General features: G+C 37.1%; 1 protein-coding gene, 2 long non-coding RNA genes and 1 pseudogene across 3 annotated transcripts; 3 read left to right on the top strand and 1 right to left on the bottom strand.

Moving 5' to 3' along the window:
* Positions 1 to 7,954: 7,954 nt before the first annotated feature.
* On the top strand, positions 7,955 to 11,109 carry LOC127160278 (chemerin-like receptor 1). Its single transcript, XM_051102941.1, has 2 exons — positions 7,955 to 8,062; positions 9,867 to 11,109. The coding sequence occupies exon 2, from the start codon at positions 9,877 to 9,879 to the stop codon at positions 10,885 to 10,887; it is 1,011 nt and encodes a 336-aa protein (XP_050958898.1). The 5' UTR covers positions 7,955 to 8,062; positions 9,867 to 9,876; the 3' UTR covers positions 10,888 to 11,109.
* Positions 11,110 to 12,508: 1,399 nt separating this feature from the next.
* On the bottom strand, positions 12,509 to 13,835 carry LOC127160281 (uncharacterized). Its single transcript, XR_007826695.1, has 3 exons — positions 13,595 to 13,835; positions 13,137 to 13,199; positions 12,509 to 13,044 (listed from the first exon to the last, which is right to left on the bottom strand). It is a non-coding gene; the product is annotated as an uncharacterized LOC127160281 (long non-coding RNA).
* An 821-nt stretch (positions 13,836 to 14,656) lies between these two features.
* On the top strand, positions 14,657 to 19,912 carry LOC127160280 (uncharacterized). Its single transcript, XR_007826694.1, has 3 exons — positions 14,657 to 16,432; positions 16,534 to 16,660; positions 19,604 to 19,912. It is a non-coding gene; the product is annotated as an uncharacterized LOC127160280 (long non-coding RNA).
* A 199-nt stretch (positions 19,913 to 20,111) lies between these two features.
* On the top strand, positions 20,112 to 39,661 carry LOC127160282 (C3a anaphylatoxin chemotactic receptor-like; annotated as a pseudogene).
* The last annotated feature ends 15,438 nt before the right edge of the window (positions 39,662 to 55,099 follow it).

The following is a 55,099-nucleotide window of genomic DNA, read 5'->3' as shown; positions in this document are numbered from 1 at the left end:
GAGTGAGTGGACAACTGATGAGTGCCAGCTCGTGGCTTAAAAGAGGTTTGACCTTGTTTAGTCACCCCAAAATGACTTCTCATCCTGTCTTCTTTTGAAGCTTGTCTGTCTTCTTCCGTCCTGACAGACACTACTAGTTCTGCAAATGATGGTGGGTTAATCTTTCTTCTTTCTAACTGAAGATTGGCAATTAAGCCATTATCCCAGCACCCACGACAGAACTGCTTTAACAAACAGCGATCATGCTCGCTCGCTGCAATACCACCCCTCCTCACTGCTGCGCTCAACATCACTTGTAATCGATGCAGGTAGCTGGAAGGCTTTTCTCCCTGATTCTGCAGCATCGTCATGAACTTCGCCAGCAACTCTTCCCCATCCTCCACTGATCCATACACTGATTCTAGCAACTCTAGATACACTGAGGGTGATGACTGTGGACTAACATGTTTGATTACGTCAGCAGCAGGTGGAAGTAAGCTGTCTAGAATTCTTCTTGTACGAGACAAGTCTGAAACAGATGGATCATCCAGAAGGAATCCCACATTTGCTCACCATGTTTCAAAGTCTGGCTCATTTGGTGGACGAGGAATTTTCCCTGAGAAAGATCTTAGACGCAAGGAAGTATGCTGGGCTGTCACATCACTTGTCCTCACAACATGCTCAACCACGACTCTCTGCACACCTGGAGGATCTATCATATCCATGGTCAGAACAGGACGTGACACCCCTGTGGCTGTAGGATGGTTAATTCCACTACTATCAGATACAGAATTAATCTCATTCTCCTTGGACAGGTTTTGGGTTTCCTTCAGTTTATCACCCAGCGATGGAGAAACATCTGGTGAAGGAACTGTATCTCTACTTCCTCCCATTCTATGTGACGTGGCGGGTGACCCACGGTCATTTACCGAACTGGCAGTGCTGAATCCCCTAGTTTGGGAGTCTGCTGCAAGACATCCGTGCCTTTCGTTCAAGCTAGGCAGCTGTTCAGGGGTAGGACGGACTGACCTCATCTTCACTAACTCCTCTTGAAGCACTTCTTGAAAAGATTTGCCAGTAACTTTAGCAATGACTTCCAGCTCCGCCAAATAGCTCTTAGTAGCATCATCTTTAGCTACAGGCGAGTATACACTACTCAGGGCACGCACAGTGAACATGACATCAGCATCTGAAGTGCTAACAACACTTAAAGGCAACAGAGGCTTCAGATTTTCCATTGCAGAGCTATGTGCAAACTCTATTATAGCCTGCCTATGAAATTCGGATGCAGGATCATCTATGAGCAGAGTACGACTAATACTGCCATACCGCATGAGCCATGCTTCTAGGTTTTGGTCAGATTCACTCAATGTTATGCCACCAACTATGACAGCATTGGAAACATTCACGGTTTCTTTTTCAACTATATCCATAATGTTGACACTTGGATAACTTGTTTCACAATAAGAGTTCTCTTTGATTTGTCGTATTAAGAAATCACTGTTGTTGTCAGGCAATCAATCTCCTGGCTGGCTCTCGCCAACTTTTTGTAGCGCTCTCTCTATGAAATACACGGACCAGCGTCTCAGAAGAAATAGACTCGCTGCTGAGAAAGATGCCACAACAACAGTGATCAGACCAGACTCGGAAGATTTTGACTTAACAAGCAAGTTGTATTTACACAGACCACACTTGGTAAGTTGTTTCAAAATTAAGAACAGCGAAAATGGAAAAACATTATATTCACAAATTTTCAGGCACTTAATTTCCTGTTTTCTTTCTTTTAAGTTTCAAAACCCTTTCTCTGGTTTCTTTTTACCAGCAAGGTAAGTTTTTAACTCACTGTTTGTTCCTTTAAATCAACCAAAACAAACGACATAAAAGCAAAAAAATAAATAAATAAAATTACAATTTCAGTTGTGCTCAACAATGGCAATTTGAATTTTCAATAGAACAAAGTTTTCCTGTTTCAACCTTGAATTGTCCAGTCTCTCAGAAAACCAGATTTTTGAATTGTCCATAGAGAGATATAAAAGTTTGTTTATCCATCACAAGGAAAAACGTCTTCATCCAAGAAGGTAGAAAAGAAAGTCATTCAATTTCCTACCCTGCGCAGAGTTCACTAACTCGTCTTTTTCTCACAAACTATCCAAGAACAGACTCCAGGGGGCTCGCCAGTCCACACCCTCCTAAGCACCAACAGAAGGCCGGGACAGATCCATGATACAGACTTCAACAGAACCACAACAAAAACCTGACCTTGAACAAACAAGGTCATAAAACAATAATCAATACCTGCATTGTAACAGTCAATAACGTTGTATGAAAATAAACTCTTGAAAATAAACTGATCATTGTATATTCATACATACATTTTAACTTGAATATATGTACATAAATCCTTCAAATAAAAAATATTTTCTTCATATGTAACATGTCTGTGACTGTTTTTTACTTTCCAAATACAGCTTTACACAATTTCACATACATAAAACAAACTCAAAGATTTATTTCCTTTTATTTCTCTTCTTAAACAATAACATAAAATTGATTTGTGACTATTAATAAGCCAACGGACTTACCAAGGAGATCGTTAAACAAAGAAATTTCCAGAAGGCATCTCGCCTCCTTTAAATCCGTTTCTGTCTCAAAATCGTTCGTCAAAATTCCTCTAGGAGGTCGTTTCTCTTTCTCCGTTTCTCACGAAGCAAAATATATACGTTCTCATCAGGAATTAATGCAAAAGTAAAACAAAACCGTGCTCCAACATGAACTGATGCAATTTGTTAAGCGAACCGCTGCTAACTCTGCGTGCAAACCATGTGCGAAAACCCGGACATCAATTTTCCTGCCATGCCGTATTCTGCGTTCTCATTGGTCCTTCTTAGATCTAAGACGGCTCACTATTGGCCACATACATAATCAATTAATAATATGTGTTAACATAAAATTGAAATTTTCTTTTAGAAATCGACTTATTTTTAATAAGTTCTAATACATTATACATTATACTCTCTTATAAATATATATATATATATATATATATATATATATATACATATTTGTTTTTTTTTTTGTTTTTTTTTTTTTCTGTTACTCTCTGGTAACCTTGGTTACATGAGGAATAAATCAATTCTCGATTTTAAAGACTTTGATACATTACTCCATGTATATTCATATACATTACTATTAAAGTAACGCCATGAATCAACTAAAAACAAGTCTTTACATAAGGAATCAATGATATTACAACTTTGAGAATGGGGACGCATTTTCTGTGGAAATCTATCCATAAAAACATCAGGAACTTCGTTAAAATCACCAGCAATTATTAATTTGGCATTCGGGGTTGTTTTCAGCATGTTACATAGTAAAACAGAAATATTAGCAAAAAAAGAACTATTCGCAGTATGAGAGTTAAATCCATAAATATTGCAAATTATAAATATTGTATTTTCTGACTTAACAGTTAGTATAACCCATCTACCATCAGGGGAAGACTTGGAATGAACAATATCTCCTTTAAACTTATGAATCAGAACAAGAACACCAGCTGAATTTGAGCCATGACTAAAATAAATCCTATCACCCCATTGAGCTTTCCAGAATTTAATGTCAGCATCAGAAGAATGCGTCTCTTGTGAAAAAATAAAATCTGCATTATAACGTCTACAAAACAGGAAAATAGCCTTTCTTTTAGTGTTGTCTCTTAAGCCCCGCACATTTAAAGAAATAATTTTCAGATGATTAAACTCAAATTTGTCCATAAAATATATGTAAATAAAAAATGACAAAAAATGACAGGAAAAAAGGAAAGAAAAAGAAAACTGTGATCTCAAAGTACATTAAACACTTAACTTGGAACTGCTGTAACGCTGTTTAGTTCAAGAAGAATTGAATAATCATTGGAAAATGATCAAAAGCCCTTAAAGTAACGACAACAGGCATACACATGCAGAAAAAAGATCGAACCTGAAGAGCAGCTGAAAACTGTAAAAGTCATTTCAACTAGGCAGGCATGTGCAGAAAAAGTAGAACCTGAAGTGCAGTTGGAAACTCAGTCATTTCAAGGATGCTGTGCTGAATTGGCAGCGATTCTCTTATTGTTAATAACAGCAAAGGGGCCGCTGAAACCGGCCTTCTTCCCTTCCTTTCGAGCCGCCTGGACAAGCGGCCAGAGTTTATTCCGACTTTCAATGTCCGCTTTAGAGAGAAATTCTTTGATGTGCAGACTATTCTCTCTGAGGTAATTGGAACTCTTCGCTTCCATCCATATGATGTCGCGGTGCCTCCTTGTCACGAAGCGAATGATGATGTGACGCGGCGCGCCATCCGATCGCTGTTTGCCTACACGGTGCACCACATCCACGGCTTCCTCCAGTTTATCCTTGATCCGCGGGACCACCCTGGCAAGATGACTGATCGCGGTCATTCGAATGTTTTCGTCTTCACGTTCCCGAGTAGTTTCAAACACCGTCTGCAACTATACCTTTCTAGCTCTTCCACTCTGAGCTTAAGAGAAGCATTTTCATGTTGCATGTGTTGAATCGACGATTCGGCCTTACCGATCTTTTCACCGTGAGAGGCAACATCTGACAGGAGTCGATTAACAGTGTCAGACAAAGAGTTCACCGCAGCCGTAGTGACCTCAATGGAGCTCTCAATATGAGTAATCTTTTGAATAACTGAATCTTGCTTGGAGTTTATGGACTGGATGGCGTTGAAAATCTCAGCAAGTGATACATCGTTACTGTCTCTTTTCTTTTTCCCAGGGGGACTTTTGCTGGGAGTTGCGAGAAAAGGATCGACAAAACCCCCTTCATAATCATGTGTGATAAGCGAGGCATCTACACGTTCGGATTCATCCATATTTTGGCCTAATGTTTCGCTTGACAAGTGCCTGTCCAAGTTCCACGAATTACGTAGGTTCCTACCCACTGAGCAAACGACGTCCAAACGACGTCATTTCAACGTCTTTGTCGGAATATAGACATGATCTGCACGTCGGGTGGACGTCTCATGTTTGTTGGGTATTAACACGTTTCTTGCCCATTAACTATCTGAAGGTGGATTCCAACTCAAATTAACATCCGCATTCAAAAGATTATAACTAAACGAACCACCAGAGGGGCATAATATGACCCGTTGACTAAAATTTCTTCTTAAGCTGAAGAGGTTCAAAAACACGTTTTATCAACGAGACGCCATCTTAGCCCAACACTGGAAGCTGCCATCGCTAATCCCCCACCTGGTCCATACCCTCCCTCCAACAATTCGAATTTCCGTGGGCGGGATTTAATTTAAAGTGCCCCTATTATGCCATTTTAAAGGTTGCTAATATTGTTTTAACTGACTCCCAAAACAGGTTTACATGTATGCAAGCAGGAGTCTGATGATAAAACGGCTGAAGTGGCTGATCGACAAGTTTAGCACGGTCTACCGTGCTCCAGTGCCACCATGGAGAAGTACAAGATATCAGATTCTCAGACAATTTGCTTGGGTAAAAATCCTAAAAAATGATCCTCATTTAATGGACCTTTTTTCTTGAGTAAATGATGAGCGCCGCCACTACGGATACTTCTGAACTTCCGATTTGATGCTCTGCTGTTCTGGTCACCACAGGAACCCATTCAAATAGCACCCATCTGTTTGTAGCTAACGTCGGCAGCTTTGTGTCATCTACACACTCATTAAACTTTGAGAGGTGAGGTACTGACAAATGACAGTCATTGCAACATTGCAACGTGATGGCGCTATGGAGCCATGTGCATTTTAAAAACATTTTAATAGGTTTAACATTAGATTATCAGTTTGGAATATACGCTAACTTGACTAGAAACACTGGAGACCAGAAATGCAAAGCATCCTTTCGTTAAGAGTCATGCATGACTTAAGAATAACATGCTGAAATGTTGTTAAATACATGACTTACAAGACTTTATAGACAGATACGAGAGTGACTCTTGAAGAAGCACCACATCCACTTGTACCACTCTTTCAAGAATTTACCTTCAAGAATCTGGCAGTAAGTTTTGGGAGTCCATTTTTAGTCCATCTCTGCAAGACAGACTTTTTACTAAGGGACACGTGCTCCAAGCTTTTGCCCGTAAATTGAAGGCAACTTAAGGTGCGTTCATGCCAGATCGGAATTCCCGTAATTACGAGATTCCAATATGTAAAAAGCGCCCACGTCCTCGTAGAACTTGTAATTACAGCTTGTGAACTGGGAGTCTTCTGAGAGCTATGACTTGTACCACATGACCACTGTATCACCTGACCAACGTAGGCTCTGAGTCTGAGGACGTAAACAGCTCCAAATAGAACGTCACATACTGTCATTTTGAAATAACGGTAATTACGATATGGTGTGAACGCAGCATTAAATTGCATCACAAAGGGAAAGCGAAACTGAAAGTGAAACCAAAAGGTTTTCCTATCCCACGTTGAGCTTGAAAATACTCTACCTAGTTTCATATCACCCGATTCAATATTGTTTGAAATGACATTGCAGGTTCCCACTTGTACTATTGAGCATACAATGAACATGCAATCTGTCATCCTTTACTTAATAATTTACTAATATAATCAGCATATAGTTAAAGCATCCAAATTGACCATTATGCTTTCTCCAATATTAAGTAATACAGACCCTCTTATCTCCCTATAGCAAGAAAATTTCTGGTTAAATTCTGAGAAGCTTTCTCCAGGAGCATTTTCAAGAGGAATATACATTAAGCTGCAAAAAGTTATTTATTATTTAATGTTCAGTCTTGTTTGATGTTTTAAATGCCACAAAGAATATAGTTTTTTAAATGGCTCCCAATGATAACATAACGTCAGAAAAAACGTGGCAGAGACGGTTGGTGAATCTGGTGTATATATGCTTGTACTCTGTTTATCAGTGAATGGCAGTAATGTAATTGATGTAATTATGTAATTAATTAACGTAATTCGGTCACTTCAGCACCAAGCTTCAGACACGCCCTGCATCAAATATGCATAAATGGAGGATAGCCTGCTTTTTAGGAATTCGGTTCCTCAAAATGTATCTTTTCCGAAGTCACAATAAAATGTATCTTTTCCGTTTTTCACAGTGTACGCCTTATTTGCCATTTAAATAAATAAGACTGCAAAAACAAACAAACAAAACAAATAAATAATAATAATAATGTGGTACACATCCGGAACAGAAGATTTATGTACAGATTTGTGCATTATGTACTGTTTATACAGCTAACTAATATGTAAATGTATTTACATAATAGGCTACTTGAAGAGGCAACAATTAGTTAAATGAATTACAGAAAACAGGTGGTGATTTCTGTGTTAGCTGTTTAAGCTGGAGATGGCATGGGGGAAAACTGTTTTTATACCTAGATGTTCTAATCCAGTGCACAAAGATCTGTAACGTGCAAATAGTTTGTAGCTGGGGTCTGTGATGATGTTACCTCGCCGTTTCCACTGTTTTAAGCAGCTGCAACAACGACACACGACACCCAACAATAGGGGTTCTATTTTAGAAAGAATTTCTATTTCTGCTACGACTCAGCTGGGACAACAACATGCAGCTTCTGTTGTCTGTGATATTTGATCGAATCCATCACGTCGCGTAGCCGTGTCGCGCCTGGTTTGGACAGACAAATTGCTTCTCGCTGGAATCTTTTCGCGTCGCGTCTGGTTCGGACACGGCGTTAAGGTAATTTAGATCATTCTAAATGATACATCCTTATCCTAAATGAAGTCCTCGTACGTGTGAATTTTTATGTCTGTGAAAAAAAGTGCTCTTGAAATTTAACCAAGTGAAGCTACTAGATTGTTTTAATGAAATTTGGTTACATTTAGAAGAACAAAACTTGATGTTGTGGTTGCGTAACACCATTCGGACAGAAGCGGTAGTGTTAAAACCTCTGGACTTTGTCCAGAACCAATGCTCCAATAGCAGCCGACGAAAACAAACACGTGCTTCAGGAAAAAAAAAAAAAGCTTGAATATTAAGTGCTCTGTGTTTTACTTTCATCTTCAGCACGTCGTTCTCACTGACTCAAGTTTGTGTTTTTTTCACTCTGCTCGTTTGCTGCCAAAGGTAAGAACATTTTGCACAAAGTATGCAGGACGCAAAGCATTTGAACTATTTCTGAAGGATTTTGAAGAAAATTCAAGATCCTTTCTGCAAGACACGCAGATGTAACTTGATTTCAAAAGTAAATTGTGCGTGCAAAAATGTACAATAATATTATTTAATGCAGTGCGTTTTACAGATGCTGCTGTTTTTTGCACTCTAATTCTGGAAATGGTTTAATGCTTTTTTGGAGATTCATTGTTTATTCACAATAGTAAATTAAGTTGTTTTTTTTTCTGTGGTATATCTTAATTACTACACTTTTCCAGAATTTGCTATTTTTTAATAAGTATCTAATGTTTTGCACGGATTATAATGTAAGGTATTTAAATGTGTTCATCACTGACCATAGTGTTAGATGTCAGTCTCATTGATTGTAACATAAGAACTCTATAATATAAGATGTTTATGCTTTAAGATACAGAATGAGCGCATTAAATGCATTCACTGGTGCCTCATTTGGAAACAGAAGCCTTTTTCCCTTCTTAAAGGAACAGTTGACTCAAAAATAAAAATTGTGTCATTTCTTCCCTAAGCCTGGTGTTTATTTTTCTGTTGGACCAAAAAAAAAAAAAAAGTTTGAAGAATGATCACACAGCTCTTTTCCATTTAAAAAGTTCTTGCTTAATATAACATAAATGATGTAATTACTGAAATATGTAGTAGAAAACCCATGAAAGATTTATGTTATTTAAAACACCCACATAGTTTTATATATATTTTGGACTATCGGACTATTCTTTTGATGACGTGAAATGGTTGCATTTAGTGAGCTACTCACGCTACCTGCTGCTGTTTTTTCGCAACGCAATTAAAAATACACAACTTGGAAAATAAAATACTGATAAAATGCCACATTGTGTAGAGTTTGGTTGTAATTTTCATTCAAAGGGCAACAAGAGAAAGCGAAAGTAAGTCTTCACTGCTTTTTCTAGTGATAAGAAAAGTAGAAAAGAATGGGAAGATGCCTGTGGTCAAATAAAACTTCCTAAAGATCTTCATCTTTGTTCCCTCCTCTTCAGCCCTGATGCCTTTTGTCCCTTTTCCATCAGTAGGCACCGGGTGCTAGTTTAGAGCTAGAAGTTGGTTCGACTGACAAGCCTTTCAAGAACTGTTTTGCTTTTTTGGTTAGAGAGCCACCACAGAGTCAGGTCTTACATCGCTGAATACGTCTCATCTTTCCCAGCAACACTATGTGGCAGCGACAAATACAAACACACCAGACTTGCATCAGATGCATCAGTGCCGCGCAGACACATCCTGACTATACTATCATTAGTAGAGACTGCAAGACCTGAAATGGGTGTGTCAGACAAAGGAGAGATGCAAAATGTGCAGTGTTGTGGGCCTCCAGGAACTTATATCCATCACCACCTGTAAGCTGTAGCTGTGGTTGTCGTATCAGTATTTTATTTTCCAAGTTGCATTGCAGTAAAAATAACAACAGGTAGCACCAGTAGCTCACAGGGTGCAACCATTTCACATCACTGAAACAATGGGGCACCCCCCATAGTCCAAAATGTGTATAAAACAATGTGGATTTTTTAAATAACGTAAACCTTTCATGGGTTTCTACGACATATTTCATTTATGTTATATTAAGCCATACAAGTCTTACTGCCCAGGATTCCCTTTAAGGATTATACTCTATTCAGTGTTCAGGCAGGGACAGGTTAATGTGTTGTGACAACAACAAAAAAAAAATAAACAGAACACGTCCTGGGCTGTGCATTCACAGTAAAATAATAACTCATATTGTTTTGTTCAGGTTTTACAAAATGTCCGGAGACATAGCCATGGACTATGAAGATTTCATTAAAGAACTTCAAAGCATACAAATCCCACAATCAAGAAATGTATCAGAAAATGCAACCAAGCATTACCAACAAGAGATGAGGATGACTTACTTAATTACATATTCTATTGTCCTCATCCTCGGTGTCACCCTCAACTTCATCGTCATTGTCATGAGCTGCCTGAAAAACAAGAATTCTCCAAAGGTTGCCGCTTGGATTATGGCACTGGCTGCAACACACTTAGTCTGCAGCTCATCTATTGTTTTTCAGCTGCTGTATGCTTACAATAACTTTGAATGGAATTACGGAAGTGCAAGCTGCAAGCTGTCATCCTATATCATCTACGGCAGTATGTTCTCCACGGCAGCCATGCTGAGTCTCTGGAGCATTAATCCTACTTTTTCAAAAATCAAGTGCACAAAAAATTGTACCATCATTCGGATTTCACTCTCCTTGACCGTTGGAGCAGTCTTGGCATGTCCTTCGCTGTTTTCCAGAGAGGTTAGAGATTCTCAGTGCATTGATGATTACGACTTGGACAAATCGAGAACAACTCAAGACGGCATTACAAGACTGAAGGCAGTCGTTGTCATGCGATTTCTCATCGGGGTTCTCGTGCCAGCTTTGATAATGTTTCTCACCTGTTTGAGATCAGCTAATAGAACCTGTAAAGACTGCAAGAAGCAGGCACAGATCATCTGTGCTATGAAGACAGTCTACTTTGTGTTCTGGGGCCCTAATATTGTCTTAACCATGATTCAAGCCACTGTAAACGACAGCCTGAGTACAAATATGTTGAACTACGGACTTCCTGCAGCTACTGTACTGGCCACAAGCCACTCTTTTACCAACCCCATTATCTATCTGTTATTGGGATGCAGCATTAAAATGAACTGGATGGCGCATGACCCAGATCAGTGCGGAATGGCAGTTAATCAGGGGATAACACTGTTGCCTCGAACCAAGAAAGCCCAGAGTTCAAATCCCAAATGAGCCAGGAGGTCTGTCTGTGTGGACTTTTTCCGGAAGTAAATTGGAGACACTAAATTGTCTGTAAAGTAAATAGTAGTGAGATAGGCTCCAGCATTCCTGCGACCCCACAAAGGATAAGCAGTTTGAAGAATGGATGGATGACCCAGTTCACAAAGATCACATGAACTGATGCTTTTTAGGAAAATGCTGCACATGAATTGCACACAGGCATCGAAGGTTGATGTAGCAAGTATAAAATACATAAGTAAGGACTCATATACAACATGTCCACAAAAATGCATGCCAGCAATTTCTGTATTCAAACCGAAAAGTGGACCATTTCTTTAAACTACAAACTCTCATAACTAAAAATATTCTGAAAATGGACCCTGTATGGTCCAATTTCATGATTTATGTTAAATGTTAAATGCTGCTTTTGTTGAAACAGTGCATCACATGTATACTCTTACCAAATTCATAAACTTTACATCACTGTAAAAACTTTTACTATGATCTACTCAATTTTTTTGGTGAAACATTTTTACACTGAAAAATATTAAGTAAATTTTAAAGTTGTGAAATCATTGAAATATACTTTAAGAATCTAATAAATGTAACTAAAAAAATTAAGTAGATTCAAATAATTCGATTAATTAATCTTTTAAATAAAATTGAGTAAATATAATTAAAATCTTTATGCAATGCAATAGTAATTCAATAGTAAATCCAAAACAAAAAAAATTGAGTAGATTTAATTTATATTTTGTATATACAAATATCCTATATTTACTTTTTTTTTACTTACATATTTTTAATTGTATTTACTATTTACTTTACAATAAATATAACAAAATTAAATGACAAACATAATTTTTAATTAAACACAGTATTTTAATTAAACTTTTATTTGTCATTTTTGACCATAACTGCAATTCAACCATACTTTGCAAATGACAACTTGTTATATAAATTTTAGCCACTGATCTGTGGACACTTACAAACATACAAAATTCATCAAAAATAACATTTAAAATTTTAGGCATTAACCGTTCCTTGCCAAGTTAGACCAAAGATAAGAACATGTCATTAAAGGGTTAGTTCACAAAAATAACTAAAATTTTGTCATTAATTACTTACCCTAACGTTGTTCCGTAAGACCTCTGGTTCATCATTAGAACACAAATATATTTCTGATGAAATCCAAGAGCTTTCTGATCCTCCATAGACAGCAAGGGTCCTACCACTATCAAGTCACAGAAATGTAGTAAGGACGTTATTAAAATAGTCCATGTAACATCAGTGGTTCAACCGTAATTATATGAAGCTACAGGAATACTTTTTGTGTGCAAAGAAAAGTAAAATAACTTTATTTAACAACTATAATTGAACCACTGATGACATATGGACCATTTTATTGATGTCTTTACTGCATTTCTAGGCCTTGAACTTTTCAGTTCCCTTGCTGTCTATCGAGGGCCAGAGAGATCTCGAATTCCATCAAAAATCTCTTTATTTCTGTTCTGAATATGAATAAAGGTCTTAGTGGTTTGGAACGATATAAGGATGAGTAATTAATGGTATAATTTTCATTTTTGGGTGAACTATCTCTTTAACTATAGTTTAACCTGCACTGACATTTCACTGTTGCCAGTAAGTTACTGTAATTAGAATTTACAGTAGCAAACCGTATTTCATTTACAGTTGCAAACTGTAGCTATTTTACAGCCAAATACTATTAAAAAGGTCAAAATCAACAGTATACTACTGTAATTCATTCATTTTAATATAGATTTCAGTAGATTTTATAACTTTATATATAATTCATTTTAATTAATTTCATTTTTACTCTACATAGGTACTACTGACATTCAATTAAAACAGATACAATAATCACAAAATATCAAATACTTTATTTACAACAGTGCATGTATAACACTTTACAATACAGTCTTGTTGAAAAGTTGAAAAAACTGCATCTTCACCATTTCCCCTGTCTTAGGACGTTTTGCAGTGCATTATGTTGTATCCTCACAAAGAATCTATAGGCAACAGAAACAATGGAGAAAAAGACATGCAGCCAAAGAATACACAGCCATCTGCAAAACCCAGGTGCTGCTCCAAAACGTGGCCACCACCTTTGCTCACCATCCACTTTTTTTAGTGACAGAAATGTCTTCTCTGAAAAACAAGTAGAAAAAATGGCAAACTTTTTAAAAGGCAAACCCCACACAGAATACACAAACTTCTCAAAACCATAGTTGTTCTCTTACCATGAACTATCAGTCTCAGAGTGGTTGGCATGCTCGTCTTTCTTGATGCTTCATTGCAGTTGCCTTTAAAACACAAACACAACAAAATGCAGTAAATCTTAAATTCCATTAATAATTATAACAAACGAATTCTAAAACTAGAAAGGCAGCTAACAGTTAGCTATATAACTTGTCTGAACTAGCCAACATACGATTTTTTTCTCTCAGTAGGGTACTGGCCAACATTATACTAACCTGAACAAAATTTCACATTAGTTAACCTAATGTTAATATAAGCGTTGCTTGTTGAAAATTATTTAAATTCAGTAATTTAATAAGCTGTCAAAAACCGTTTGAAACGACAGCGCAGTTTACTATAGTAAAGTTTGTAACTGCCATGTTGACGGCTAAATATTACTAGGTTAAACTGGTGTGCAAAAATCTGACAAACACTCAGACGAACGTATATTTATTTTTACCTTACTTGCTGGTCTTAATCTCTCGTAAATTGCATCAACACACAGCGCGGATGTTCTCCGGAACTCTTCCGGTCTCGCGGGTTCATCCCCGAGCAAACGCTGCCACGCTGCCCGCTGATTCAGCGTCTTCCTCGGACACGAGTGGCGCGGCGCAGCGCGACTCGACAAAAGAAAACAATATAGAACTCATTAAATATACTATCTACAGTGGATGCTTACATTAAAGTAATGCCCCGGTATATTTCTGACTTACATATGTACTTCAAGCGCTGGCGCTGTGTCTGACATGAAGGACAAACGGATTTTCCAGTCATTACAAGCGATGCAACACATCCGGTGTAGTCTGTCCCAAGCTGTTGCGGCGTTGTAGACACGATGTAGGGCAAATCTTGTCAATCCAAATATAATAAACGAGGAAAATAAAATGACCTCAATAGAACGCCGCCAATGAGACCGTTACAGCAAATACAGTAGTATACAGCAATTTTAAAAAAATACAGTAAGTCTCTGTATTTGGGGTCTGACGTCACAGAAAATTCCCATAATGCAATGGTTATTACAGTTATTTACTGCAAAGGCATTTTGTAGTATTATACTGGGTGATACACAGTTAATAACTGTAGAAATTACAGAAATGTGTAACAGTGGATAGGCAGACTTGCAAAGAAAAAAAAACATCAAAAATTACTTGACCTTACAAAAATTAAACAGCCCGAGCCTGAGTACAATTAAAACCTGACATTAAAAACAACAACACCCAACCAAAATGCATTTTTACAATTATACAACACATGGACAATGGAAAATAATATATATAATAAGGTATTTTTTTCGTTTTTGAACCTTTGTTGAAAGTTTCAGTAGATCCAACTCCAGAAAACAGGTTTCGGAAGACCTCCAAAGTATATTTAAAGGGTTAGTTCATCCAAAAATGAATATTAGCCCATTTACTCACCCTCATGGCATCCTAGGTGTATATGACTTTCTACTTTTAGACAAATCCAATCAGAGTTATATTAAACATTGTCCTGGCTGTTCCTCTTGAACATCAATAGGTGGATCAGCAACATCCTGAAGACACAAATATAAAGAATAACAGGTTAGAGCCAATATTCAGCCTCTATGTTACAACACAAGGACACAGACAATATGGTTCATATCACCTGGAGAAGCAGACCATCTTCTACAAATGCTACAAATCATGACTAAACAGTTAAATCTCAAACATCAAGTTTAACACCCCCCCAAGTTTTTTTTTAAACACAAGCCCCGTCAGAATGCCCATGTGGGAGACGTTGAAACTATTTACATCAGTATTCTTATTGAACAGTTGAATTTACTGTTGAAAATGATATTATCCATGACTCTGAAAAGACACTTTTAATCACAGTATCACTTGCAAAGATTTCAAATGACAACAACTATGGATGGACTTACAATACTGCTATATATTATCAATATTTTGAAATAATTATGATCATAAGCTTTTTTTTGTTTTTGAAGGAGTAGGTGCCATCCAATATATAGATGACATTTTTCTTCTAAAACTGTGCTCCTTGGTGATTCATATAATGCAAGTTCCCAGTTCTTGTCTCTTTGATAGTAGATAAAAACATACAGGCTACACACATAAATACATACATTGTCCGGCCAAACAAATTTGAATTTGTATGCCCTGCTATAAATTTTGAATGGCTGATGAAAAACAAGCTTATGTGGATTCTACACATTTAAACAATTTGGATAAGGTATCTAGAATTAATTAAGGGGCAGATAAAATACATAAAATAATTTATTAATCAATTATTATTTTGACCTAACCCTTTTCTTTATCTAAAGGCTGAAACATGAGGTTTACCATTTTATGAAACCTTATTAAAGATTTTTTTTTTTTTACATTTCATATGTTATTATATAAACTTGTCAGTCATGTTTTGTTAAACATGTTTGTACATTTAGAACTATAATTATACTTAACCATTATAGTAAACTGCACTTACCTCCTGCCTTGTGTTGTTATTTAGAAGTTTTTGGACGATGATGTCAGTGCTGTAAAACAAATGTTCAACAGTTTTGACCATGAGATTCATAGATTTACACTTCAAATTAATAACAGTATAGGGTGTTGGTTGACTGCCCCTTTAAAAATTAGCCAGTGTTACTACAACAACAAAAAAACATGATTACTGTACTTAAAACCATGTTAAACACAAGTTAACTATGGTTTCAAACATTAATACATTAACCATGTCTTATCCATGATATTTGTAGTAAAACTGTCCAATACAAACAGTAACCAAACTGCCAAAAATATGGTTAAATACATTTGGTACTACACTTTACTACAATAAAACCAAAATGGTTGATTTTGGCAAGGGTGGGAGAAAATCGTCCCTTAAGCGCGATAATGGACCTTTATCTCACTTCCTATATCCGGTAAGCGAAGCAGTGTATCCCCACTTCCGGTCCCATTGCAACGCAATGAAAACCAATGCGAGGATCCTCTCTTTCCTTTCTTTTGCCTTTGTTACTGCAGTGTACCTGGCTCCTTTTATTCTAAACAATGACACACTGCCTCAGTTTTCACGATTTCCTGACACAACAATTTTTTAAAATTGCTGTATACTACTGTATACAGCCTCATTGGCGGCGTTCTATTGAGGCTGTTTTATTTTCCTCATTTACTATATTTGGATTGACACGATTTGCCCTACACCATGTCTACAACGCCGTAACAGCTTGGGACAGACTACACTGGATGTGTTGCATCGCTTGTAATGACTGGAAAATCCGTTTGTCCGTCATGTCAGACACAGCGCCAGCGCTTGAAGTATATCTGTAAGTCAGAAATATACCGGGGCATCACTTTACTGTAAGCATACACTGTAGATTGTATATTTAATGGGTTCTATATTGTCTTCTTCTCGTGTCCGAGGAAGACGCTGAAGCAGCGGGCAGCGTCGCGGCGTTTGCCCGGGGGATGAACCCGCGAGAGTGGAAGAGTTCCGGAGAACATCCGCGCTGTGTGTCGCCGCAATTTACGAGAGATTAAGACCAGCAAGTAAGGTTATATATATATATATATATATATATATATATATATATACGTTTGTCAGATTTTTGCACACCAGTTTAACCTAGTAACATTTACACCGCGGTCAAGTGAGCCGCCATCTGGATTTGCTGCACGTCAATTAGTGGAATTACGGTACTGAGACACGAAGCGGCCAAAAAAACTGACGAAAATCTATGTTTCAGCGGTTAAAATTTAAATATGCTAGAAAACAGGGAAAAGGTATTTACAAAACGTATATATATTATTCATTATAGAAGATACAATTATATTACTTTCGAATACATTATACTGTGAAGTTTTCTGAAAAAATAAAGTTAATACATTCTAACACTGAATGTTTGCTCTTTTTTTTCTACATGCATTATTCAAATTTCTTCAGAGTTACCATGAACATTTCAATAAATTCTTTTTCTGAACAACCATGTCTCTATCTGTGTTCACGATGTTTTAGTGTAGAATTTTACAGAAAATGAATGGCAGTCTGTCACAATGCATTATATAGAATCAGTGGCGGCTACTGGTCTGTCAAATAGGGGAAGCTCATTTTCGGCCTACATCATAAAATTGTCTATTTATTTATTCACAAGAATGTGCCTTATTGTCATAAGTAAGTCACAATGCAAACAATCGTAAAAAAAAAAAGCTTTAGTTTTATTATGCAAAATAGGATGTATTTTTTCTTTTAGTCAGATGCTACTATATAGTATAAATATTTTGCAATTTAAATAAGGTTATTATGGAGATTTATTTATTTATAAAGTATTTTAATAGAAATATAAGGTTTCATTATGTTATGTTAAAATTTTTCAAGATTACTATATATATATATATATATATATATATATATATTAATTTATAGTCATCCTCCATGTTAATATTTAATGTAGTAATCTATATATATATACTGATTACTACATTAAATATTAACATGAATGAATGAATGAATGAACGATCTAAAAAAAATATTAAACTCTGTAAAAGTGAAACAAGGAATGTGGTGTATAATTGTGTGATATGTATGATGAAAATCAAGCAATTTCGCCAAGCAAATATAAAGAAATAGGTTGCAGCAGTTTTTATTTCGACTCAACTTGAGAAATCCGCGATGGGACTGAGCGCGAATAGCTTCAGCGATTCCTTATAGTACAAAATCGCTGTCAGTCAAAAGGAGATGCAATCTTTCGACAGACCCTCCAATCATCACGCAGAAGCTCGGAGTCCAGGCCAGCCCACTCCTCATTTGCTCCTCATTCACCCCCAGAGACGCTGAGCGTCCGTGGGCGGGACATAATCGCAGCGTTTATCCAATGACCGTCTAGTTTCAAAGCACTGAAAAAAAACGTTCAAAGCAGCCGCATTGAAGTCAATGGACGCTGGGCTTCAACGGGGAAATGCACTGTGACGCTACGGGAATGTATGAGAAGAAAATCAAGTCAGCCGACCTGCTATATCTAACTGATTCTGAACGAACTCGTCTTTGAGATGAACGTTTTCTAACGCATTTTTAGTCAATAAAATGTTAATACAATAGTACATAATTTGACCATTAATTTTGTGACATTATAGGGGAGGCTGAGCTTCCCTTGCAGTCTTAAAGAAATCGCCACTGTATAGAATATATATTGTTATATTCTCTTATATATCCTTCAGAGCTGTCGATGTCGATGCCGATAGCCTTGTGGGCAGCACGCCGACGTACAGCGCCGATGCGTGCCGGGTGTCTTGCGTTCAAATCCCGACTCGGGGCCTTTCCTGATCCCACCCCCATGTCGCTTCTTGTCATTTCTGATGTGTCCTTTCATAATAATTATAATAACGATAAAAGGCAAAATGTCTATCATTATATTGTGACTTTACTTGTTGAGGCACATGACTAACTAACTAATTGTGAATGAGTCATAGATTAAGTAATCAATAAATTGTTATTAGTTAAATGTGTCATAATGTATTATTTCCCTTATCACTTATTTTAACTAATAGTGTAAATTAATGTGATCATTACCACTAATGATTTGCAAAGGTGTCATTATGTTATGACTTTACTTGTTGAGGCACAGAACTGTTAACTAATTGTTAAGTAATATGTCATTGTGGTTATGGATTTACAATTAGTTAGTCATGTGCCTCAACAAGTAAAGTCACAATATAATGATACATTTGCAAATCACTAGCTAATGAGTATTTAAAGCAGACAACTGGAAGTTGAAGTACATAGCTTTGAACACTGTGGTAATTAACATGAATTTACATCATTAGTTAATAAAATAAGTGATAAAAGAAAATTAATACATTATGACACTTTTAACTAATAACAATTTAATGATTACTTAATCTATGAATCATATAGAATGTTCATTTGTTGCTGATGAAGGAATCATTAATAAATGCTTTAGTTCATCATGAATTATACATTAACTTGTGATTATCTGTGCATTAATTAAGCATGAATTAATGCATATTTTTGTACATTGTAAAGTGTTACCAAGATTTGCTTTTCATTTTCTGTCAAATTCTACAATTTTCCCGTTAACTCTAAAGACTTTTTTTTGATAAGTGATAAAAAACATTTTGCCTTTTATCGTTATTATTATTATTATTATTATGAAAGGACACATCAGAAATGACAAGAAGCGACATGGGGGTGGGATCAGGAAAGGCCCCGAGTCGGGATTTGAACCCAAGACACCCCTGTACGTCGGCGTGCTGCCTACAAGGCTATCGGCATCGACATCAACATCCTTGAAGGATATATAAGAGAATATAACAATATATATTCTATATAATGCATTGTGACAGACTGCCATTCATTTTCTGTAAAATTCTACACTAAAACATCGTTCATGGTAAGAGAACAACTATGGTTTTGAGATGTTTGTGTATTCTGTGTGGGGTTTGCCTTTTAAAAGTGTGCCATTTCTTCTACTTATTTTCAGAGACCAACGCCACGTTGCACCACAGACTGTCCAGGAGTTGGCGGATGCTTTAGTCCAGGTCTGGGAGGAGATCCCTCAGGAGACCATCCGCCACCTCATCAGGAGCGTGCCCAGGCGTTGTAGGGAGGTCATACAGGCACATGGAGGCCACACACACTACTAAGCCTCATTTGGACTTGTTTTAATGACATTACATCAAAGTGGGATCAGCCTGTAGTGTGTTTTTCCACTTCAATTTTGAGTGTGACTCCAAATCCAGACCTCCATGGGTTAATAAATTTGATTTTCATTGATAATTTTTGTGTGATTTTGTTGTCAGCACATTCATCTATGTAAAGAACAAAGTATTTAATAAGAATATTTAATTCATTCAGATCTAGGATGTGTTATTTTAGTGTTCCCTTTATTTTTTTGAGCAGTGTATAATCAACACCAGAAGAACAAGCATGGACATATTAACCTACATTCGAGGAAGAAGTCAGCAACAGAAATGTTTAGATAATCAGACATGACGTTTGGGGACCGCAGACACTGCCGAAACATCCAGTCTGCAGGAACCACTGACAAGGCCCAGCATCAGAGGAAACATTTGCAAGAGAAAGGAAGGTGTCTCAAGTGTGGTTGCCATCTTTTAGGCAATGCTCAGAAAAGCAAGAGGGCTACAGTTCAGGAGGCAAAAAGGGCCAGGCTCAAGCACTTTAACACTTGTAAATAGTTAACACTTAATTTGAATAAGACACTGATATTTATCTTTAACCAGGTTCTGATTGAATTAAAATTTTATTCACTTCACAGCCTATTTTTGCAATGTTTCACGATGTGTCTGTGAAACGTTGAGGTACCAACATAGTAGTTTCATGCACATGTGAACGTCATGGCAACAACACAAAGTACCTCATGCAGGAAACACTTTATGGAACGCCATTGGGGACAATACCTGTTATATGAAACGCGTGAAATCTGGACGCATTAACACGCAAAGTTTGTACGCGTAAATACGAAGTATATGTTCGGGTGTCGCGTCAGACTGCACAACAGCCAATAGCATTGCTCTATTTAGGATTTAATTTGCATTTGTGATGGGATGGCACGTTGCTGTATACGTATATAAACATCAGACGACATTTCTTTTCGTGAGGGATGACGTGCTGTTAGGTAAGCAAATACCTATGCAAACGTCACACGTAACATTTGTTCGTGAATGAGATCATAATTTTACGTTGGCATGTACATAGGCAAGCATAAAACTTTAGAGTCAATGATGCATTTATACGTTGGTTGTGATGTCAGTGCTGTGTCATCTCATCCCGTTTGTACTCATGCAGGTTTTTTGTCTCCGGTAACGTGGAAAAGTGGATTGCTCTCTATGATGGCTCTTAGAAATTTTTTATTAAACTGTCAAAGAACTTTTACAGATTGCGTTCAGTTGACTTATATAAGACATAAGTGATGTAATAGGCTATATACACATATGTATAACATATATTAACATACATAGAACATACAACACTGGATACGGCCATAGCCAGGGTTTAATAATTAGTGAGGTCCACGGTGAGGTGTCAATAATTATACATAATAGTGCCAATAAATGCCATAAATCATTCAACTTTAATAAATACAATGAATAATAAAGTTAGCAAAGGCTAAATACTAAATACTGTGGCTATTGTTTTTTTCAAAATGACTGGAGTAATCTCCGAGTGGGCCAGCATCAATCTGGTATGAGAGACATGCTCCTTGAAGTCGGGGTGTCAGTTTGACTGGAAATAATACAAATATCTTGAATGTATACTGTATATGTCAGATAAAAATAATGTAATAACAACAATATATTGTAACAATCACAAATTTAACAATTATATTATAACAATCAGGCAAATCCAAAAGCAGAAAACAAAGCACCAGTAGCCTATGACAATTCACAAATCTTTATTCAACCTTTAAACCCAGACACAATCATACGACACATAAACATTACAGAATCACTACAACAGGCGGACCATGCAACGTAAACTGTGGGGCAGCCAGTCCAAGTCCAAGTGTAAATAGCAACAGTTGTGGATTCAGTAGACATTTAGATGCTATTTACTTATAAATAGTGAGAGATAACGTTACTATGTGCTCCTCAGTATTGTTGTGCATTAAACATCCTGCAATATAACTGACAGTTAATCATTATATTTATAAAACAATATTAAAATCATGGCAACTTATTGAGATATTAAAGAGCGCTACCCCAACTTTACCCTAAATGTAACTTTTATGAATTAAAATGAATTTTAAGTCAAATAATTTTTATTGAAAACAAATGCGTTTATTAACTGTAAAGTAATAAAAAAGCGCTGTCAGTGGGAATAGAACCCCGGTCTCCCTTTACACGTTACGCCACAGAAACCGCTGACTAAAGAGCTGACTTTTTCCACATATAGGGTAACGTTAGACTGGCCTAGTGTATTTAGTTCTGCCAACAAGTAGGCTATTTGAAGTGGACACCTCGAATGTATTAATCAGAGGGGAAATGTGGTCGTTGGATCACCGAGACCACTCACTTTACCTACAGGACAAATTCCTTTAACGTTACAAAGAATATAATGTTAATTCATGCAGTCATTGAGTGTATTTAATCATTGACCCTAAATTATCACCAGTTCAACTAAAACAGAAAAATTAGTATGTCGCACATCAAATAAGACTTATAAATATTACACGTTCAAAAATGTCCGATACAAACGATCGTGTCTTTAAATAACACGACAAAAAAATTCGTGTATAGACGTACAAAACGTTGGCGTTTACACGTACCAAAAAGACACGTACAAACTTTGCGTGTTAATGCGTCCAGATTTCACGCGTTTCATATAATAGGTATTGTCCCCCCAATGGCGTAACGGGTAAATGCGCGTAACGAATGTAAAACAAAGTTAGCTAGTATGCATAGGCCAAAAAGTGTTGGCAAAGTAACACATTAGCGGACCAGAGGGAATAATATGTACTTTTTTTCAGAAAAACTCTTTCTGAATGACCTGTATCTCTGTATGCTTATTTTTTTAAAACTTTCCAGGGCACTTTGTGCATCAGGTAGGGCCGCTCAACCTTTGGAGTATTTGGTTTTTGCGGTTTCAAATGCATTGTAAAAAGAGAGAGTTCTCTTCCCGGATGTGGCCGTCGCCAGTCCCATTTCTCAGAAATTTCTTTGCATCTTACAGAGAAACTACGATTTAAAGTATTTGTCTCAGTCTGCACTTTCTGTATCAGCAAACAAACCAACAGCAGAAGTCGATTTCTGAAGCACTGCAACCGTCACTGTGAGATAAGTAATTTTTAGATGTCATCGGAACCAATGCATCAAAGACAATAATAATAATGTGTGTATTTGATCATACAGTGAACTTCAGTCTAATTTTAAAGACAGCAAAAGAATTAAGATGCATGAGATTAATAATTCTATGTTGCAGTAAAATCTGAAATTTTCTAAATTTAAGATTCCAACCACTTTTACATGTGGTAGATATAATACAAAATGAAAAACATTAGGGGAGCACGGGGTACAAACTAACGCGGGGTTAATTGTAACACAAGTGGTTTAAATATTTCCACACGTGCTAGCCTAAAATTTATGGTACTAGTTGCCGTAGAAACACAATGCAAAATTCATGCCAAAATTCAAAAGCCTTTTGAAGATATCCCTGAATATTTATTTGACCATAGTAAAAGTAAATTTCTGGCTGACGTTAATTTTTCATCTCAGTTTTTGGTATACATTTAAAATGAGGCAAATCTGCTATTGTTTTAATCTCCAATCTGTATTTATAAGTTTAGATAATTTATTAATGTTTCGCAAACCAGCAGAAGATACTAGATTTAAATTCCAGTCGCGCTTGTTGTGAATTTTTTCTTAGAGACCAGGAGACGTTTTGGATATCTTGAAGCAGAAGTTTCTCTTTATTCAGATACTCGCTGCTTAGCGCTGCAGTCATCAAAGTCGTCTTCTGACAAAATCTCAGCACAGCAGAGTATATAGGTTTGAAAGGGGGAGGAGTACATAGAAGTGGAATCAATCTAAACAAAGCATGCAAATGTGGTTCAGGAAAACAGCTCAGTTAAAGATTTTTCCCAGCCTTGATCTATTTAGCATATAAGTGTCATTCAAATGCATAGGTGCTTAAACAAAAAGCACAGCTGTACCTTGAGCTTAGAATTCACACTTAACTTGGGAAAACCTGCTAGATGTTCAGGAACTGCATAAAGACAAAATGTTACTGTCTCAGGGCCTGGGCTGCCTGCTCTTAGACTGTCACAATATACATAACTTTTTCAGTTCATGTTGTTATATGGACTACTTGCACAACTACTTCCGCGTTCTACTTGTTAGGGCTCGGGAGTTTCCGGTTAGCGTTCAGCGCACCTACATACAGACAGTTTCTCATGAGGACGCAGATTATTACTACATTTTAGGGCTGACATTTCTTTAAAAAAAACAATTAATCATATTCTCTGCGTTAAAATGAATCATATTCAACCTGCTGAAAGGTTACTATAAATATATTTCCCTTCGGTATGTGCATTCTGAATAATAAATAAATACATTTCCCCACTAATCTGCCGCATTCTCATGGACAGCATTTTTCTTGTACTGATCATAATTCATAATTTGTTGTTATATGGTTTAACTTCAATTGCATTTTTTGCTTTTATTTGTAGTAGAACCATGGCTAATTTGTTTGTGTGCCTTGGCGCTCTTATTCTGAGCCCATACTGCGTATTCCATTGTTTAAAATGGCTGAGTGAATGTGTGGTAACTGCCTTATTTAACGATGTTAAACCTTAAAATAATTTTTAACAGTAACACGATGACAGTGCGACGATTGAATACTCATATTTTGGCATTAGACTACATACTGTAGTGTACAGTGAAATGATGACAGAATATGACACAGAATAGTGACTAACATATTTAATACAGATAAATAAAGGTTCATTATGATCTTATTCATTAGATTTCACAAACTGCAGCGTCGCGATTAGGTCACTATATAGCACGGACACCCTGTGGTGAACAATCACGTATGATTACCAGTCACTGCTTTCTCAGATCGGTTTATGTTGCATTAAAACTTCACGTTCCGTTGAGTTTGGAAAATTCTATACGCAATAATTATCAGAATATGTTTTCTCCCGTCTCCGAAAATTTGCGAATTGGAAATCATCCCGCGAAATCTCATTTTAATAGACGTTTAAGTCAACTACATGATTACAGCGCATTGAAAATGTACATAACCGGAAATAACTGAGCCCTACGATTTCAAAACGGAAGTACGTCACGAGGCTCAGTGCAAGTAGTCCATTTGAACCTATAACAAATATGCATAGGATCAGCATATTTTAAACAGATTCTTAAATTTGTAATCCCACAGTCCCCCCTTCTAATAACTCTCACATTATTCAAATTTAAACCTCCATAAATCCATTCTATAGCCTATGTTTGTTAACATTAAGCCCCATCCTCCATTCATGTAACTTGAAATAGTTACAGGCACATATATCTTATTATGTATCTTGTCCTAGATTTAATTAGGTGTAATAGTTCTTTTCAGAACCGTAACTGTTGACACATACGACATGGATGGTAACATGTCGTACAAGCTACATGTTGACTAAGAAAACCATGTAGCATAAGAGTGGAAGTCCTGACGTCCATAGCGCCTGAATAGCTGTGTAGTCTGTAGTTTTCTGTAGTCCATTTCCCACGTAGATTCACTCAGATGACTCTTTGTCCTCATGAAGCTTGTTCATGGATGTCTGAGGTGATGCTTTACTCCAGGATGCTGCTTTTGAAGACATCATGGCATGTACACATACATGCAACACAAGAAAACAGAGAAACAGCAGACCAGCAGTATTCATGCATAGACATCTTTAGACTTCTATTGATCGTATAGTGGTTTTGTTGACCTAGTCTTAAGTCATTTGACACCTATGGACCAGTGAGGTGGGGACAAACTGATGAGGGGAAAAACCTATGAGGAAATCTTCACCACAGGGTTGGCCCCCAAGGCCTGTTGCACTTCGGTTCTTCCCTGGGCTCCTCACTGGTCTGTGTGTGTCCTAGTCTGTCCCTGTAGTTGGTGTGCGAACTTAACTGTGCAATCACTCCATCCTCTAATGAAACGTCAGTCATAGCAAACATCATAACCCATAGAGGATAGGTGAGTGACTGCAGTGTGCTGTAGTATTGTTTTTGGCTGTGAGTGTATTTAACCAGAGTCCCCCAGTGGGAGGAAGTGATAGTGAACTTCCTTTAGTTCTGTTTACCAAGAATCTTTTCATCTTTGTGGTAGATTACGGGGATAATTAAGAACTCACAGCCTTAACAGTTAGCACCTCAGCAAGCTGCCCCACGAGTTTGGTGTAGTGGGGAGAGGTCTGCTTCAGAGTCGCAAGCAGACTGAGTAGGAGCTGATTTACACTGTTCATTTCTCTTACATACTTTTTGTTTTTCCTACACTCTTTCATCCAGTGTCCAAGTTTACCGCAGTAATGACAATTACCCTCCCTTTTAGGACATTTACGTTTCTGTTGGTTCTTTGTGTTGACCTGAAAGGATGCTGCTGCAATCTTTACTCTTGCTTTAACATCAGAGTCTCTTTCCCAAATAGCTAACATGTCTAGGTTACTTCTGAGAGTTTTGTTAGACCAAGTTAGATCTAGGAATGGCAAGGCTTTTCTGTACTCAGGTACAAGGCCATCTGACCAGATGCGGACTAGGGGTCCCTTGTCATCTAGCACACTTTCAGAATCATCAACTATTCCACTGTAAGTTACAGCTGTCTGGCAGAACCTTACAGTGTATTCATTCACAGTTTCTTCTTTCCTTTGCACAGAGTTAGTGATTCTGGACCAGTCTATTTTGGGTCCCATGATATTCTTTAGAATTTTCAAAACACCTTCTCTCAAATCCACTTTACTGGCATGTTGTAGTTCAGAAGTAACAGCAGACTCAAAACTGTTTAATTCAGATTCAGTTAGAATTTGTGACATCAGCTGTGTGACTTCTGCTAACAACATGTCATAGAGACGCATTTTGCTAGTCAATGCTTTTCTAAATTCAGAAAAATTTGTGCGTGCTGAGGGTAAGCTCTGGGATAGTCTCTCTATATCTTTAGGTCCTAGCGCTGTATGGACTGCTTGTAACTGGAGTCTGGGGGTTGCAGATGGAACAGTTTCAACCCCTTCTGCCCTACTCTGAGCCCTTTGTCTTGCTCCACATACATCAACTGAAATTGCTGCATCTTTCTCTATCCTTCTAGTATTGCATTTGTCCTCTTGTCTATACAAAGACTGTAAGTCAGGATAGCTTTCATCTGACTGTTGGTCGTTTGAGTCACTTTTGGTTGAGGCCTTGTTATGGCCCACCTTTTTAGTGAGACTAGACACTCGAGTGTGCAGCTGTTTGTTTTGTTCTTTTAACTTCGCAATACACTGAGCTTGTTCTTGTGCTAAGGATAAACTAAACTCTCTGTGGCAGCAGATAATGCCTTTAATGTTTTTCCTTTCGGATACATGCCCCAAGTACCTTTTTGCATTCTTCAACTGACCATACTTTTTCTGGATCAATACCAAATTTCTTTGTCAAATCCAATCTGACTGACTCTGTCACTATTGAGTCCATGTGCTTTCCTAACAATGATTTGAACTCATTGTCTGTCCATAAAGGGGTAGCTAGTCCACCTTTCTCAGTTGCTGGAATCAACCTTCTCAACATTTTGTAATGTCTTTCTGACACAACAATACACTTCTAACACCTCCCTGGCAAGCAGAGGATAAATTTGTTAACACAGAACAACTGTTGTTAACCTCCTCTGGCAAAGCAGAGGAAAACCTAGTTAATACACATTATCATTTATTCAACCTTCTCTGGCAAAGCAGAGGATTCCTGAACGTTACTAACACTTTACGCTAATCTTCTCTGCCTAAAAACAGAGGATAACTGATATTAGCACGTAATGCTAATCTTCTCTACCTGAATAGAGGATAACTAGTCTGTTAACCAAACCCTGCAGCTGTTTAACACTTCTCTGGCAGCACAGAGGCTAACCACATGTACTGGTCTGTAGTGGTTCTTTGAATAGAGTAACACTCACCAAATAATTGTTGAGCTGAAAAAAGTTTCTGGAATTCAGTCTGGAATGATGTCTGGAAAGAAGCTCTATCCGGGTCATGGCACCAAAACTGTTGTGAATTTTTTCTTAGAGACCAGGAGACGTTTTGGATATCTTGAAGCAGAAGTTTCTCTTTATTCAGATACTCGCTGCTTAGCGCTGCAGTCATCAAAGTCGTCTTCTGACAAAATCTCAGCACAGCAGAGTATATGGGTTTGAAGTTGGAGGAGTACATAGAAGTGGAATCAATCTAAACAAAGCATGCAAATGTGGTTCAGGAAAACAGCTCAGTTAAAGATTTTTCCCAGCCTTGATCTATTTAGCATACAAGTGTCATTCAAATGCATAGGTGCTTAAACAAAAGGCACAGTTGTACCTTGAGCTTAGAATTCACACTTAACTTGGGAAAACCTGCCAGATGTTCAGGAACTGCATAAAGACAAAAGGTTACTATCTCAGGGCCTGGGCTGCCTGCTCTTAGACTGTCACAATATACATAACTTTTTCAGTTCATGTTGTTATATTGGAACCTATAACAAATATGCATAGGATCAGCATATTTTAAACACATTCTTAAATTGTAATCCCACACGCTGATGGGGAACATTGTAACACTGCATCACAATGTGCCCTGCTATTATTAAACTATGCTATTCTATGACCTTAGCGATTAAATTTTCACTATTTACTTTTATGGATTTTAATAAGAAACCACAAAAAAGGTGAATAAAGACTGACAATCGATGTTTATTGTTGCGAAATTATTATTTCAAGTAAAGTATTTTGGCTCGTTTATGTGTCTCATGTTTTTATGAGAGCTGTGTTTGGAGGGAGGGGATTGTTTTTCTGAATGTCTGAATGTGTTTTATCTATTTGCTCATATTATTTTGAACTATACTGTATCCACCTTATTTTTCTCATAAGAGTGGATGCAGCCATTTGTAAATTTTTTTTGTCTGGCTTCTGGTCTCATCCACTTCTAGCTATTTTTAGCTGCACAAAAAGCTTGTTTTTCTGCTTGATTTTGCAAACTGATGTGTCTAACCATATTATTTTAATGTATTATCTTAAGTATGAACACACTGATTTGTAGTGCAAACTCTTTTACCGTTTACTGCACTTTGATATTCTTCTCGTTATTTCTTTATGGTGGATTATGAACCCGACACACGCATGGTGCAATGTTTATTTTGTTCTTTTCAGATTATTATTATTATTTTTTTTTTTTATCATTTTGCCTGTGTTATTGCCAGCTGCATACATTTTGGCACAGGTGTGTATTTTTTATTAGAATTTTACGATTTCATTCCCATTTTCTTTAATAAATCTATTTTGCACTAGGTACAAAAATAGTTCCTCTCAGAAAAATGCCATTGAAACCCATTAAAACTGCTATTTTTAATCACAGTACCATTTAACTGTAAAATTATGCAATTTTTATTAATAGACTTTAATTCTGTTGGCAAGACTTCAAAATGTTTAATTGTTTACAGTTTTTTACCAGATGGTGCCTTTTTTTTTTTTTTTTTTTTTTTTTTTTTTTTTTTTTTTTAGATTTGGCCATCCTGTTTTTTGCTTCTGCATATTATAGAGCCAATTGGATAAATAATGCAGCTATATTTGTGTAGGTGTGTTGGTATGGCTGTCAGAGTTTGGTTTGTATGTGTGTCATAAAAAATATTGTGAGTGTGTGTGTGTTCTTGTTATATCTGAGAGAGAAAAACTACTGCAAATCTCAAATCCAACTACTGTATGCACCAGTGCAGTTTTGCTGCCATCTAATGAGAAAGATCTGGTACTGCGCCCAAACAAAATCTTACTGAAAGCTAATTTTTTCAGATATCAACCTCAAATTTGGAACACAACTTGTTTAGATTTATCATTTGGATTTTCTAGCAAGTTTAGAGTTCAACATGTTTTATAAAAAATATATTTTTTTTATAAAATATTGTTCATGAAGCATTTTCATAAACGTAAACCTCTATAACTTTGTTTTGGTTTTACTTTTTAAATGTTTTCTACTTCAACATTAATCTGCCATGGGTCTTCTTTAAAATTAGACCAAACTTGTCTGTGCTCTCAACTTAAATTTTTTTTGACATGGACATTTTTGTCCACTAAGGACTTAAGTGTAACTTTTTTTTTTTTATTGACGCACAAGGGTTAACAAACTTAGTTATCAGTTTTAAAAGTTTTACTTAATCCTCTGGTGTTGTTTGGTCATTTTAGACTGAAAAAAAAAAGTTTTGAAATTAAAAAAAAACTCTACTTAATCAGAATGTTATGAATTTGGGTATACCAGAGGGTTAAAGTTGTACTTAAATTTTAAATGCAAAAAACATGCCACTTGTTCCAGGTGAAAAACATGTTAACTTCCATGATGTACTTAAAGTGCTCTATTTTCACACACTAATTTTGTGTTTAATAAAGTATACTAAAAATTATTATGTTAAATAAGATTATCTTAAGAACATCCCAGTGTACTCAAATGTGCTATTTTGGGACACCATGAATATGAAATAAAAATGTGCTTTTAACATACAATCTCTGTATTTCTATATCACTTGAATCCATCTTTCATACACTAGTGGGTTCATGTGTACTACAAATGTTAAATGGGGCTTTGACTAAACGTTAATACAACAAAAGTGCCACTTTTGTTCCAAAATGTTGTAACTTTTGGATACTTTATTCTATCACCACTGTTAAATGTCAAATAAGAATGACAGGGAAACCATCAGCTATTTCTCAGTAGGAGAATGTCTAAGTGAAACAAATGAATTTTTTCCCCCCTAAAAATACAGAAAGTTTTCTATCAAACGATACCAACCTTTTGACTCTCCTTGCTACAGTCTTGGAGTTATGAGTCATTATTTTTGTTTATGTCACTCAGAAAAAGCAACACCTTCAGGGAGGCAATATGCCTTCAGGGCATTCAAGGGTTAAGTAACAAATTAGGCAATTTCCTTCATACAAACAGGCATGCATGCAAGGGAATTTAATGTCAAAAGGATTATTAGAAAAGTGCAAGCTGTTTACCTGAAAACATAAGGGAAGCTACATAAGAATTCTTCCAGCATTGTGCTTTTTACTGGCTTTTTTGACAGTTGTACCTGTCAGAAAAGGACTGATTCAGCCACTTGAATCAATTTCAGAAATATGCAAAATGACTTCACTTTAAATGTATTTGGATAAATTGCTTGTTTTTGTTACAGAACTCTGCTTCCTGTTCAGTTATAAGTTAAGAACAGCTGGAACTTTGGGCTCTTCATGTGCAAGTTCACCGCTTCTGTTATGACCCTCAATATGTACAGCAGCATTTTCATCCTGGTCATCATTAGTGTGGATCGCTGCATCACCGGTTCGTGTCTTCTTTGCTTAGTATTCCATCAGCCAAATTCAGAGAGACTAAAAATGCAACAACAGTCATATGTTATAACAACTTTGAAGGTCACCACAAAACTGTTGTGTTCATCCGCTTTACTTTTGGGTTTTTGATTCCATTCCTGACCATCTTCATCTGTTACTCCATCTTGATCTGTAAACTTCGAGCAAACCTAATGTCCAAATTCACCAAGCCCTTCAAGATCATGACATTACTGATCACAGCTTTTTTCATCTGTTGGTTACCAATTCAAATTGTTTCTGTTTTAGCGTTGGACAGACATGAGTACAACCCTGGCTTTTATATGGCCCTACATGTATGTGTTATTCTTGCATGCGCAAACAGCTTTTTAAACCCATTCCTTTATGCATTCATGGTATTTCTTTCAAAGACTGAACGCGCCATTGATGAGGAGACCTAAAGTGCTTTTAAGGCAACTTCAATTACCCATTCTGTGGAAAACACACTTTCCTCTGCTGTCTGAAATTTGATGAAGTCTCTTCCAAGTGTGACTGGAGAATGCTGGCCCATTGAAATGACTTGGCATTAACAAGTAGTGACATTGTTTTGTTTATTTGGTTTATTTGGAGTTTCAGAAACGTACAATTATATTTTACAATTATATTTAAGTTAAAACAAAACAAATCAAAACAAAAAAGAAAAAAAAAAGTCGGCTGATGAGTCAAGAATAAATAAAATGTAAATAGAGGTTTAACAAAAGCTCCTTTACAAGACATTCTTTATTAAAATGCCTTCATGTTCATTGATTTTGCAGAATTCTATGACAGCTATTAAATATATACTGTTGTTACTGTCTCTTTTTGTTTTTGTTAAAATATATAATAAAAATCTTGTTCTAACCATTCTGTTTCTTTAAGTGGTAGTAATTCTTCTAATTATTTAATATGCCTATGAATTAAATTCATACACAATGCATTCAGAAAGATGCATCAGCATTATTTGTTTTTAATATGGTAAATGTTTTGTAGTAATTCCTATCTTTCAATACTTCCTGCTTATAAGCATTACAATATATTTGCATGTATTTGGTAATTTATGCTTTATTTCGTATTCATAGATTTATAAAGCTGATTTGCAATTTTCATTCACAAAACACTTCCTAAGACTAAATTAGTCAAATGCAGGCTGCAATTCAAATATTCGCAATGTGACAAAAGACAAAAATCTAAGCCAATACTTTAAAACCAATTTGTTTAAAACCAATTGTGACAAATGACCAGTCAAAAAGATATACAAAACAGTCCTGAATTCAGTTTTGAGTTAACGGTTTAATTCAAACCACTCAGTCATTTAGTTGCAGTCTGCAACCCCTCATCTCTGACCATTTAATGTACAGTGGCACTGGTTCATTTTATACTCACTGAGTAAAACAGATAGTGTTTTGAAATAAATCCCACTACAATCTGCACGTTTCCACCCATGGCGCCGCCATTCTGTTTTCATAAGCGATTATGGTGTACCAGTTCTAACGCCATGGCAAAAGTTTAAGCAAAGCATGCTAACTGTTCTGTCGTTGGCTGCACAGACGACACTATGACTAACTGACTGCTTTTGTAACTAATGTGTGTTTTTAACTTAAACTTGTGTGTATTTGACAGTTTAAGCAGAATCAGACATGAAAGAGAACGTCTCAGGTTACAAATGTAACCATGGTTCCTCAGGAGGGAATGAGACACTGCGTTCTCTAGCGGACACAGCGGACACTTTTCTGCTGCCAGCATGACCAGTGTCAGATGCACATGTGAAAATGTAGCAGCATCCTGTTCCCCTTCTAGAAAACTCGCTCTGTGTTTTCTATAGCAGACACTTTGGCGAACAAATTGTCAACTATGCCATGCCGTGGCATATTACTGTCGACCTGGTGAGAGAGAACCAAGGAAGTGACAGACATACACCAAACCTTCCCTCAGAAAGAGCCTAAGCCACTGACGCCCTGAACCGCTCACAGAGTGCTTACAAACCTAACAGGGGAGACAGCACTGCCTATACAAAGGCTCAAGAAGACTGCTACTAAAACCCTAAGCAGGGAGCAATCACCAAGGTAGCACATAGCTATCTTCAGATAGCCATGTTTTTAGGAAGGGGAACCCGCTGTAATTTGCCAAGACCGCCTACAGTGGTTTGTCTGCTTAAAAACCGTAACAGAGCAGACAACACTTTCTAGGTGGGCTCCAGAAGACCACTACACTGCGTGCATAATTATTAAGCACGTTGACATTCTGGTCACATTTTTTTTTCCAAACACATTTTACCAATTCCAATCCACATCAATCTTAATAACTACTATTAATTTTGTATTTAATCATTTATAAGTGATATATAATTGTTCCATGAAGGCTGGAAGTAAAAAACTTCCTGTATTCAGGTGTGCATAATTATTAGAAATGTTTTCTTTAACAGATAAAATGACCCAAAAAGAGACTAATGTTATTAAATGCCCAGGAGAAATATTCAACACTAATGCGTTACAGAAATTGCAAAGTTAGGACATGACCATTGGACAGCAAAATGCTGATTGGGTCAGCATGCTCAGAAAACAACAGGTGGAGAAGAAAAGACAAATGTCAGCTGCAAAAGAATTAAGAATTAAGGTGAAGAATTAGGAAGCATTTAGTCTCCAGTGCTACCATTTTCCAGAACTGCAACCTACCTGGAGTGTCCAGAAGTATAAGGTATATTCTCAGAGACAGAGTTTAAAAAAATCCTAAAAAATGACCCTCACTTAATAGATCTTTTTCCTAAGTAAACAATGAGCACTGCCATTACGAATTCTAACTTTTGATTGGATATAATATTTGGTGGCACCACATGGTAATTTTAAATTCAGTCAAAATTTACAGGCACAGAATTGGCCACCTAAACAAAACAAGCTAGCTTCCCACAAAGGGTCATTATAAAATTTATAATAAAAATAAATTAATACTTTTAGAAATAACTTAATGTGCATTGTTTTTTGAGGCGATATCCAAATTAGAGGCTGACATTTTTTCGGGAATCCTGCGGGATGGGAAACAATAGGCTCGTTTGAGGTGCGCCTCGCCTCGCCTGAAATGTAGGCGTTTTCATGAGCAAAAAATAAAACATTTTAGAAAAGAACGGCAACATCCCGGTTGTCTGAACCAATGAGCTTTAAGCTGTGTCGTCATCCAGGCGTTTCCCATCGGTGCTTTTGGTCAGCGCAGTCGGTGGAGAGCTACTGCGCTCGACTGCTCAATCCGACACAGCCGCCGATCGCCGTCGCGAGAGTTTTTTGGCACAGGTCAGCATGACATCAGAGCAAGGCGGACGTAACTCGGACACATTTCTAACCAGCATGCATCTTGCGGTGATCGATTCTGCGCAGAATTTGCTCATCTCAAACAAGCCTACTAGGTGTGCTCGACTTCATCTACGGCTACAGGCGGCGATCAACGAGAGGAGCCGAGAGCAGTCGGGGGCGGAGCTGAAAACGGAGGCGTCAAGTCGGACACTTTCTGCTCTCGTTAGTGAAGGTCTCGCGGTGTTTGCATGCTCTATCACAGATGAAGTGAATTAAATGCAGTATTTATCAAATACACAGACTTTTCAAAAGCGTTTTCATGAGCAACAGAAACATATACTTTCATATACTGCTTAATACAGCGCCATCTGAACAAGAATAATGATCAACATAAACATACACTGTTTAAATACTAATAAAGTGGGGTTATATATGCTTTTATCAGTGCTTTATGAATAAATGTGACTCAATATAACATTGTGACTACAGTAAAAACACTTTTATTGTTCTAAAAACACAGATTTGTCAGCATTATCGGTCTTGAGGATGTTAGAATAAACCCAAAACACACGTGATCGTTGTCATGCGGTGAATCTGGCCAATCGTGAAACAGCCATGTGGTCATCAGAGCTCCTGCAGCCACTCTGGAGAAACTGCGCCGGCTGAGTCAGTCGACTGCTCTCGAATCGCTATCGCGGTACTTTGATGCCACACGTGACACGTCACGAGGCATCGGCGCCGCCTCAAGTCGGACAAAATTTCTAACAGGCATGCACTGCTTCAAGTCAGAATTTGATCGAGCTGCGCAGCGCTGCGTTAAGTGGAACACACCTAAAATCACTAATAATCACGGGATTGGGACGGGACAGGAAAAAATGTCAGCGGGAGTGGGCGGGACCGGGAATCGTAACGCTATGAAACCCAACTTTACAGACAAATATACCTTTTATATAAATAAACTATAAACGATATATTGTAATTTTGAACTTAATTCTAGTTGACCTGTCTCTTTATGCTCTCCTTCTGTATGCTTTGGTGTGGCTGGTTAAGCAAGTGAGTTCATGACGGACAAATCGTTAAGGACTGGCAATACAGCAGGACATCCAAATGCTCACCTATCATTCATCGACCATATGGCTTTTCATCTGAAAGATGTATGTAGTAGCAAGTTTACATGGCCGCTCAATCTAATGTAAACCTAGAAAAATGTGCGCTATTGAAGTGTCAGTGCGAGTGTGGAAGCCGAATAGTAGCGCGGTACTGCATGACAGAGGCGCCAGTGCGGTCACTTGCTCTTAAAATACCGTCATTTTTGGTCATACAGATAAGAGTGATAGGCATCTTTCGAATCTCTAAAGACTCAACGTTTATATGTGTGCACTCAGAAAAACAAGGAAACGTTGCGCTGTTGTAAACTAATTAAAGCAAAAATTAGTTTCGAAACTCCGTGTATACTTACTTTTAGATGAAAAATATATCTATAGAGTGGAATGTCTACTTTCAAATGGACCAATTCAAATAGGAAACGTGTGTTTGCACGAATGATTTACGTGAAATTTAATGTGTGTGCAGTGCACACTGTGCATTTAAGATGGCTTTCAGTTCAATAAAAAAAAAACTACATTTTGCATTTTTATTCAACTAATGTAAAAAAATTTACGGGCATACTGTGATCTGTACTGTATTCTTTACTGTAACTGGCAGATGCCGGTCAAAAAAACATAATACAGGAGTGGGAGGGAATAGGAGTCATTCTTCCGGGATTGGGACGGGACGGGATTTTCTCCCAGTTTTTTTGTGGGATTGGGATGGGATGGGATTTTTTTTTTTTTTTTTTTTTTTTTTTTTTTGTGGGAGTGGGACGGGAGAGGTTTGAAAATCCACTCCCGTGTCACCCTCTAATCCAAATATGGTAACTACATACCAGCCGTTAAAAAGGTTATTTTTTTTCCAAATTTGAAAGGGAGTTACAAACCTACTCTGCTTCCATGGGTCCTTGGCAAACTGGTATATGATGTAATGTCCTCTCTTTAAATGGATTTCAACACAAAAGTCCCAAAATGGTAGTTTCTTGATGGTTGCACCATATGATATTTAATTAAATGGACATCATCAGACAAAGTTTGTTTGCATATTATGACAGGAATATAAATACAAATGTTTTCTAAGGTTACTGTCACATATGTTTATACTTATATGCATTTTTTAATTAAAAATAAATAAATAAATAAATAAATAAAATAAAAACACATACAGCTGACAAGTAACTGCATGTAAACCGCGATCACACTAGACTTTTCGTTCCAATGACTTTCATTCATATGCATGCGAATGGGTCAGACCGGAAACGCAAGGCCATGCAAAAGTAACGGTTTTTATATTTTTAATATTGTTGTTGTTGTTGTTTTTGTTGCCTGCCGAATGTACTAAACACTAAAGTTATTATTTACGAATTCGCCATTCAATAATAAAACTATATAATAAATAATAATGATAATAAATCATGAATCGATTAGTCTTGACTGGCAAAGCGATTCCGCCAAAAGGATCCGAGACTCGAGAATGTAGTGGAAGCACCCAGGTGGAGCAGAGATGCAAAACTGTCCTGTTCAGGACTTGAAGTGCAGGTCAGTTACACCTGTAAACAGACTATTGTAGTTTTGTCTTTGTTTACATTACATTTTGTCTTTGTTACAGTTAAGCATTAAATTGCTAGCAAATGCTAACAGTATCAGTCAATCGCTGCACATTACTATTGTAAACATTAGGAATTTAGCAGACAAATAAATTCACAATGTTTCAAAACAGGTTCAGTTTTAAGATTTTTCTATAAAACATTGAAGATGTAGCTATTATTGTACTAATTTTGACATTTTAGGCAAAATAAAACAATAACACATGATCCTAATGTAATAACTTATTTTAAAAAATGTAGTTAAAATAAATGTAGGCCTATACTTTGTGCAAACAAATTACAATGAGGTGGATGTTTTGCAACAAGGTGGAGATGTGTTGATGTTAAAAGTGGCAGGTCCAAGAAAATTAGTGGAAAAACTAACAGACTAAAAAGGAAAATGGAAGTTCAAGAGGTAACCTTTCATTATTTTGCGTGGCCCCAGCCTAGGGATTTAAACTTTTTTATGTGATGATGATGATGGCCGTACAAAAAAATATATTGTTGTCCGTGGTTTCAAAATTTCGTGTTGGTGTACGGGATGGCCTGGCCAGTGTGAGATTTCCCTGTCTGAAATTTTGTACAGTGTAGCTGCCTGGAGGGTTAAATTGCTATGGTGCTGAACTGACAAGCGCTTGTAGTTATGTATTGGCATTTTCCAGTTTACCTCATCATGCAGTTTACATTGTCGTGTTTTCAGCCAACATCACTACAGAACCTTTAATGTTCTCATATCACACGACTGTATAACACAATTCGGTGTCACATCTGATTGAATCAAGCGTCTTGCGCTGCTTATCACTTTGCATCATGGTGGAAGCGCAGCACATGTTCGTCCTGCTCTGTGTTGGATGCATCATCCTGATGCATCAGGTAGCGCTGCTTCACTTTGGAGTACTGCTTTTTGCAGTTTCACTTGTGCTGTAAAATGAGGGAGCTCTATTCCTGGATGTGGCCGTCGACAGTCTCAGTTCTCAAAAAACTGGTTGCATCTTACAGAGGAACTAGATGTTAAAATATATTTGGCTCAGTCTGCACTTTCTGTATCAGCAAGCAACCCACCAGCAGAAAGGATTTCTGAAGCACTGCAAACTAAAGAAATAGTTTGTTTCAGTAGAATCAAAACCAAATTTAAGATTTCAACCACATTTACAGGTGGTAGATATAATACAAAATGAATAGCATTACACCCTCCTCACTTAACAAACATAGGTATCAGTTTTAAAAGTTTTACTTAAAGTTGTACTTAAAATTTAAATGCGAAAAACATGCCACTTGTTCCAGGTGAAAAACAAGTCTACTTCCATTATGTACTTAAAGGGCTCTATTTTCACACACTAATTTTGTGGTTAAAACAGTATACTAAAAATGATTCTTTTTAACATCCAAATGTACTCAAATGTGCTATTTTGGGACACCATGAAAATGAACTAAAATGTGCTTTTAACATACTATCTCTGTATTTAAAAAAACAAAAAACAATGTATTTAGTAACCACTCGTAGTACACTTGAACCCATCTTTCATACACTGGTGGGTTCAAGGGCACTACAAGTGTTAAATGGGGCTTTGACTAAGCTTGAATACAACAAAAATGCCTCTTTTGTTCCAAAATGCTGTAACTTTTGGATACTTTATTCTATCAACACAATTGAATGTCAAATAAGAATGACAGGGAAAACATCAACTATTTCTCAGTAGGAGAATGTCCAAGTGAAACAAATGAATTTTTCCCCCTAAAAATACAAAAAGTTTTCTATCAAAAGATACCAACCTTTTGACTCTCCTTGCTACAGTCTTGGAGTTTTGAGTCATTTGATTATTTTTGTGTATGTCACTCAGAAAAAAACAACACCTTCAGGGAGGCAAAAATTCCTTCAGGGCATTTAAGGGTTAAGTAACAAATTAGGCAATTTCCTTCATACAAACAGGCATGCATGTAACTTATCAATGGGAATTTAAGGTCAAAAGGATTATCAGAAATGTGCAAGCAGTTTACCTGAAAAAATAAGGGGAAATATGGGAGAATTCTGCTAGCATTGTGCTTTTTATTGGCTTTTTTGACAGTTCTACCTATTGTATGCATCGTGCAGAATTTGTTGTGTTTTACTGAAAGTATTACTGAAAGGATTTTTTAAAAGTGACCTGCTGCAAATAAAAAAATTAGCTAGTGGTTAACTCTGGTATATAGCATGAAATGGAAACATTTATGTTTAATATTGTATACGGTTGCTTTAAAACAAAACACAACAAAACAATTACTGATTGCAACTTTTTTCATCTGTTGGTTGCCATTTCAAATAGTTTCTGTTTTAGAGTTGGACAAACGCGAGCACGACCCTGTCTTTCACACAGCCCAACAAGTATCTGCTTCTCTTGCCTGTGCAAACAGCTTTCTAAACCCATTCCTCTATGCATTCAATGCAAAGGACTCAAAGAAGAAATGCTATTCCTTTCTTTCAAAGATTGAGAGCGCCATTGATGAGGAGACCAGAAGTGCTTTCAGGGCAACTTCAATTACCAATTCTGTGGATAACAGACTTTCTATTACTGTTTGAAATTTTATCACAAGTCACAGACTATTCCTCTTAATTCTCTTCCAAGTGTGATTGTAGAATGTTGTATTATAGAAACGACTTAGTTAGCAATAACAAGTAGTAACATTGTTTTGTCGCATGTTTGAGTTTCAGAAATGTACAAGTATATTTTACAAGTTAAAAACAAAACAAAAGAAAGAAAAAGGTGGCTGAAAAGTCATGAATAAATAAATGTAAATAGAGGTTTAACAAAAGATTTATAAGACCTTGTATATTAAAATACCATTTTGTTTAATGATCTATTTTATCTTACCATTTGTGTTACTGATTAATACATAAGTATTACCATTATATAATTGATTAAAACATACATATAAATATTCAGGGTGGTGGTGGTTTAATACATACAATAAATTTATTGTATGTATTAAACATCATCTTGGCAAGATCTGTTTGTTGTCATGCTCCACATCTCTTTCTTTTTGTTTTGCTGAAATATGTATTAAAAAATCTTTTTAAAAAATCTTGTTCTAACCATTCTGTTTCTGTAAGAGTTCTCTAAATTATTTAATATGCCTATAAATTAAATCCATACACAATACATTCAAAAAGATGTGTCAGCATTATTTGTTTCTGATATGGTAAACCCAGAGCCGGCCCAAGGCATAAGCAATATTATTTTAACTGGCTCCTGCAGGATGCATGCACAGTTGGAGTATGACAGCCATACGATGCCTGACTGAGGTAATTTAAACTAATTGAAGAAGCAGCGTCACTGCAGCAAAACGATTAACAATGTCACAAAAAAAGGACATATCTTTCTGGTTCAGAAAAAAGAAAACAGAAGAAATCAGAGGAAGAGAAAAAACAGCAAGATAAAGGTAAGTTAAAAAAAATTAGTATAAACTAAACGAGGCTAAATTGCAAGCTAACGTTAGCTGGCTAGTTAATTAAGCAAACAAGATGCTTAATTGTTTTAATTTAATGTTTTATTTAACATCTGCAAATTCAAGATTTGCAATATTAATATATTATAATACAACATATTACTTAGCTGGATTAAGTTTCAGGTTTTTGCATTCTGTATAAAAATAACTTTCCTAGATTATATTTTTGTAATAAAAATAAGCTTCCGTTTCATAAACTTGGTGCTAATAATAAAAAATAAGCTTCTGTTTTATAACTTTGGTACTGATAACAGTTTAACATTACTTACATTGGCCTACGTTTGGGGTCTGTGTTATTATATCATTATGTCTTAATGTTTTAGGTGTACAGATGGTTTGCTGCGGTGCTGTGTCATATAGGTTGATGTTAAAATAACTGTTGTTATTAATTGTTGTTATTGTTATTTTCTGTTGAAATAACATTCTGTTCATTCAACTATACTCTAAACACAAATTCTAAGGAAAGTGGAATATTGAGGTGGAATGTTAAGTTGAGGTAGTTTGTCTTTTCATATAAAAATACCCTGTTTGTATTTGACTAATTTGTAGTTCTTTGGTATTTAGCTTTATATTTTATTATTTATTTTATTATTTATTTTATTTGTAGTTGATGGTATTGCACTTTTTAACGGTGCAAAAAAATAAATTAAAGTGGCTAAAGTGTTTACAGTAAGAGCATTGTCTACTAGTTTATTTTGCTACTTTTCAGTACACCACATTAAGTATGCCAACTGGTACTTCAAGACTTTGAATGTTAAAGTGCAAATTAACATATGACTACTCCTGTGGGTTTGCTACTGTTACAATTAAAGATCATAGCAAGGGTAAAAACATTGGTATGATGTAAGCAACACAGCTACAAAAAAATAAAATTTATATTGGGTGTGTTAGATTTATAGTGTGCGAATAACAAAGGCTTGACAATAATTAGTCATATTGGTGGCACAGAGGGGCCCCCAAATAAAATTCTGCTTAGGGCCCCCTGAAGGCTTGGGCCGGCCCTGGGTAAACCTTGTGTGGTACTTCCTATCTTTCAATACTTCCTGTTTATAAGCATTACAAAAACATGTTTGCATGTATTTGGTAATTTATGTTTTATTTCATATTCATAGATTTATAAAGCTGATTTACAATTTTCATTGACAAAACACTTCCTAAGACTAGTCAAATGCAGGGCTGCAGACTGCAACTCAAATAGTTGCAATGTGACAAAAGATAAAAATCTAAGCCAACATTTTTTAATTATTATATTTTAATATAACTCCGGTTGCATTCATCATATACACCATAGAGGGTGAGTAAATAATACACTGCAGTAGTGTTGGGTCCTATCCTCAGCCTGCGAGATCGCCAATACATGATATTATCGTGTTAACGTATTTAATTACTTAGTTTCATTCCCCAAAACTAGCTCCAGCATAAGGCTAAAAACAGCCTAGCATTATCAAAGAACATCATCACCGATTAGCCTAGCCTATTCTAGAGCAAGTTTATGCATTTTAAAAAACACTTGCATTATACACTGCTATCTACACTGTATGATGAATAAATCTCTTACCACACACTGCACACATCTGAGGCGCGTTACGGCTCCGACGCAGTAACCGGAGTAGATCGCGGCTTCGGCATGTGTTTCGACCCTCTGTACAGCTCTGAAGCAGCCAGTCTAGTCAATACTTGTGTTTATACCCGCTGCACTGCGGCTCGTTGAAGCGGTTCTCTGCACTGCATCGCTAAAGTTAGGCTAATCCCCCACCTCATCTCTACCCACCCTCCAACAATTCGAATTTCCGTGGGCGGGATTTAATTTAAAGTGCCCCTATTGTTCCATTTTAAAGGTTGCTAATATTGTTTTAATAGACTCCCAAAACAGGTTTACATGTATGCAAGGTCAAAAAACACTTTAGTTTTCTCCAAAAATAGATTTGATTTTACCCAATTTCTAAATGATTCTTAAACGACTCCTGCGAAGCAGTTCAAAGAATCAGTTTCTCTAAACTCCTCCTTTCCGTGAGCCCTCACTGCTGTGATTGGTCAGATGGCGCAGTCCTTTATGATTGGTCTACCTGTCGGAGAACGAAACGCCCATTGCCATAACTGACTGACAGCCCTGGATACTTGCCAGTACATAGAAAAGATGGCATCGATTTTACCATACCAATTCGAGCCAGAGTCTGATGATGAAACGGCTGAAGTGGCTGATCGACAAGTTAGCACGGTCTACCGTGGAAAGTGCTCGCAATTTGCAATGTAAGCAAACCCGGTACACCTCTATGTTGTAAACTTCAACATTGTATAATGCATTAAAGGGGTCATCGGATGCTAAGTTCACTTTTTCATGTTGTTCGAACATTAATGTGTGTTGGCAGTGTATGTACAAATCTACCCTATAATGATAAAAATCCATGTGGTGGTTTTTAATTAATCTGTAAAAATAATATCCCCTTTTTCAAATCAAGCCGTTCTCAGATGCCTGTCGGTGTGCCGTCACACCCACAGAGGCCGCTCCCACAATAGTTGATTGACATGAGCGTCTTACCTTAGACCAGCTGTCACAGTCCAGTAACTTGCCATGTTTTGATGCCAGAGCAGGGATGTAAGTTAGACAAGAATATCTCCGATAGAGCAATTGAGGTGTTGTGTTGCTGGATGTAATAATAAACATAGTGGTCGTCATTTACTCCTGACATCTGAGCTGCTAAAGATGCAGTAATTACGTTTGTTTGTGAAGAGAATGCGCCTCCCGATCTACATATATCCGTCTGTGTTCGCGTGAATCATTCATGATCCAGCTTCACTTACAGCAGAAGTGTGTATAAGCGTTTTTTATGAATCTTTGCGATCGCATTTCCTTATAACGTGGTAGTTAGGAAGTTTAGCGGCTAAATGCGGCTAATGTAAACAAGACTGTCTTTCCACAGAGAGAAGAGAGGGGCGGGGTGAGCAGAGCTCATTTGCATTTAAAGGAACAATCCCTTAGAATGAGATGATTTTTGCAGAGCTGATTTTGGCAAGGTAAAAAGAGTGTTGTTTTACAAATCCATTGAGAATTTTTAATCAAAGTATATTAGAGACTTTTCATTAAGACCCTAAAGAATCATATCAACTTGTGGAAAATGGGCATCCGATGACCCCTTTAAGGCGGCTTTCACACCGAAAGCGGAAAGCACTGCGCTGACCGCTGGGTTTAGTGCAGCCCTTCAGAGCCCAGCGGCAAAAGTTCATTTGAACAACTCATTTGAACTTTGTCCGCAGCGTGCGCGCTCCGCTGTGCGTGCGCTTTGGTCGAGGCAGAAACAAGCCGTCCACGCAGGGCGGAGGCAATTGAAACAAATGGGTTTCATAGCACAGCGCTTTCCGCATTAGGTGTGAAAGCCGCTTTGTGCGCCATCCTTTATCATTACTCCAACTAACGAGACAGACAGACAGTCAAGCTGCAATCAATCACAAATTGTCAGACTACTATTCATGATAATCGAAAAGTAGATGGTTGATCAATACCCCAAAGCTTGACAGTCATTAATACTTCTTCATGGGTCGACATTTTATTCCATGTTACACAGTTTTACATATCTATGGTTTTAATGCTGTTTTATGTCTGACCATTGTGTTAGATTACACATGGAAGTGTTTTGGTTTCTTCTTCACTTGTGTTTTGGAAATTCTGTACAGAACATGTGCAATAGTGCCCCTAGCGTATAACAATGAAAACACAGATTCTCAGAGCACAAGTATAGCTCAAATATACTTAGACTTTTTAGTATAAATCAGTATAAAAAAGGGGTCATCGGATGCCCATTTTCCACAAGTTGATATGATTCTTTAGGGTGTTAATGAAAAGTCTCTAATATACTTTGATTAAAAATTCTCAATGGTTTTGTAAAACAACACCCTTTTTACCTTGTCAAAATGAGCTCTGCAAAAATCATCTCATTCTAAGGGGTTGTTCCTTTAAATGTAAATGAGCTCTGAGCTCATTTTTAGCCACGTTTAGCTGCTAAACTTCCTAACTACCACCTTATAAGGAAAGGTGATCACAAAGATTCATAAAAAAACGCTTCTGCTGTAAGTGAAGCTGGATCAGGAATGATTCATGCGAACATAGACGGATATATGTAGATCGGGTTTCCGTTCACAAATAAATGTAATCCACTGCATCTTCAGCGGCTCAGATGTCGGTAGTAAGTGACGACCACTATGTTCATTATTACATCCAGCAACACAACACCTCAATCGCTCAATCTGAGATATTCTTGTCTAACTTACATCCCTGCTTACAATACAATACAATACAAGGAAACAAGCAAAGTTACTGGACTGTGACAGCTGGTCTGAGGTAAGACGCTCATGTCAATCAACTATCGTGGGAGAATGAAAATGGCTCGATTTGAAAAAGGGGATATTATTTTTACAGATTAATTAAAAACCACTGCATGGATTTTTATCATTACAGGGTAGATTTGTACACACACTGCCAACACACATTAATGTTCAAACAACATGAAAAAGTGAAGTTTGCATCCGATGACCCCTTTAAATGTCATTTTAAGTATATTTCTGAGATAAAGCACATTTCTGAGAAGTACATAAAAGTATACTGAAAGTATACTTATCTATTTTTAGTTTAAAAGTATACTAATAGCACACTTATAACTTCTTTTACGTAAGGGTGAGCACTGGCCACTCAAGTGCTGCCCCTTACTCTGCACGTTTCCACCCATGGCGTTGCCATTCTGTTTTCATAAGCGACTGTACCAGTTCTAACACCATGGCAAAAGTTTGAAGAAAGCATGCTAACTGTTCTGTCGTTGGCTGCACAGACAAGCACTGAACACTATTTTGAGTTCCAGCCTCAGATGAGACAAGGGTGCAGTGGATTTATTGATTTATTTACTGTACTTTATATTATGCTGCTGCCACACAGATCTAATATAAACATGCAATTTCCTTCCCAGCTGTTTACCTTTACAGACATAACCAACTGCTTTTGTAACTTATGTGTGTATTTGATAGTTTTAGCGGAATAAGGCATGAAAGAGAACCCTGAGAGGGAACGAGACACTGCGTCCTCTAGTGGACACTTTTCTGCTGCCAGCATGACCAGTGTCTGACGCGCGTGTGAAAACGTAGAAGCATCTCATTTCCTATTGGGGAAGCATGGTTACATGCATAACCCAAGATGTTCCCCTTCTAGGAAACTTGTTCTGTGTTTTGTATAGCGGACACTTTGGGGAACAAAATGCCAAATATGCCATGTCGCGGCGTATTATTGTCCACCTGGTGAAAGAGAACCAAGGAAGTGGACAGACATACACCTTACCTTTCCTCAGAAAGCCATTGATGCCCCAGGCCCCTCACAGAGTGCTTACAAACCTAACGGGAAATAGCACTGCCTAGACAAAGGCTCAAGGAGACTTAAAAACCCTAAGCAGGGGAGCAATCACCAAGGTAGCACATAGCCATCTTCAGATGTTCTTAGGAAGGGGAACCCGCTGTAATTTGCCAAGAACACCAACAGTGGGTTGTCTGCTTAAAAACCCTAACAGGGCAGACAACACTGTCTAGGCAACGGCTTAAGGAGACCACTACAGTGCATGCATAATTATTAGGCACTTTGATATTCTGGTCACATATATTTTTTTTTTCCAAACACGTAACCAATTTCAAACCACATCAATCTTAATACCTACTATTAATTTAGTATTTAACAATTTATAAGTGATATATAATTGTCCATGAAGCCTGGAAGTGAAAAACTTGTTATATTCAGGTGTGCATAATTATTAGACATATTTTCTTTTACAGATAAAATGAGCCAAAAAGAGATTTAACTCTCCCAAGAAGAAATATATTTAAAACTAATGCAATACAGAAATTGCAAAGTCAGGGCATGACCACTGACAGCAAACTGCTCAAACAACAGGTGAAGAAGAAAAGACAAATATAAACTGCAAAAGAATTAAGAATTAAGGTGAAGAATTAGGAACCATTTAGTCTCCAGTGGCACCATGGAGAAGTACAAGATATCAGATCCTCAGAGAATTTGCTTGGGTAAAAATCCTAAAAAATTTAATGGACCTTTTTGTTTGTTTGTTTGTTTGTTTGTTTGTTTGTTTTATTCAAAGTTTGACATGACAAGATATTGTGTACACAAAACCCTGAAATGTGTCAAACATACACATACTCCAAAAAAAAAAAAAATAGCTAAAATACAAACAGATAAAATAGCATATACATCTATATAAATAACACAGAATCACACAAAAGGTAACCTAATCAAAGACCTGTAAGTTATCTATACACTAATTTTAGAGCACGGGGAATAAAAGAAAGTTCATGACGTTTAGTGTTACTCCTAGGTACAACATATGTCTTGTGCCGCCGGAGGGAATAAGCATGTGTTGAAGCCATAGGTAAGAAGCAATGCAGTGGTGATGAACTGTCCTTGAGTATTTTAGTAAAAGTGCGTATGGTGGCTTCCTCACGCCTCTCACTCAGTGCTGGAAGAGTTGATGTGGGGAGGCCTATTATCCGACAGCATCGCTTTTGGATCCTCTCTAACTCCTCAGAGAGACCTTTAGATAGACCACCCCATACTGGGCTGGCATACTCAAGAATTGGCCGTATAAAAGTCAAGTATACTTGCAATAAGACATCACAAGAGAGACCCGCTCTTTTTGCAGCGCAAAGATAATATATTCTGGGACGCACCTTCGAAATCATGTACTTTACGTGGGCATCCCATGACAAGTCAGAGGATATTTGGACTCCAAGCAATTTAAAGGTGGAAACTCTACTAATTGTATGTCCTGAGATAGTAGGAGAGGGAGGGGACGGAATGTTGTCCACTCTCCTGGCACTAATTACCATATCCACAGTCTTAGCTCCATTCACTACTAATGTAAATTCTTGTCCCCATTCCACTACAGAATCCAAGGCCTTCTGAGTGAGTCCAGGTGAAGATCCCATTAAGAGCTCTGTGATTGTTAAATCATCCGCGTATTTCACAGGTATTACCGAAGGTGGCAAATACGAATCTAGACTATTTATACATACAACAAATAGCAGAGGGGATAAAAGTCCCCCTTGGGGAACACCAGCTGGAACCGGAAAGGAGCTTGACACACAAGAGCCCCACTTCACCTTCTGCTCTCGGTTATTCAGATAACTCTTTACAGTGAGCCAAAGGGGTCGTCTTACATGCAGATCAGCTAAAGATAGTAGCAGTTGACAATGTTTAATTGTGTCAAAAGCTCGAGTAAAGTCAACAAAAACAGCATGTATGTCCATTTTGGGGGAGCTGTTGAGTGCTTCGTGCCAGTGCTGCAGAATTTGAATCAAGGCAGTATCAGTTGATCTGTTCCTCATGAAGCCGTGTTGTGATGGTTCGATCTTTGTAGCTATATCCTCCAGAATGGCATCTCTGAGGATTCCTTCATACACTTTCCCAACACAGCTGAGTAATGAGATCTGACGGTAATCTGCTGGAAAACTAGGCTTTGCTTTTTTAGGAACAGCTTTGACTATGGCTTCCTTCCATTGTTTTGGAAAAATGTTATGCTGGATACATGTATTAAAAATATCACATAACACCGGTGCCAACTCTTCATAAAAAGTCTTTAGCACCCAAGGTGGAACGCAGTCGGGACCAGCAGCCTTGGCTGCATTCACTTTACGAAGTCTAGTCTTTACTTGTCCAATACTCAGAGGAGGTACACTACAATTTGACAACTTGCAGGTAACTTCTTCCTCAGACAGGGAAATGTGGCTCGTATAGTTCCACACAGAAGCAAAGTGCTTAGCCAGAGTATCACACTCACGTTGCATGATATTTTGATTCTGGGACACAGTATCACTCTCATCTCCTTCCATCCCCATTATCTTCTTCAGTGACTTAAACCATTGTTTTGGCTTGGAGCATCGCAGTTCCTCCACCTCATGCTGATAATATTGTTTCTTAGCAGCTTTAATTTTTTTAACAACGATTGATTTTAACTTCCTATAAGAGGTTTTGTTGCCAGAGCAAAAAGCAGACTGTCTATCTTTTATCAGATCTTTTTTTCTTGAGTAAATGATGAGCGCCGCCACTACGGATACTTCTGAACTTCCGATTTGATGCTCTTCTGTTCTGGTCACCACAGGAACCCATTCAAATAGCACCCATCTGTTTGTAGCTAACGTCGGCAGCTTTGTGTCATCTACACACTCATTAAACTTTGAGAGGTGAGGCACTGACAAATAACAGTCATTGCAACATTGCAACGTGATGGCGCTATGGAGCCATGTGCATTTTAAAAACATTTTAATAGGTTTAACATTAGATTATCAGTTTGGAATATACGCTAACTTGACTAGAAACAATGGAGACCAGAAATGCAAAGCATCCTCTCGGTCATGCATGACTTCTGCTTTCAGGAAAAACGGCTATAAGAATAACATGCTGAAATGTTGTTAAATACATAAAGACATTATAAACAGATATGTTGAGAGTGACTTTTGAAGAAGCACCACATCCACTTGTACCACTCTTTCAAGAATTTACCTTCAAGAATCTGGCAGTAAGTTTTGGGAGTCCATTTTAAGTCCATCTCTGCAAGACAGACTTTTTAGCATAGGAGATGTGCAAAAAATGAACTCCTAAAACTTACTGCCAGATTCTTGAAGATATAGTCTTTATGTCGTATCAGCCTATCATGTCTAAATCATTCTTCATGTATTTCACAACACTTTAGCATGTTATTTTTATTGAGTGGGGCTCATTTTTTGGGATTTATTTTTACCTAAGCAAAGTCTCTAAGATCAAATGAGCATTAGTAGCAGCACCATTGTATTTTCAAATTCATTCAAAATTTACACGCACAGAATTGGCCACCTAAACAAAACAAGCTAGCTTCCCACAAAAGGTCATTATGAAATTTATAATAAAAATAAATACTTCTAGAAATAACTTAATGTGCATTTTTTTGAGGTGATATCCAAATGTGGTAACTACATACCAGCTGTTAAAAAAGGTTATTTTTTTCCAAATTTGAAAGAGAGTTACAAACCTGCCGGATGCTTCCATGGGTCCTTGGCAAACTGGTATATGATGTAATGTCCTCTCTTTGATTGGATTTCAACACAAAAGTCCCAAAATGGTAGTTTCTTGATGGTTGCACCACATGATATTTCATTAAATGGACATCATCAGACAAAGTTGGTTTGTATATTATGACAGGAATGTAAATACAAATGTTTTCTAAGGTTACTGCCACATGTTTATACTTGCATGCATTTTTTTAATTAAAAAAAGTGTACACTCGACTTTTCGTTCCATTGATTTCCACTCATACACATGCAAAGTTCAAGTTTAGTGAACTCTGACCTGCGAATTCACATCACGTGAATGCATGAGACCAATAGAAGAAAAGTAGGTCACAGCATGACCTTGTAGCTGAATTAAAAGAACAAAACAGTACTGCAGTAAAATGGAGTAGATTGTATGTTTTTACATTTTAGATGTTTTATTATTTGTTATGTGTTGAATTTAAGTTTTTAAAAAGATGCTACAGAGCATGACGTCATCACGATCACTGCAGCGTCCGAGGGAATTTCGCATGCTCAAAGTCTAGTGTGACGGCGGCCTTACTCCCAGATTTAAGACACCTGTCAACTACATCTACAGGGTTCCCACTCTTTTTCGGTTTGAGTCTCTACTTGGGACTACCACTATACTGCAGAAAGGCTGGGATTGTTACGTTTTTAAAATTACAGTACTGACATAGTACAGAAGTACTAATAGCCTACTTTTGACAATAATCAAAATCATTAGTTAAGTTACTGAATTACTGAAATACTTCTCTTAAAGTTGAACATTAGAAGATTTGGAAACACATCAAATCAAAATCAAATCACCTTTATTTATATACCGCCTTTAACAATACAGAATTGTGACAAGGCGGCTGTACAGTATTAAATAGGAAATAGTACATCAACAATGCAAAGGGCAACAGTAAACACTCAATTTTCAGGTAAAGGTAGTTAATCAAATACAACAAAATAAAATACAATATTGTGTGAAGATAAAGTGTCCCCAACTAAGCAAGCCAGAGGCGACAGCGGCAAGGAACCAAAACTCCATCGGTGACAAATGGAGAAAAAAAACCTTGGGAGAAACCAGGCTCAGTCAGGGGGCCAGTTCTCCTCTGGCCAGACACAGAGAAATCACCAGGTCCCGTGGTCCTGTGCCGATAGCCGTCTAGGTGACGAGGTCTTCACTGGGGATCCGTCTCTGGGGCTCATCTAGTCGATGTGGTCTTCGCTGACATTCAGTGCTGTAGAGGTCGTCTCTAGGTGCTGATCCACCGTCTGGGCTGGGTACGGACTGGATCCGGAGGACTGCAATGACCATCTGATCTGGATACGGACTGGATCTGGTGGTTAAGGTGACCTCGGAATAAGAAAGAAACAGACTAATATTAGCGTAGATGCCATTCTTCTGACGATGCACTGAGTACATCGGGTGTTATGGGAAGTGTTCCCGGTTCCGGTTGACCTAATTAGTGCAGCCTAACAATCCTTTAACGGATTTGAATGATAGAATGTGTGTTAATGTGTTATGTGTAAGCAAGGTTAAAGAGATGGGTCTTTAATCTAGATTTAAAAAGAGTGTGTCTGCTTCCCGAACAGTGTTGGGTAGATTGTTCCAAAGTTTGGGTGCTAAATAAGAAAATGATCTGCCGCCCGCGGTTGATTTGGATATTCTAGGTATTATCAAATTGCCAGAGTTTTGAGAATGCAGCGGACGTGAGGGACTATAATGCGATAAGAGCTCGCTCAGGTACTGAGGAGCTAAACCATTCAGGGCTTTATAAGTAATTAGCAAGATTTTAAAATCTATACGATGTTTAATAGGGAGCCAGTGCAGTGTTGACAGAACCGGGATAATATGATCATACTTTTTGGTTCTAGTAAGAACTCTAGCTGCTGCATTTTGGACCAGCTGGAGTTTGTTTATTAAGCGAGCAGAACAACCACCCAATAAAGCATTACAATAATCTAATCTTGAGGTCATAAACGCATGAATTAATGTTTCAGCATTTGACACTGAGAGCATAGGTCGTAATTTAGATATATTTTTGATATGGAAAAATGCCGTTTTGCAAATACTAGAGATGTGGTTTTCAAAGGAAAGATTGCCATCAAATAGCACACCTAGGTTCCTAACTGATGACGAAGAATTGACAGAGCAGCCATCAAGTATTAGACAGTGTTTTAGGTTATTACACGCTGAGGTAATTAACACCTCTGTTTCTTTTCAGAATTTAGCAGTAAGAAATTACTTGTCATCCAATTTTTTAACTCAACTACACAATCAGTTAGTTTATCATCGAGATAGGTCTGTAATTAATTAATTTGTTGGGGTCAAGTTGTGGTTTTTTAATGAGAGGCTTAATAGCAGCCAGTTTGAAGGTTTTGGGGACATATCCTAATGACAGTGATGAATTAATAATATTTAGCAGAGGATCTATGAGATCTGGAAACAAGTTTTTTAGTAGCCGAGATGGAATAGGGTCTAGCATACAAGTTGTTGGTTTAGATGCTTTAACAAGTTTATACAATTTATCCTGACCTATAGTAGAGAATGAGTGGAATTGTTCCCCAGGAGATCTATAGGGCACTATCTGATGCGATACTGTAATTGACGGCTGCATGGTGACAATTTTGTCTCTAATAGTATCGATCTTGGAAGTAAAGTAGTTCATAAAGTCATTACTGCTATGCTGACAGGCATAGTCAGTGCCTGTTGGTTCTTTGTTTTTTGTTAACTTAGCCACTGTATTGAATAAATACCTAGGTTTATGTTTGTTATCTTCTAAAAGAGTCAAAAAGTAATCAGATCTTGCCGATTTTAATGCTTTCCTGTACGATAGGGTACATTCACACCAAGCAGTACGAAAAACCTCTAATTTTGTTTTCCTCCATCTGTGCTCCATTTTCCGGGCTGCTCTCTTTAGGGCACGAGTGTGCTCGTTATACCACAGGGTCGGACTGTTTTCCTTAATCTTTCTTAGGCGCAGAGGAGCTACCGTATCTAGAGTCCTGGAAAAGAGAGAGTCAATAGTTTCTGTTACATCATCAAGTTTTTCTGAGCTATTGGACATGCTGAAGAATTCAGATAAGTCAGGAAGATTACTTAGAAAGCAGTCTTTTGTAGTAGAAGTGATGGTTCTAACATACTTGTAATAAGGAGTTGAATTTACAGTTTTATTTTTCTGGGGTATACACGAGACTAGATAATGATCAGAGATATCATCACTTTGCTGCAGAATCTCAACGGCATTGACATCAATTCCATGTGACAGTATTAAGTCTAGAGTATGATTTCGACAATGAGTGTTGTCTAACTCCAATAGAATTTAAAATGTCTGTAAATGCTGCTCCCAGTGCATCGATTTCATTATCGACATGGATGTTAAAGTCACCTACTATTAAGACCTTATCTGTAGCTAACACCAGCTCAGATATAAAATCAGCAAATTCTTTAAGAAAATCTGTATGGTGCCCTGGTGGCCTGTATACAGTAGCAAGTACAAACGTCATGGGGAATTTATCATTAACACTTGTTTCTCTGGATAATGTTACATGCACCATTACTTCAAATGAACATCAATGTTCAAACTGTAAAAAGTCAGTAGTGATGCACCTTGATTTTTCATGGCCATAATTCAGATTTTGTACAAGCAAATTCCAATTTGAACATTTATTTCTTAAAATAATGAAAATATGACTACACGAACAAGATGTTTTTTGCTCTATTACAGGGCAAACTAAAAAATAGAGGTAACCACTGCATTTTAATCATGATCCAATAGGGCTGGTCAATAATTCAATATCACTATATTTCAAAATATATATATATTTTTTAATAACAGTGGTATGATTTTCGATATTTCAATATACATTACCAGTGTTTCCCATACATTGATTGACAACTTTAAATAAACATGAGCACTGCACACTTTAAATTAATGTATCTTTGAAGGGAAGCGACTCTCTTCAGAAAAATTTCAATGGCATTTTCATTTTATCTGATAAGGTAGCATTCATGAGTGCAGCGCTGCTCTGTGTACAGACGTTAAAGGGGAAACTGATGATTCTGCCTTTCCAAAAGCGCCTCTTACTGGCAGATAATGTATTTGAAGGCTAAATACAAATAAAAGGTGAACATTATTTTATTTGTACCTTTTTTTTTTTTAAATATTATATGGTTTTACAGAAGGAGGTTTCATAGACTTGGCAAATTAATTTTTCAGAAGTTTGTATAGACATCTGTTGTGGGTGTTCTTTGCAATAATTCTGAGGCCTTTTAAAATGTTGCTCATATCAATATCAGAATTATATCATATTTAAATTAAGAAATATATTGTGATATAAATTGTGGCCATATCATCCAGCTGTACGATCCAAAGAAAGACTCTACATACATGAGCAGTTTCTGATCTAATTTCAAAATTTAAAGCAAAAACTGAATGGTCTAACTTTATCTTTGAGAAATTATGTTGCATAAAAAATATCTGCAAGAAACAAAACAGATTGAAAGCACAAATTCACTCTCTGACAGCAGGTGGTGCTAATGGAACAACAGTGATACAGAATTTCCCTGGTTACCGTAGTAAACAAAGCAGCACCAGAACAGGGATTAGATGAAATAAAACAAAAGAGCTGTCTGCTAATTGCGCATTTGGAGCAGAAACTGGCCTGTTACGATTTACGTCAGTTCAAACATTTTCTGCTATTTGTTTTGGGCTTGGTTAAAAGAGAATTCAAATCCATTTTTTAAAGAATAATTTTCCAGGACAACTACAAGATTTTCCAGGACATTTTCCATTTTCTGTCATTTTCCATGTGTTTTCCAGGACTGGAAAATTAGTCATTAATTTTCCAGGTTTTCCAGGACGCGTGGGAACCCTGATCTATCAACCAAGTCTCTTACCAGACACCCTGTGGTGGGTTTCAATTTAAATCAAAGGTGCTATCAACAGCCAACTCATTATTTCAGGTGAAGCGGTTTTTATACTTTCGCCTGGCTCCACAGCTCGAGCTTCCACTGACTGCGCTCAGGCTGGACTATTTATTGAACTTTGTATGGTTTTTTTTCCCTAGTGTGTAAATGATTACAGAGTTTCCATATATTTAGCCTTTGGAATTTAATATTATTGTTCTAAATGTCATATTTGCCCATAAATTGAAGGCAACTTAAACTGCATCACAAAGCAAAATCGAAACTGAAAGTGAAACCAAAAGGTTTTCCTATCGCACGCTGAGCTTGAAAATACTCTATACATATCACCCGATTTGTTTAATATTGTTTAAAATGTCGAATTGGATGACATTGCAGGTTCCCCCTTGTAATACTGAACATACAACGAACATGCAAAGGAGAGCTACGACTTGTACCACATGACCGCTGTACCACCTGACCAACATAGGCTCTGTTTAGGCATTGATACTGTTGCCATAGAAAAGCATA

This window comes from Labeo rohita, unplaced genomic scaffold, assembly GCF_022985175.1.
Source record: "Labeo rohita strain BAU-BD-2019 unplaced genomic scaffold, IGBB_LRoh.1.0 scaffold_315, whole genome shotgun sequence".
Taxonomy (NCBI): domain Eukaryota; kingdom Metazoa; phylum Chordata; class Actinopteri; order Cypriniformes; family Cyprinidae; genus Labeo; species Labeo rohita.
The sequence above is the reverse complement of the archived record's forward strand: the minus strand, read 5'-3'. Positions and strand labels throughout refer to the sequence as shown.

Bases quoted from the DNA above. Each gene is read 5' to 3' on its own strand.
- LOC127160278 (XM_051102941.1), top strand. From the start codon at position 9,877: ATGTCCGGAGACATAGCCATGGACTATGAAGATTTCATTAAAGAACTT.